Here is a 72,089-nt window from a genome sequence, read left to right as displayed (position 1 = left end):
CTTGGTTGATACCTGCACCCTACATAGGACCAAGATTAGCATATATGGACATAGGATTATATGCGTTACCTCTTTGTTGCATGAACGTAGGCATCCCAGAATAATAGCTGAGGTAAGAAGCGTCTACTATAGGAGTTGGTCCACCAGAAGCTATGGTCTGGATGGGGATAATATCTCCTTCATGGACCTCGGAGGACCGTTGATGCTGAACATCTAAGGATCCTTGATTCTGGAAGAAAGATCCTTGAGGCTGGGAAGTGTAGGATTCTTGGTGATACAACCCAGAAGACCCTGGTTGAAGGATCGATGATCCTCTCTGGAACATAGAGGATCCTTGAACCTGCTGACCCATCGATCCTGGATTAAGGATTGAAGATCCTTGCTGAAAGATCGAGGATCGTTGAATCTGTTGACCCATGGATCCCTATTGAAGGATAGATGATCCTTGCGTGAACTGAAACAAGGATCCTAGAGTGGTGAAATCCAGCATCCTAGGCACCAAGGGAGTCTGATCCTCCGTTGGCCTCTTAGTCCTCTTGAGGTCTTCTATCTCCTAAAGGATCCTTTGGTTAGTCTTGTTTTGTTGCTCCATGTATGCTTTATCCTGTGAAAAAATATCAGAAACATCATTGTTAGTATTAACCACCGAATGGCAGCAGCGGTTTTCGAGCTTTGAAAGACTGGTAGTTGTGTCTTGTTTCCTGCTGCAGCAGCCCTTGGTGCTCCCATAATTGGAGGAGGCATCGGTGGGAAAGTTCTTGATGAGAAAGGAACCGAAGATGGCATGGTTGATGAAGCAGAGGTTGATTGAGAGGCCATTGATGGTGATATGGGTATGAAAGGTTGAATATTGATAAGGTATTTTCGGGATTATAGCACGAATTGCCCCACGGTGGGCGCCAAATTGTTTTGGTCAAAAATTAATTAAAGATAATGTAACCAAATCCTTAATTGTGAGGTATAGTGCTATGATGAATATAGTGAATATATGAACGAAATAAGGATGAACACCGTGATTTGTTGCGAGGAAAAATCCTTTGATCTTGATCAGATCAAGAGGTGGAGTTTATGATCAAAGATTACAAATAATCTAAGTGTATGTGATCTGCCTTGAGAGTTCTTGATAGAGTGTTTGTGATAGTTTTCAGTAAGTGAATGAATGTGAAGTGACCTAACTTTGATCATAATCTCTGTATATAACAAACGAAAATAACAACTAACTACTAGGTCCTATTAATCCTCCATCTTCCCACTCAGTTCCTTCGTGCCATTTGACCATGTGCTTGAGAAGTCCAGTAGCGAAATAGGTGGCAGACTAGGTCTTGGAGCTGTTGCATTTGTTAAATATCAACCTACATACAAGAAACAACCGTTAAGAGTACCAAGTACCGAGGATCCTTGATCCTGACATAACCCTGGAGCTTTTCAGAAGAATAACCGATCCAGACTGGTCACGAAGAATAACATATCCTTAATACTTAATTATTTGTGGCTCAACATTTATAACAGACCATGATCAAATATCCTTAAAGACACAAACAAGCAAATAAAAAAATGGGCTCAGGCCTTGTCTTTTCTATCCTTCATTGCCCGCCTTTGCTGCATCCTCTTCAGCAGTCGCATCCTTCCCGTGTCCATCACCTCGATCGGATGAGCTCCAGCAGCAGTCTCAGTGCTCTCACCTACCTCATCCCCGCCTCCGCCCAAGTGTAACATCCTACTTTTGATTATTATAATAAAATAAATTTCGTTATTTTATAGAGGGTCTTTATCGGTTTAGATAAATAGAATACGAGTTGGGCTAGTGTTGGGTAAACGAATATGGGTTATGGACTTGGGTTAGGAAAGAAAGAAGGAAAGACCATGGGCTTAAGCCCATGATCAATAAATATATAAACCCTTAATCTCCATTTAATCCTCATTCACACATATTCCATACACCACCCAAAACACACACTTAAGCTTCTCTATAGTTCTCTCTTTTCTCTCTAGCCGAAAACAAGAAGGAAACCGAGCACCGACCCGAGGCAATACTAGTATGATGATTTATTTACTTAAACTCATTAGATCTAGTCGCGAAACGATGAGCCGAAACCGTTAAACCGTTCAAGTCACGAGATCCGGGTGGAATCGGGTATAAACCGAACCTAAGATGAGCTTAGGGATCACCCTAGCTCAGATCTGGATAGAACGGGACGAAAAACGGTGTAAAATGGGGAAAATAGCGTTTTTCCGGCCACCGCCCGGTTTTCCGATATGGCGGCGCCAGAAAGGCGGCTGGGGTATTTAGGGATGTCAGGGAATGTTTCTAACATTCTCTAACAAAACCTAACCCTAGTTCGCTATGGGAACTTAGCGAATCGGAAGGTGATTCGTTAGCTGATTTGCATATGGAAGCCTAACGAACTAGACTTGATTCGTATCCGATTCGTTAAGGGAAAAGGGTAACGAATTACCCTTGATTCGTATAGCCAATCCGTTAGAAGAAGATAACGAATTAGAAGGTCCAATTCTTTACATGAACTGATTCGTTATAAGGATCAGTTCGTGATAAGGTCCAACTCGCTATAAGGACCAGTTCGTTATAATGTCTGATTCGTTACAAGGGCAGATTCATTATAATAGTTAATTCGTTATTGACTCCCATTCGTTAAGGACTGAATAAGGAATTAGAACTTCTAAAGAATGACAGAACAATCCCTGGACTTAGAAAAGAATGATTTAATTACAAGTAAGCTCGACCCCAGCCAGGGGCTCTGCCCCTTGGACCCTGCTAGAGGCTGCCGCCCCTAGACCCCGCTGCCAGGGGCGCTGCCCCCGGACCCCCGTCCGTTGAGGGTTATAATTAGAATAGAAACATGATATGAGATAGAATAGTCAATTGATACATGTAAATATTATACAGTTAGCCGTGCACAGCTCAAGAAAGGAATTACCATTAACGGTGAACGTAACCGACTTCAGGTGAGTTTCTAGCCCCATTCCTTGTTATGTTTTCGGGGCTGTGGGCATACTCGATGTGATTAGTTAATACACTTATCCTAAGTGATAAGTGTATGCCATATATGTATTATGCGAAATGTATGAATGGTTTCTTGCCGGTACATGAACGATCTTCGGAATTGCGTGTACTGCCAGGAAATGGTTGATGTTATATGTATGTTGTAATATGAAGAATGAATGATGTATGTATGTGCCAACCTTACGATTATGTATATAGAAAGTATGTTAAGGAGGTATGGAAGAAAGGGTACTGGACCCTAATAATATCCGAGGATGGAGGGTACCGGACCCTAATAATATCCGAGGATGAAGGGTACCGGACCCTAATAATATCCGGAATGAAGGGTACCGGACCCTAATAATATCCGAGGATGGAGGGTACCGGACCCTAATAATATCCGAGGTATGTAGGGCGAATGCTCTTTATAATGTAAGGTTAGTTATGATTGTGTATGATGAATGATGGACAGGTTAAGTATGTAATGCGTACCTTCGGGCACGTATATGTGTATGTTAAGTAAGTTATGTGATTAACTAGAACTCACTCAGCGTAGCTGACTTTTAGTAAGCACGCGGGCGAATAGAATGAGTCAGTTGGCTTGAGCAAGGGCACATGGCAGAAGAATAAGAGTCTGGCATCTGAAGACTTGAGACGTTATGTTAAATGTTATGATATTTTGAAACACAAGAATGGTTATTTTAAGACAAATTATGGATTTATATGTAATGTTTTATGAATGCTTTAATGTTCCGCGATGTTTTAATTAACTCTGATATTTAGAACTGTGTTTATGAGTAAATCCAACACCAAAGTAGGGCTACCGGTAACGGGGCCTTACAAGTTGGTATCAAAGAAAAGTTCAAGAGATTTAAGCATCCTATATGCTTAGACTCGAACATAGAATGGGATTTAAGTAAGAAAAAAAGAAGATTCCAGTTCGAGATAGCCATGTGTCACTCAAGCAAGCTCAGTAACGATAAAGTGTATGATTAAATATGTATGTTAATGTTAGCTTAACTGCTAAAGAAAGGATATGTGTAGTTAGGGATAGGATTTCCTGATTGTTTGATTGGTTAGCTGTTTAGAGTAGAACCAGCACAAATAGACTCATAAAGGGAAGTGTATAGGACGCGGAAAGTAACGTGAGTGATGACATTTGTGTTTTCCTTCCAGAATACGATGGCTGGATCTAGGGCAGTTGTTGGAGCAGGAGGCCGCACTGGACGTCGTGGCAGGCCTCGTCGTGTCCAACGACCTTCGGTAGAAACAGCTTCCAACACCGAAGCTGAAGGAAGCACAGCTGGAGGAAACCTTAACAACAATGAAGGGGTTCAACTAGATCCCTTAATTGAAGCAGCTATTGTTCAAGCGGTAGCCACTGCTGTGAAGAACCTGAATCCCGAGAGATCTGCTGGGAGCCGTGAAAGAACTGCTGAAGGGGCAGGAGGAGATGGTAGAAAAGATGATGAGAGGGAAAAAGGTGATTCAAGTGAGGTTCAAGTTGTGAGGACTAGTGAGGGAAAGAGAGGCTGAGGTGGCTGCAACTATAAGTCCTTCAAGGGTTGTGACCCACCGAAGCTGACTGGTTTGGGAGACGCGATCGCTACCCTCAAATGGATAACCGCCATGGATAAAATTATTCGTATTAGCGAGTGTCGTCCTGATCAAGCTTTCGGTTATGCCACCCATCATTTGAAGATGAGGCGATGTATTGGTGGGAATCGATTGAGCAGAGAAGGAGCCAAGAGGAAATCAAGGCTATGAGGTGGGAGGATCTGAAAGAATTGGTGATGAAGAAGTTCTGTGCTGACGCTGAAGTTGAGAGGGCGGAGATGAAGTTCCTAAACTTGAAAGCTGGGACGATGACACATCGTGAGTAAACCACCGAGTTCAACCGAATGTCTAGGTTGGTGCCCGAAATGGTCAACACCGAGGCTAAGAGAATCAAGTGTTATGTGAGGGGACTGCCACAAAAGCTTCGGTAAATCGATTCCAAAATTTCCTCTTGAAAAGCTTCGGTAAACCTAGCTTGAAAAGTTCTGACCTCTGGATCCAGTGCAAGGAACTTCTTAACTCTCTCTTCAACTCCAGGAAGCTTAGCCAACAAAGCAAAGTTATCAACTAAAAAGCAGAAATAAACACGTTAGAAAAAGGATATGCTGTTCTCTCCGGCTTGTCCCAAGGAAACTCTATAGATATATGATAATTATATCTAGCTTGTCAAATCTCATACGTTTTTGCAGGAAGTTTGCATTCAAAGGCAAAATGACAGCTGTGATCTTGTCACAACCGCCATTTTGCGGGCAATTGTTAGGGCATGGAAATTTGACACTATTGATACGTTATCCTGGCATATGTCTGGATCAGTTATCCTTAGCATGTATTCCAGATCCTGTTAGGATCAAGGATTCTCATTACTTATTACTAAGTAACGGTTGTTCTCATGTGTAGTCTTGTATTTAGCAGGTGTAACGGTTAGAAGACTCAGTCTATCCACTAACTCGCAGTCAAGAAGATATGGCACGTGGTCAAATGGTTGTAACACGTTTAGTGGGGATAATGGCGGATTTATAGGACTTCTTGTTAGCTTTTATTGTCTATTTAATTGAGATTATGATCAATTAGGTTATCACTTATCACGTTCATTAGCATACACAGAGCAAACTAAAGCAGTTACCACATTGTTTTACTTCACAATATTCAATATTATTCATAGTTCTCTCTAGCAACACACACTTAGCAATCTTGTATTACTGATCATAATCTCCAACCTTGTATTCTTATTTTTCTTGATTAATATAGTGGTGATAGACAATTGTCATCACGCGGGTTTTTGTGCCGGTGATCCGACCAAGATCAAGGGCTTTTCCTTGTAGCAAATCATCGTGTTCATTCATATTTCATTTACGAATTCATCATAATCAATTAAGCACTAAACCTCACCTTACAAATTTAGTTACATTATCCTTAGTTGATTTTTTACCAAAACAATAGTGGTGGTCGGCGATTCTGTTGCGGTTGGTTGGATGGGGTGGTTTGGGGCTGTGTGGTGGTGATGGTGATATATATATATATATATATATATATATATATATATATAGCCAAAGGAGAGGGGGAGTTTTGAGTTTGAGAAAGAGAGAGAGATCTTATATATATATATATATATATATATATATATATATATATATATATATATATATATATATATATATATATATATAGGGAAAGTATATGATGTAAACCCTCTCTAGTTGCGAAAACCCTGGAAACTCAAATGTGTGGTCCCAGAAAGCCACATCATCATCATGGTTATTTTAATTCAACAATTAAAAGGGGCATATATGTAATTTGAACATTCAATATTTTATTATCCTGTAATTGTGTAAGAAAAAGGTCATACCTTCAACCACCATTATTTTATTCTCCTATAATATTAGGTTATCTTTTTATTTTCATGTCTGCAACCTTCATGTCTACCTTCAACCACCATCATTATCATTTTCTATATTATATGTTCAATATGGAAAAACTTAAGAGCACTGATAATAACCCCCAACACAGCCAACCACCACCATCACACCGCCCTCCGTCATCACTCCCCTGTTATCGTCAACTTCGCCGCCTTCCGTCACCAACGTTAGAGATTCGAGATTCGTTTGAATATGAGATTTGTCACCACCACCCTATAGTTGGTTAGCCGGAAACACAAAGTTGTCAGAACAGTGACGGGTTTGCACGTGTTGCCGAATGAACACGAATATTAATGTTTTGGATTTGAGTTTGAATGAATGTGCGTCCTTTTTCAAATTTATATTCTAACCTTTTTTTATATAAATTTCTCTTTAAATAAATTTCTCTTAAACACAATTTTTAAAATTATTTATAATAATCTTTTTGTAGCATTCTTATTATATTACAGATATGTTAAAATATTACTTTACATATTATTTTTTCAAGATTTAAAGGATTATATTTTTTGTTTTTTCTTTATTATTTTTGTCTTTTATCAATAAGAATACATATGAGTGTGTATTTTGGTATTGATTTGCTTAAAAGATATATTTTTTCTTCTTTTCCTTTTCAAGATCTAAAGAATTGTATTTTTATTTTTATTATTATTAGTTTTTCTTTTAATTAATAAGAATCCATATAATTGTATTTTGGTGTATTTAAAATGTTCGTAAAACATATGTTCGCAAAACATATCTCACTCTCTTTTGCGCATGTATGGGTTACGCAAATATTAAAAATTGTTCACTTAAATATATAATATTCCGATACAAAAAAACATATGTTTTTTTGCATATTAAAACATACGTTTATAGATAAGCGTAACATATGTTTTGCATATCAAAACATACATTTATAGAAAAGCGTAACATATGTTTTAAAAATATACGTATATATGTTATTAAAAAACTGGATAATAATATTTCCAGTACAAACTCTGAACACCACCTCACTTCACTATCTTATTTTCCAGTAAAAAATAAGATGAAGATTTATTACAAAATTAAAGATTTCTTCAAGAATCGCAAAGAAAAGCAAAACAAAAAAAACTTTGGATCTTTCTAAAGGTCAATAATAAAAGAAGAATCAAGCTCCTTCCTACTCTAAAAATAAAAAATTTTAAAAAACTGTAAAATAAGATTTAAATTCAAAAAAAATTTCGAATTAAATCTTAAAGAAAACTAAAGCGACTAAATATGTTGGTAGTCGATATCTGGAGGAAGATGGTTGGACTGGATTGATTTGGGATGAAAGAGAAATGTATATGAAAGATGGTGACTTTTGTGTAGGAGAAAGAGAGTGATAGTGATATAAAGTGTGTTATAAAAATATATGGATGTGTGTATGAGAGAGAGTGTAATTGTATCATAAAGTAATGAAAAAGTAAAAATAAAACTTATGACTTTGATTTAATTGATTTTTGAAAAGTACAATTCATGTCTTCACGCTCTTTTGAACTAACTTTATCACACTCTAATTAACTACTCATAGAGGTTATTCAAAAATTTAAAACCCTTTACCTTATAATGGTTATATAGAAAAAAGTAATAATTAAAATAATGGTTTTGGTTTAATTGATTTCTTAAAGGTACAATACTTGTTTCCCACACTCTCTTTTGTATTAAATGTTCATAAACTTTGTATAGCCCGTCTCTCACTCTCTCTTGCACATGTATGGGTTACGCAAATATTATAAATTGTTCATTTAAATATTAATATTCAGATACAAAAAAACATATGTTTTTGCATATTAAAACATACGTTTACAGACAAGCGTAACATATGTTTTGCATATTAAAACATATGTTTATAGACAAACGTAACATATATTTTAAAAATATACGTATATATTTTTAAAAAACTAGATAAAAATATTTCCAGTACAAACTCTGAACACCACCTCACCACCTCACATATGTTCGGTTAATGTCTAAACAAATAACATATGTCTTTTTTTGTTATTTTGCAGTTCCTCCTAAAACGTATGTTACTTCCGCAGTCACCTTGGGCCGGAAACCTGTTGGTTGTCGATATTTTAAAGAAAAATAGGAAGATAGGCTGGATTGGATTGAGCTAAGATGAAAAAGAAATACATTTTTTTAAAGAGTGTATTTTTTGTAGGAGAGAGAGAGTGATGGTGACATAAATTGTGTGGATATGTGTATGAGAGATAGTGTGATGGTGACATAAAGTGTGTGAATATGTATAGGAGAGAGAGAGTGATTGTGACATATTTTTACTTTTTTTAATAAAAGTACACTCTTAAAGGTAGTGAAAAGTTATTTTGAGTCATGCCAACTTTTTACTTTTAAAGTCTTTTCATCTTGACTATTAAAATATTTCAAATCTTTATTGATTTTATATAGCTTTTTTATGTTAAAAATATATTCTTAATGAACAAGAAAGTTTTAAATTTTTTTTTAATAAAAGTACACTCTTAAAGGTAGTGAAAATTTATTTTGAGTCATATCAACTTTTTTACTTTTGATGTCTTGTTATGTTGACTATTGAAATATTTTTTAATCTTTATTGATTTTTATAAAAAAAATTTATGTTAAAAATATCTTCTTAATGAACAAGAAAGTTTTAAAATTCTTATGATACACCACACACCTCCTCTTTTGACGGCTTGCAGTACACAGTCATCGGAAACAAATGAACTCAATAATTTGGAGATTTAAGTTCTTTAATAGAAAATTTGTTGTTACCAAAATCATATTTACAAATAAAGAGAGAGAAAGTAATCGTGTCATAAAGTAATAGATGTGATGGTGACATAAAGTAATGGAAGTGATTGTGTGTAAGGCCCCGTTACCGGTAACCCTACTTTCGTGTTGGATTTACTCATAAACACAGTTCTAAATATCAGAGTTAATTAAAAACTTTACGCGGAATATAAAACATTACATATCAATTCATAATCATGTCTTAAAACATTCCTCTTGTCTTTCAAAATCAAAACATAACTTATAAAACATATCAGATCTTCAGATGCCAGGCATTAGTCTTCTGCCATGTGTCCTCCACTCAAGCCAGCTGTCTCATCCTACTCACCTGCGTGCATACTAAAAGTCAGCTACGCTGAGTGAGTTCTAGTTAATCATACAATACCATACGATACCTTATTACATACATACGTACTTAACCTCATAACTTTCTTTCATACACACATAAGTACTCATACCTTCACTCTTACTTATATAATTTCTTTCTTACTTACATACTTTCTTTACATTCATAATCATACGTTTTAAAGAGCCTTTCGCCCTATAACCTCACAGATATTATAAGGGTCTGGTCGCTAACATCACAGATATTATAAGGGTCTGGTCCCTATCCTCACAGATATTGTAAGGATCTGGTCCCTAACATCACAGATATTATAAGGGTCTGGTCCCTAACATCACAGATATTATAAGGGTCTGGTCCCTAACATCACAGATATTATAAGGGTCTGGTCCCTTGCTTTCGAATATTAGTAGGGTTCAGCTCCCTCTTCGTTACCATACAACCATATATCATACCTCGAGTATTATTAGGGCTCGGTACCCTTTTCGTAACCATACAACCATACAACCGTCATTTCCTTCTTTTATTAACTTTATTACGTTCATACACATAAACATTCATATCATACTTGCCATATTTATAACGTTACAACCTGACAGTATGTGCAATATCCGAAGATCGTTCACGAACCATCAAGCAATCATTCATACATATCACATATATCACATATGGCTTTATAACGTTACAACCTGACAGTACGTGCAATATCCGAAGATCGTTCACGAACCATCAAGCAATCATTCATACATATCACATATATCACATATGGCATACACTTATCACTTAGGATAAATGTATTAACAACACATCAAGTATGCACACAGCCCCGAAAACATAACAAGGAATGGGGCTAGAAGCTCACCTGGATCCTGTTACGCTCGCCGTTGATCGTAATTCATTTCTTTAACTGGGCCCGGCTAACTGTATAATATTTACACATATCAATTAACTACTACTACTACTCGTTTTGTATTTCTATCTATATATGACCCACAACGAACGGGGGTCCGGGGGCAGCGCCCCTGGCAGCGGGGTTCTAGGGGCGGCAGCCCCTAGCGGGGTGTGACATCTGCCCGATCCGACCCGACCCAGGTACCCGTTTCTCTGACCCGATCTCTTTCTTTTATTATTTAATATTTATACTTATATTTTATTTTTAATAATAATATATATATATTTTCCTTCCCGCCTCTTTCTCTCTCTTTCTTTCTGCCGTCCCGTCCCTCTTCTCTCTTTCCGCCTTCTTTTCCCTCTTGTCGCCGTCCCGCCCTTACGCCTTGTTTCCCTTTTCCTTAACTCTTTGCTTGTCCTTTGGTTCTTCCCGCCTAAGGATGTCTGCAGCTCCACGCGCCAGACTCCTTACATGGAAGCCTGCGTGAAGACATCTTGTTCCTGCGATGCGTGAAGAGAACTCTTCTCGCAGCGCGCTAAGAATGCATGTTCTTCCCGCAATGCGCTAAGAATGTATGTTCTTCCCGCGATGCGCTTAGAATTCTAGTTCTTCACGCAGCACGCTAAGGATTTGTGATTCTTCCCGCAGTGCGCTAAGGATTGTTGTGCCAGCCTTCGCGCTCGCGCACTCAGCCTTCCCGCGCTTAACCCTTGTATCTGTTTATTCTAGCCGTTTGCTTTTGTAATGTCTTTTCTTCTGAGCTGTTGACCTAACCTATCTAATGTCTGAATAGTTTCTTTCGGCGCAGCATGCGTACCAACCCCATTGGTTGGTAGAAAAAGTGACTGACATTATCTTTTGAGATCTGCTTTTTCATGCTTTATCCAGTACCTTTATCTGATCCGCCCATGCCTGTTACTGTTCCCTGTCAGCTTTTCTCTTGTCCCCTGCAGCTGCCATATCTTTTGATATCTTTACTTTTCAGAACTTTTTACTGTTGATATCTTTTCTTTTACTTTTGGAGATCTTTTCTAGGGTTTGTGTCCCCTAGGGTTTGCCTATATATAGTACTATTTTCTTAACACTTCACACACTACACTTATTCTCTTCCTCCCTTTTTGCTCTCTGCCGTTGTTCTTCAGCCGCCTCCCTCCTCTCTTGCCTCCGTCTTCCTCCCTGTTCTGCCCTGCTTTTCCGGTAATATATATATATAATAATTTACTTATTAATTATGCTAACTTATAATCAAGACTTAAAACCAATCGTTAAAACAATAATCTTTAATTATAGGTTAACTTTGCTTGTTTAAGAGTTGGTTCTTGCTTTATCTTACACCGCATCGTTTATCAAGTGAGTTATCTCGTATCTAATCCCTTTTTATTTTAAATGCTTTGGGATGTTCATGTGTTCATACAAAACTTGAGTCTTAAACTGTTTATGAACTTTAGTCGCGCAGTATCCCATGTGTTGAGGACGTTTACTTGGCTGTTTATTTGTATGTGTGTATCATTAACCGCTTTGTTCGGCCTATTCCGAAGTTTTCATGGTACCATTAGATGAACACGGGAGACCTATCGTTTACGGTTTTCTTTGTTTACACTTGCACAGATGTTTTCTCGTTTTTGTGCTCAATTGGGAGCACGGATTGAACTATGAACTATGAGCTATGATCTATCTAGGCTTGATCACAATCTGATTGCACCCTTGTTAAACACCAGACATACACGTGTTGCGCGCAGATTTATCGTTATCTATGTATTGTATTAAACTTGATTTCTCACCAACATGCAAGTGTTTGACGTTTATTTTAACACATGTTCAGGTTTGCAGTAGCTGTTTTGGAGCTTGTGGACACATAGGAAGTTTTCTTTATTTTGGACCTAGATTAAAATGTATCAAGACAAGTTATTGCTGTTCGAATATTATGATTTATAATATATTGATTTATGATAATTTATGTTCTCTTGTTTACCCTGCGCGTGCGCGAATGAATGTATTTATTAAATATTGACACCCAATAGTGTCACGAGTAATGAAACAATATGTGGCGCCCCGATGTATAATCCGCCTTTGGTCGGGGTGTTACAGATTGTTTCATTACTCGTGACACTATTGGGTGTCAATATTTAATAAATACAGACAGATTGGTATCAGAGCTCGTTGACTTTAGGATAGGTGGTTAGACGTAACGGCCTAGAATACCTAAGAGTCCCTTCTCGCGCATGAGAGAAATCTCATGTTTGCACGCTTATTGTTAATTACTCGTTATTTATGAATATGCTCGCACTTGCGCAGTATATGATTTTATGTTCTATTTCGCGATATTTCGATTTTTGTTGAATTTCGATTTTTACTGATTTTACCTACATATTCGTTTGTTGGATTTGAAAATCCGAAAAGTCATGGTGATACATGAATAGTTGATTTTCAATTTCCATTTACGATTATGTTCTGAGGTTGGAGACTTGAAAAGTCATGGTGATACATGAATTGTCAACCTCCAATACTCATTTTCTTGTATGTTTTATATTGAAGATTGAAAAGTCATGGTGATACATGAATCGTCAATCTCCAATACTCGTTTGCTCGTATATTTTAAATTGGGAATTCGGAAAGTCATGGTGATACATGAATTGTCGATTCTTGATTCGAATTTGTTACCTTTATTAAGTCTGCATTTAGGGTCATTTATTTTACTTTAACTTTTGATAGTATCTGACTCCGTGAAACCAAGCTTTATAAGATTAAAACTTTGCGCTAAAACCAAGATATTAACTAAAATTAAAATTTTTATAGAATGCCTCCGCTATCTCGCCGATTTCAGAGAAGAGAAGCCTCGCGCATGCGTAGACAGCAACGTTCCCAGGAAATGGCCGCCGCAATAGCCCAAGCCTTGAGCCAAAACAATACCTCGAGTTATAACATTATGTCCTTTAACGCGGGTAACCCTCCAAAGTTCACAGGTCTTGAAGGAGCCACCGTGATGCTCCAATGGCTCGAAAAGATTGAAAACACTTTCCTCCATACCCAATGCCCCTCAGACAGACGAACCCTATATGCTTCCAGCGTCCTGGAATCCAGAGCGCTTACATGGTGGAATGGAGTAGCTCATGCGCGTGGCGCAGAGGCTGCTTCTAGCATGACATGGGAGGAATTCAAGGAAATTCTTACGCGAGAATTCTGCCCTCCCAACGAAGTTAAGCGCCTGGAGGAAGAATTCTGGAACTTGAAGCAATACAGTGGCGAAGCGCGCGAGTACGCGACGCGCTTCCACGAGCTAAGCTTACTGGTCCCTCACCTTGTTACCCCTTCCCGCCGAGCCATAGAGAAATTCCTTGGGGGTCTTCCCATGGAAATTCAAGATTCTGTATGGGCCAGAAACCCAGTAACCCTCTCCGACGCCATCGAGTTGGCCGCTGTGCTCAGCGACAACCATGTCAGAGCAGGAACCCTGTTCCTGCGGGGAACAGAAAAGACCAAACTCACCAAGACTGTCCCTGAACCAACAGAAACCAAACCTGAACCCTCAAACCGTAACAACCTCAAGCGCAGGCGCAAGGCCTATGCGCTTACCAACCCGCCCATTGTCCAGCAACCCGCATACCAACCCCCAGTTTATGCGCCTAACCCACTGTCAGCCTACCCAACACCTCCTGTAGTCCACAACTATGCCTTAACCAACCCCGCACTCCCTGCCCCGCCAACTAAGAAACCTTACACATGAAACCAACCCCTTTGCCCAACCTGTAGACTTCACCACCCAACTCAGACCCCGTGTCGACAATGTAACCGATGTGGCCGCATTGGTCACTCAACCGAATACTGTAGAGTCCCTCCCGCCAATCCAATTGCGCCAACACCACCAGTTTACCCGCAGAACCCACAATCAATCTACCAAAACCCACGACCCAGGTCGTGCTTTAACTGCGGTGATCCCAGTCATTTCCGGAACGCGTGCCCGAGACTACAAGTGCAAATCACACAAGCGAATCCGGTGAACCAGATTTCAAACCAAGTGACGCGTGGACGAGCTTTTAACATAACCACGCACCAAGCGCAAGCGAATAATGACGTAGTTAATGGTACATTTTTGCTTAACGGATTTTATGCTTCTGTACTTTTTGATACTGGCGCCGATCGAAGTTTTATCTCTCGCGCCTTCGAGCAGAAGCTTGCGCGACCGCGCAGCGATTTAAAAGAAGATTTTTCAGTTGAATTGGCTAATGGCGAAATTATTTTAATTAACTCGGTGATTAAAGATTGTACGCTTAACCTTAACGAAAACGATTTTCTGATCGACCTCATCCCTATGCCTCTTGGAAGCTTTGATGTTATTATTGGTATGGACTGGCTCTCGAATAATCGCGCCGAAGTTATTTGCGCCAAGAAGTTGATTCGCATTCCTCGAGAAAATGGTGATCTTCATATTTACGGCGAAAAACCCTCCAGTGGTCTTAAACTTATGTCTTGCGCCGAAGCCCAAAGACTCATGCGGAAGAAGTGTATTGCATTCTTAGCTCATGTGGTTAAACCTGCTGAAGAGAAGAAGCTTCGCGATATCCCTGTTGTGCGTGATTTCCCTGAAGTTTTTCCTGATGATCTTCCTGGTATCCCTCCCGCTCGTGAAGTCGAGTTCCGTATTGATCTTGTCCCTGGTGCTTCCCCCGTAGCTAAATCTCCTTATCGTCTTGCACCCGCTGAGATGCAAGAATTGGCAAGCCAACTTCAAGAGTTGACTGCTAAAGGATTCATTCGCCCTAGCTCTTCGCCCTGGGGTGCTCCGGTGTTGTTCGTTAAAAAGAAAGATGGATCGTTTCGCATGTGTATTGATTACCGCGAGTTGAACAAACTCACCATTAAAAACCGGTATCCCTTACCGCGTATTGACGACCTCTTTGATCAACTCCAAGGTGCCTCTTGTTTCTCGAAGATTGATCTCCGCTCTGGCTATCACCAGTTGCGCATCCGCGATGAAGATGTTCCGAAGACTGCTTTTCGAACTCGTTATGGCCATTTTGAATTCTTGGTCATGTCCTTCGGTTTAACCAACGCACCCGCCGTTTTCATGGATCTAATGAATCGGGTGTGTAGGCCTTTCTTGGATAAATTCGTGATTGTGTTTATCGATGATGTTCTGGTGTATTCTAAGACCAAGGCCGAGCATGAGCAACATCTCCGATTGGTATTGCAAAAGCTTAGAGCCGAGCAGCTCTATGCTAAGCTTTCCAAGTGTGAATTCTGGTCTGATGAAGTACAGTTTCTTGGTCATGTTGTTAACAAGATGGGTATTCATGTCGACCCATCCAAGATTGAAGCAATCAAGAACTGGATTACGCCATCCTCTCCTTCCGAGATCCGTTCCTTTCTGGGCTTAGCTGGTTATTACCGGCGATTTATTTCGAACTTCTCAAAGATCGCTTTGCCTTTAACAGCTCTAACGCACAAAGGTAAACCATATATTTGGGGCTCGAAGCAAGAAAAAGCCTTTCTAACGCTCAAGCGTTTGTTGTGTGAAGCTCCTGTTCTTGCGCTACCTGAGGGTAATGATGATTTTGTCGTGTATTGCGATGCATCCAACCAAGGTCTCGGTTGTGTTCTTATGCAACGAGGCAAGGTTATCGCTTACGCATCAAGGCAACTCAAGGTTCATGAAAAGAATTATACAACTCACGACCTCGAGCTTGGTGCAGTTGTTTTTGCCTTGAAAATCTGGAGACACTACCTTTATGGTACTAAGTGTATCCTTTACACTGACCATAAAAGCCTTCAGCATATCTTTGATCAAAAGGAACTCAACATGAGGCAACGCCGATGGAACGAACTCATCAGCGATTACGATTGTGAGATCCGGTATCATCCTGGTAAGGCTAATGTGGTAGCCGATGCGCTCAGCCGAAAACCCTGCCAGCTTAACTGTATCTTGCCGCGCACCCAGCTTCACTTCGCGCCGATCCAAAGCAACCTTGAATCGCGTATTCGTGACGCGCAGCGCGCATCCATCAGTAACGGTAACCTTCGCGCCGAGTTAGCGTGTGGCGCGGAAGCACTCTTTGTCCCTAATCTGAGTGGAATTCTTTGCTATCTTAATCGCATCTGGATTCCCTTTGATGAGAATCTTCGCGCTGATATCCTGAGTGAAGCGCACAAATCTCGGTATTCTATTCATCCTGGCGCTGATAAGATGTACAAGGATTTGCGCATAACTTATTGGTGGCCCGGTATGAAGAAGGATATTGCTGTGTTCGTAGCTAAATGCCTGACTTGTTCTAAAGTGAAAGCTGAACACCAACGCCCATCTGGTTTGCTCGAACAACCAGAAATTCCTACGTGGAAATGGGAATGTGTAGCGATGGACTTTATTACCAAGTTACCTTTGACAGCAAGCAAACATGATAGCATTTGGGTAATAGTGGATCGATTGACTAAGTCTGCTCACTTTCTGCCCATTCGTGAAAACTACCGTGTTGAGCATCTCGCGCAGCTTTATGTCAAGGAAATCGTCTGCCGCCATGGTACTCCTTTGAGCATCATATCCGATCGCGATGGCCGTTTTATATCTCGCTTTTGGAAATCTCTCCAATCTGCGCTAGGAACTCGCTTGGACATGAGTACGGCATATCATCCTCAGACTGACGGTCAGTCTGAGCGAACTATCCAAACTCTTGAGGATATGCTCCGATCTTGTGTTCTTGATTTTGGAGGTAATTGGGATTCGCACCTGCCTTTGATCGAGTTCTCTTATAATAACAGCTATCATTCCAGTATTGGTATGGCCCCATTTGAAGCACTTTACGGTCGTAAGTGCCGCTCCCCGATTTGTTGGAGCGAAGTGGGAGAAGCTCAAATCACAGGACCCGAACTTGTTCAAGAGACAACCGATAAAATCGCCAAGATCCGTGATCATCTGCTGACTGCCAGAAGCCGACAGAAGAGTTACGCAGATCGTAGGCGGAAGCCTCTCGAATTTCAAGTTGGTGATCTTGTTCTCCTCAAAGTGTCGCCCTGGAAAGGTGTTGTCCGCTTTGGGAAGAAAGGTAAGCTTGCTCCTCGATATGTTGGACCATTTAAGATTCTCGCGCGTGTGGGAAAAGTTGCCTACAGACTTGACCTGCCGCCCGCGCTCAGTAATGTGCATCCAACGTTCCATGTATCCAATCTCAAGAAGTGTTTAGCTGACGAGAACCTTCACATTCCACTTGATGAAGTTCAAGTTGATGAATCTATGCATTTCGTTGAGAAGCCTGTTGAGATTATGGATCGCGAGGTTAAGCAAACCAAGCGCAGTCGTATCCCTATCGTGAAAGTTCGCTGGGAGTCCAAGCGCGGAGCCGAGTTTACATGGGAAAGGGAAGATCAAATGAAGATCAAGTACCCGCACCTGTTCTCTGCGCAACCTACTTCGAGATAAATTTCGGGACGAAATTTCTTAAAGTAGGGGAGACTGTGACATCTGCCCGATCCGACCCGACCCAGGTACCCGTTTCTCTGACCCGATCTCTTTCTTTTATTATTTAATATTTATACTTATATTTTATTTTTAATAATAATATATATATATTTTCCTTCCCGCCTCTTTCTCTCTCTTTCTTTCCGCCGTCCCGTCCCTCTTCTCTCTTTCCGCCTTCTTTTCCCTCTTGTCGCCGTCCCGCCCTTACGCCTTGTTTCCCTTTTCCTTAACTCTTTGCTTGTCCTTTGGTTCTTCCCGCCTAAGGATGTCTGCAGCTCCACGCGCCAGACTCCTTACATGGAAGCCTGCGTGAAGACATCTTGTTCCTGCGATGCGTGAAGAGAACTCTTCTCGCAGCGCGCTAAGAATGCATGTTCTTCCCGCAATGCGCTAAGAATGTATGTTCTTCCCGCGATGCGCTTAGAATTCTAGTTCTTCACGCAGCACGCTAAGGATTTGTGATTCTTCCCGCAGTGCGCTAAGGATTGTTGTGCCAGCCTTCGCGCTCGCGCACTCAGCCTTCCCGCGCTTAACCCTTGTATCTGTTTATTCTAGCCGTTTGCTTTTGTAATGTCTTTTCTTCTGAGCTGTTGACCTAACCTATCTAATGTCTGAATAGTTTCTTTCGGCGCAGCATGCGTACCAACCCCATTGGTTGGTAGAAAAAGTGACTGACATTATCTTTTGAGATCTGCTTTTTCATGCTTTATCCAGTACCTTTATCTGATCCGCCCATGCCTGTTACTGTTCCCTGTCAGCTTTTCTCTTGTCCCCTGCAGCTGCCATATCTTTTGATATCTTTACTTTTCAGAACTTTTTACTGTTGATATCTTTTCTTTTACTTTTGGAGATCTTTTCTAGGGTTTGTGTCCCCTAGGGTTTGCCTATATATAGTACTATTTTCTTAACACTTCACACACTACACTTATTCTCTTCCTCCCTTTTTGCTCTCTGCCGTTGTTCTTCAGCCGCCTCCCTCCTCTCTTGCCTCCGTCTTCCTCCCTGTTCTGCCCTGCTTTTCCGGTAATATATATATATAATAATTTACTTATTAATTATGCTAACTTATAATCAAGACTTAAAACCAATCGTTAAAACAATAATCTTTAATTATAGGTTAACTTTGCTTGTTTAAGAGTTGGTTCTTGCTTTATCTTACACCGCATCGTTTATCAAGTGAGTTATCTCGTATCTAATCCCTTTTTATTTTAAATGCTTTGGGATGTTCATGTGTTCATACAAAACTTGAGTCTTAAACTGTTTATGAACTTTAGTCGCGCAGTATCCCATGTGTTGAGGACGTTTACTTGGCTGTTTATTTGTATGTGTGTATCATTAACCGCTTTGTTCGGCCTATTCCGAAGTTTTCATGGTACCATTAGATGAACACGGGAGACCTATCGTTTACGGTTTTCTTTGTTTACACTTGCACAGATGTTTTCTCGTTTTTGTGCTCAATTGGGAGCACGGATTGAACTATGAACTATGAGCTATGATCTATCTAGGCTTGATCACAATCTGATTGCACCCTTGTTAAACACCAGACATACACGTGTTGCGCGCAGATTTATCGTTATCTATGTATTGTATTAAACTTGATTTCTCACCAACACGCAAGTGTTTGACGTTTATTTTAACACATGTTCAGGTTTGCAGTAGCTGTTTTGGAGCTTGTGGACACATAGGAAGTTTTCTTTATTTTGGACCTAGATTAAAATGTATCAAGACAAGTTATTGCTGTTCGAATATTATGATTTATAATATATTGATTTATGATAATTTATGTTCTCTTGTTTACCCTGCGCGTGCGCGAATGAATGTATTTATTAAATATTGACACCCAATAGTGTCACGAGTAATGAAACAATATGTGGCGCCCCGATGTATAATCCGCCTTTGGTCGGGGTGTTACACGGGGTCCAAGGGGCAGAGCCCCTGGCTGGGGTTAAGCTGCCAGGTCAGCCTGGAAGAATTTTATTTTCGATAACTGCCTTAACACATTTTCCATTAGGTTTTTAATTTATTTTATAAACGAACTTCACTTCAGGCGAAGTTAAACCTTAGGCGAACTTGGCTTCAGGCGAAGTTAAACCTCAGGCGAACTTGGCTTCAGGCGAAGTTAAACCTCAGGCGAACTTGGCTTCAGGCGAAGTTAAACCTCAGGCGAACTTGGCTTCAGGCGAAGTTAAACCTTAGGCGAACTTGGCTTCAGGCGAAGTTAAACCTTAGGCGAACTTGGCCGTAGGCGAAGTTATCCTTAGGCGAAGTTACGCTTGAAGGCGAAGTTACGCTTGAAGGCGAAGTTCATCAGGCGAACTTAATCTTACAGGCGAAGTTATCGCGCTGCAGATCTGTTTGCCCATAACTCCTTCGTTTCTTAGCCAAATAACTCGATTTTGGTACCCACGGAATCGTATGATCGGCGCCTACAAATCCCAACCATCAAATCGGCCTAAAATCGACGTTTTAGGGGTCCGATTTGGGCAGTTTGGGTTTCGTGTCCGGTTAACCCATCCAATCCTAACCATTTACAGTAATAATAGCTTTGTTGGATTGTTCTTACCTTACCAACTCAGATCTATCAACAAAATCTCGGGTTTCGGCTTCGAATCTTGATCGGTTAGTATGTGTGTGTTTTGAGGAGTGTGTGGAGTGTGTGTGGAGTTTGGTGAGAAATGAGATATTTTGGGATTTTGGGGGTATTTATATCCCTGAAATCCCATTATCATTTATCCTATCTCAATTAATCCAAGTCCATGACCCACTCCTACCCGATAATGATAATTAAAAACGCGAAATCACTAATCATAACTTTCTTTATTCAACATTATAAATTTTAGGATGTTACATTGTGACATATTTTATATTTTTAATAAAAGTACATCTTTCAAGGTGATGGAAAGTACTATTGGGGTCATATCACCTTTTTTACTTTTAATATATTTTCATGTTGACTATTGAAATATTTCAAATCCTTATTGACTTTTGCATAGTTTTTTATGTTAATACCATCATCTTAATGAACAAGAAAGTTTTAAAAATACTATAATACACATTTTTTAAGTGCTTCAAAGGTTCTTTTGAAAACGTTTACGTAATAATAATCATTAGTAAATTGTTTGATATATTGTTTTAAGTTGGAGATATATGATTTAAAATTTAATGTATTAGTAATATTGGTTAATTAGATAGATAGAAAAACTGAATAATAACATTCCAATACAAAAAAAAACACATATGTTTTTGCATATTTAAAATATGTAGACTAACGTAACATACTTTTTTGCATATTTAAAAATACGAAGGCAGGCGTAACATACGTTTTCGCATGTTAAAACATACATTTTTAGACAAAAGTAACATATGTTTAAAAAACAAACTCTGAAGACCATCCCACCCTGCATTCTTTTTTTTCCAGTACAAATAAGTTGAAGATTTAGTACAAAATTCAAGATTTCTTCAAGACGCGCAACAATAAACAAAAAAAGTTAAAAAAAATTTAATGGCCAACAAAAAAAAAGAAGAATGAAGCTCATTTTCTATTTTAAAATAACAAATTTCAAAAAATGTAAAATAAGATTCAAATCCAAACAAAATTATCAAGTATATCTTTAAAAACAAATATACTAAAATGACCATATCTAAACTCTTTCAACAGACGTAACATACGTTTTCGCATGTTAAAAACATACGTTTTTAGAAAGAAGTAACACATTTAAAAAAACAAACTTTTAAGACCACCCTACCTCGTCGTCTTTTTTTTCCGGTACAAATAAGTGAAGATTTAATACAAAATTCAAGATATCTTCAAGAATCGCGACAAAAACAAAAAAAAAGTTTAAATTTTTTTAATGGCGAAGAATGAAGCTCCTTTTCTATTTTAAAATAAAAAATTTTAAAAAATGTAAAATAAGATTCAAATCCAAATAAAATTTTCAAGTGTATCTTTAAGAACAAATATACTAAAATGATCAGATCTGAACTCTGTCAACATAGTACCAATAATAATAATAATAAAACTAAAAATGGCGATATCCTAGAAGCTTTCATCCATAAATTCTTGTTCAGAAATTTGTCAGTATAAAATGTCCAAATCTGAGCCTTTTGTAGAGAAAAACCACTTGATCAAGTTGTAAACTCGATCGTCGATACGTGGTGGTGGTCAAAGATGAAGACCAACAATGTTACAAAGAGTTTCTAGTCCATCAAGACCTTTCACGGTGTCATAAAAAGTTTTCGATACGCCAAGATCTTAACCGCCGCCATGAGCATGCGCCGGAAACTGGTGTTGAGGGTTCACGAAAGATGCTTTTTTAGGTTACTGGAACATGTTAATTGTTGATAGTTTGAAGAACAAGAAGAAGGTGGTTTGGTTTGAAGAACAATAAGAAGGTGGTTGGAAGAACAAGAAGTGGAGATAAGATTGTGGTTGAGAGATTAATGAGATCTGGAAATCATAATCAAAATATGGAGAGAGAATTACGTATATGTTTCAATAATGTGTAATTAATTACAAATATGTCATTTGGATTGTACACCAAACATCATCAATGCTTCAGATCTACTTCTCGCACTTCTCATCCTAAAATCATTTCTCGCATGATCCATCCCCTACGTATAATATATATATATACATATACTTATATACTATATTAAAATACATATAGAAGAAACAAGAAAGTAATTTCACCTAAATTCTTAAAAATAAGAGTTTTACAACACTTACGACATACCGTACAAGTCATAGAGCACACATCTAAAACTGATAGAATCTAAAACTGGAGTGAATTTGTAATTAAAAATTTGAATCATAGATAAGCCCTAAGCTCGGCCTTTTCATAATGGATGCTTACTTTTATCTCCAGATCGGTGACCAGAGCTCCGACTACACCCCCATGCATCCATGGCTTCCATTACACTTTGTTCGTCTGCTACACGGGTAAATATACCCAGCCACACCTTTATTTCCATGTTTCATATCACAATTGAGCTTCTGTTTCTCACTCACAATTCAAATGGATTTCACTTTTCATGTCCAGTTTCGTCCAATTTAAATTGATTTTAATTTTGACTCTAGAAAGAAGAACACTGTGTTCTCACTGAATAAATAACAGTGTTGGAAAGAGTATTGATGCTGACGTGGCAGGTAGCAAGCATCCTCTCGCCTACCATTTTCTTTTCGCAATGGAATGGAGGAAGCTAATGAACTTGCTGTTGTTTGATGTCGTTGGTCTTCCCGTTACTGGTCCCTTATTCTGGTTTCTTCCCTCCATTTAGGCTGGTTATTTTCTAACCCTAATTTTGTTGCTTCGTTCCATCAATTTGTCAAAAATGAACATGGAAACTGTCAATTGTTTTGTCGGAAAGACGATTTTTATCGAGATTAAGCTCTAGAACAAGTTTATTTGATCCGGCTATTGGATCTTAGAGTGTGTTTAGATTTGCAGAGGTGTCATTGTTTTCTTGAATTCTCATTGTGATATTTCACAATATCCTTGAGATTGTGTTGTTGATTGTTTCTTAACTAAAGTATAATTAAGATTATTTTGAATTGTTTGTAGCCTAAATACGAACCTCTAATGAATAATCTGATAGAACTGAAATAAGTAAATAACCACTTGATTTGTATATTGCAAGTTTCTGATTTGATTATTTGATGATTTAGCACCAGAAATAAGCATGTCTTTATTTTGTTATATGTTATCCTTCAATTACTGAGAATAATATTATGTTTTTCATTTTTTCTAACATAATCTATCCACCTCAAATGTACATGATCAATTTTCCTTCCAAGATTAAAAGCCTCACATATAGTTTAAGAAACCAATGAAACCTTACCAACGTTAGTAAACAATCTCGGTGATACATTCAATGAGATGAGACATAGGTTTCTTTGATGCATAAGTTTATTGGCTTTTGCTTCAATGTAATATGAGAATTGCTTTTTTAACCGACAATTTTAATTTGTTTATGGAAGTATGTTCAGTTGTTTGTTGCCACATATGGTTACTATTTATTTTTATATTTTATTATATTAAGAATTTAATAGTTCTTTTATTTATAACATAAGCAGGTGAAGATATAGCTAGATGAATGAACATGATTATATTTATAGGAAGGCTTCCTCAAGAAGCACGTGTGAAGACCTACGCATATATTTTGGTAGATTTGGGCGTATTTTGGATATGTATATCCCAATGGTAATTATTATGATTTATTTCTTCATTATTTAATTGTAATTACTCTTTTATGTAGGACCTTAAGAGATCTGGTCATAGAGGGTTCGGTATTGTGACATTTGCTGAAGATGGTGTTGCGGATCGTGTTTCTATAAGGTTAGAGATACGTGGATAATATGTGGTTACAAAATATAATATTTTTGAACGTGTGATATTATATTATTGTTATTAATTTATTATTATTATGTATTTAAATTTTAAAATGCATGTTCAATTACAGGTGGCAATATATTCTGCTACACTGGTTGATGAAGCTGGTAGTTCAAGCCGAAACAACCACTATTTGACACCCCGCTTGAACCAGCATATGGTGTTTATATGCGAGCTTATGGCAGAGTGTATGGAAGTTTGGAGTTAAATGATGTAAGCAATATTGTGGTAACCATTTTTTATAAATGTTTGTGTTTAATTTATTTTGACAGCATCTAATGAATGTTGTGCAGTGGGTTTACGGTGGGAGGAGTGGGAAGAATTGGGTGAATGAGAGGATTTAGACGGATGGGCGGTGCTATGGGTGGCTTAGGTGGTGGTATGTTAACCTCACTCGAGGAAGATAAAAGAGTTTCATATAAACTAGAAACGTGTGGTTGCACAAGCTTATTTGGAATGACGTTTGTTGAACCTGCTTGTTACTTCTTGTAAGTAATTCTTTCATTTTTAACTAAAATAACTTTTATGGTAAACAAGTGCAGAATTTCAGAGTTCTTTTTACTTATTTAGATATGGTATAAGCCTAAATTAGGGGTCTCACTCGTGTCGGGTTGGTGGGTTGACGGATTGTGGGTTGAAATGTGTAACCCGGCCCATATTATTATTCGTTTCGACGATTTCAACCCTAACCCGCACACATACACAAATTCAGGTCGACCCTAAAAGACCCGTGTCGGGTTCGGGTCGTGTTAACAATTGTTGCCCCTACTCAAAATTACTTATTTCTGCATGTTTACTTTATCTGTAACCCATATGCAAAACCTTTTGTTGTAAATGATCAGACTCAGTGAACAAACAAACTTAAACTAGCAGGCATTCAAATTTCCCAAATTACCCTTGAATACCCATTATCAATTTGTTCAAATATGCAGCCATCCTTTGACCGTTACACAATTCTTATTTGCACACATACACCAGATTAATTTCTAAAAATACCCTTGAGGGGTAAATCTCAATAGTTCAAAACAACTTTGTGACATTCAAATACAAGGCTGTCTTGCACCGAAACGAACCAACAACTGATCCCCTACAGTTCTGACCCGTAAACTTCAACAATTTATGGCCCGCAATCTGGCTCATAATAGGCAGCAATAGTTAATTTATATTCCACAAATACACTTGAAGTAAATGTTAAATACACTACATCTAAGACCTATTGAATTTTAACCTACCAGAAATAAAATTGTGACCTGATTTAAGTCTTTGACCCGATTTAGATTTGTTGACCTGATTTTTGTGTTTTTTAAAACTCATTGTATTCATTGCGGTTAAAAGTTTGAAAATGGACGAGACTTACTCGTGGAGGTCGTTGGAACTTCAATAACAAGGTGACAAGTTATTTGTTTCAAATATTTGGAAATATTTAACAATATAGCTCGGTTTGAAGTTGAGTCGAACCTGCTCGGCTCAGTTAGAAAGCTTGCTCAGCTTGCCTCGGTTCTTAACGATTCAAACCGGTTCGATTTGGTTTGTGAGCTCGGGTTGGTTTGGCTCAGATTATTACTTCAATATATTTTATTTTCATATACATCAAGTTTAGTAAACTCACATTCTTCTAAGTAAACCAAGAATTGGTGATTTTATCATGCTTCTAGCAATCTTGTACTAACAAGTTTTTTTTTCTCTCACTAACAGGGTGATATCATTCAATGTTGAGTTAGTTCGGATGCTAATGAACTTATTTTGTAACCGGTTGTACATGTTATGTGTTAGTTTAAACTTGATTTGAACTTGTTATGTATTTTGTTGAACTTATTTTGTGTTCGGTTAAACTTGTTATATAATGTGTATTAGGTTGAACTTGAGCTTAAGCTCCATTTTTTACTCGGTTTAAAAGCTAAGCCAAGCTTGCACTTTCAAATTTCCAGCTCGCTTTCTTGTATGGGGAAAGTGGCAGAATAACCGCGTTGTGAATTCGCCGCCGCATCGCGCGGGCACCTACTAGTATATATATATGTGTATGTATATATATATATATGTGTATGTATATATAGGTTTAAGTTCAAGAGAGAAATGAAATTACTGCGAGAAATGAATATGAGACACTGATTTATTTTTGACTTTAATAGCTTAAAAATAAATGGAAAAGATGTAAATGCAACAATAAATGCACTCTCTCACTTCAAGTAATACAACTAATATAACCATAATAAATCTCTTTCTAATTAATATATCTACCTAAATTAACTATAATAATTAAAAATATAAAAACACTAATTTAGCTTTATAATTTATTTTCATCATCTTCATTTAATCTAACAAAATACAATTTATTCATATAATACTAGTTCTTTATATTAAAAAACCATTCTTTCCTCTCAGTTTATTAGCGTATATCAACGTGTAATTTTTAACAATAAATATTGAAACATAATATATATTTTTTTTCAATTGATATATCTAGAAAAACTATTGTCATAAATAATAAAAAAATTTCATATAAATGTGTCCATTAAATATAAAAAATAAATATATAACCTACACAAAATTATATAACCTACACTTGTTTTGAGCAATAAAAACGTACAACATACAAAAAGACATACAACTTACATATTTAATTCGACATCAACAGTTATATAAACTACACAAATATGCACATATCCTACATGTGTGTATGTTATATGTTTTTCGTGTGTATGTTATATGCTTTCTTATTCTTAGAACAAGTGTGGGTTATATGTTTTTATGTAGGTTGTATATTTCACATTTAATGCAAACATGTGTAAGATAGTTTTTTATATTATTCATCACAATGTAACTACGTGTTGACGGATATTGATAAGTTGAGTTGGAAGAAATTGGTTTTAGATAAAAAGAAATTTTAATGTATGAATAAATTGTATTTGTGTAGGATAAAATTTTCTTGTGTAGTTTATATGTTTTTTGTGTCTAGGTTATATGTTTTCGTGTGCATGTGTATTTTATTGATGATGAATTTTGTGTGTATGTTACATGTTTTCTTATTCTTAGAACAAGTGTAGGTTATATGCTTTTGTGTAGGTTGTATTTTTTTTGGTTGATATTTAATGCAAACACATGTAAAAATAGATTTTTTGTCATATTTATCATAATGTAACCACGTGTTGATGGATATTAATATATTGAGTTGGAAGAAATTTGGATAGAAAGAAATTTTTAACGTATGAATAAATTTTACTTGGGTAGGATAAAAATTCAATAGACAAAAAATAAGTTATAAAAATAAAAGAATTCTTAATATTTTCCAATTATAGTAATTTGATTAGTTATATTAATTGAATAGATATATTAATTGAATAGAGAGATGCATTTATACTTTCTTAATTTATGTTTAAACTTTTAGAACCTAAAATAAAACTAATGGCTCATATATATATATATATATATATATATATATATATATATATATATATATATATATATATATATATGTAAAGGATGGAATACGAAAATCCTTTATCGTACAATAGGTACGCGACATTCTGAAACGTCCATCTTCAATAACCATCCTAACCTAAAATCACAAATACGCGAGTTGGCCTCCGTCGTCGATTCCGTCCATCTTCGCCATCGCCGTTCAACGATTCCGTCCACCATCCACCTTCGCGACCACCATCTTCTTCCGACACAACCATCGATTGTTGCTCACATGTGAGTTGATAAAATTGCCCAATTGAAATTGAAATTGTTGAACTAATTGATCAATTAAACTTTTAAATTGGTCCAATTAATCATCAATTTGAAGTTTCAATTAATCAATTTTGAGTTTTTCCTGAAACCTAGTTGCAGACGTTCCATATTTTGTTCATATGGTCGAATCATTGATCAAATTAACAGTCGATTGATGATTGTTTGATGATTATGAGATTATATGAAGTGATTTCAGTGTTCAATTTCATGTTTACATGTGTTTAATTTTTTTTTGTTAGTTTTAGAAGTTCTGAACAGCCAGAACTTCTTAGAACTTGTTAACTTTTTATCAGAACTTCTAAACTTTTTTGAACACCCAGATTTTTTAGAACTTTTAAACTTTATTAGAACTTCTAAACTTTATTAAACAACCTGAACTTCTTAGAACGTATTAGAATGTTTAGAGATGTTCATTTTTTTAACACCCAGTCCTTCGTTGAATGTATTAGAACGTTTAAAGATGTTATTTTTTGGTCAGAACGTTTAAAGGTATTCATTTTTGTTTCAGAACGTTTAAACATAATATTTTGAACCCTAATCGGAGCTCGATTGAGTGCGTTATTTCTACAATTCCATAATTGATTGATGAATCTAAATGCTTCTACACATCAATTCGATTGATTAAATCATCATTTTGGTGTTTATTTTGGTCAGAGCGTTTAAACTTTGAGCAGAACGTTAAAACATGAACCCTAATCAGAGCTCAATTAAGTGTGTTAATCTGTATTTTCATAATCGATTGATGATTCTAAAGCCTCTTACATATCAATTCGATTGATTAAATCATCAATTTTTGATCAATTTGAAGATTTTTAATGTTCAGTGACGTTCTTTTCAATTTTGGGTTTTGACTTTTGAGATTTTATACTGTAAGTTGTGGTTAGAGTTTAGAAATTGGATGAGATAGATAAAGGAGTTCTGAATTTGGATCGGAATCAATTTTAAATCGATGAATTTGATCGCGAACTACTGTTTGGTTATTTACCAAACTGCCACCGCGTGAAATTGAAATCGATGACCAGCAGTGTCGCGTACGTAATGTACGATAAGTCATTATTGTACCATAACTCACCCCTATATATATATATATATAACTTAATTATTAAAATATTTTTATAAATAATTGCGTAAAATGACCAATTTGCCCTTATATGCAATGCACATGACCATAGTAAACGGAAAAAAAAGAAACAGGTTTAGGGACAAAGGAAAAACGGTGTAACATTTTGAACACGTAAAGTACAAATCATGTTAATTTTAAAAATAAAGGACAATGAATGAAATCGGATATAAACATAAAGGACTATTGTAATTATGTCTTCTAATCCAACATGTTTTGATGTAAAAAAGTGAAAATGAAATGAAAACGAATGGCATGTTAAAAAAAATATACGACCGCGTTTATTAAATGACGCCCCACTGTTTAACCCTTCTCCATTGTTTACTTTCCCAAACACCAAATCTAGGGTTTTTAACAAAACCCAATTTCCACGCATCAGGTCTTTAAATTCACCTCCAAGATTCAAACTTTCTTCTTCGAACCCTCATTAGGGTTCCAATAATGGGTCATTTTCCAAAACCCATCAACCAATTACTCGTTCTATCAATCATATTCACTTCATCTTGCTTCTACTCAATCTTCGCTAATGATTCAGACAAATCGGCTCTTCTTGAGTTCAAATCCGCCATTTCGGATCCTACCAGACTATTAACGAACTGGGTTTTAACCAATTTGGATCATTATTCATGGGTCGAAGTCATGTGTGATTTGGTTGTAGCTAATTCTAGGATTTTGGCGATTAATATTACCGGTGCAGGTAATTTTTGTGGGTTTACTTGTGATGTGTATGATCAGTTTCCGTTGTATGGGTTTGGGATTAGGAAAGATTGTGTGGGTCGAAACGGAAAGTTAAATCGGGAAATTGTTGGTTGCGATCAGGAAGCTTTCGGAGGTTCGGGTTTTATCGCATCCGTTTAACAACTTTAGCGGGGAGATTCATGTTGAGATTTGGGGATTGGAGAAGCTAGAAGTGATTGATCTTGAAAGGAATTTGATTAGTGGAAACTTACCCTTGCATTTCTCCGGATTAAGAGGCCTTTGGGTTTTGAATTTGGGGTTTAATTGTATATCCGGGGAGATACTGGATTCTTTAGCAGAATCAAAGGCCTTGCAGGTTCTGAATCTTGTAGGGAATCGTAATAACGGGTCGATTCCTAATTTTGTTAGTGAATTTGGAGATTTGAGAGGGGTATATTTGTCGTTTAACCAGTTATCCGGGATTGCCAATCCCGAGTGAGATCGGATATAACTGTGGAAATCTTGAACATTTAGAGCTTGCAGGTAATCTTTTATACTGTGGGATCCCAATTAGTTTGTCAAAATGTACAAAGTTACAATCTCTTTTATTGTGTTCGAATTTGCTTCAAGAAGAAATCCCGAGTCAAATCCGTAGGATGGAAATGCTAAATGTTCTAGATATTTATAGGAATAGTTTAAGTGGTGCAATCCCGCGTAAAATCGGCAACTGTTTAAACTTATCAATCATTGTGTTCTCCAACTTGTTAAACTTGATTCCTAGCTTTTATAATGCCGAAAATTTGTCACAAACGAACCCGGGAGATGAATTTAACAACTTTGAAGGTACGATTCCTTCATAAATCACTACTCTCCATAACCTGAAAGTATTATGGGCGCCGAGAACGCTTTATAGGGCTCGCTTCCTGAAAATTGGTGGGCGTGTGGTAGTTTAGAGATGGTGAATCTGGCCCAGAATATTTTTTTTTTGTGGAATCTCACACGGGTTAAATATTTGTAAGAAGTTGTACCACCTTGATTTGGGCTCGAATAAGTTGACAGACCGAATCAGTGATAAACATGGTGTTCCGTGTATGAAGATTTATTATGTTAGTGGTAATCTGCTCTCAGGCCCGATTCCATCTTTTTGGTACACCACATGTGAACCAGTTAATCCCTCTAATCCATACATTAAATATTTTGCATCTGAAGTCGAAATGCCCTTACGTTGTTGTTAAATGATGTATATTTTTCGATTATTCATAATTTTAGGGGCAATAATTTAACGGGAAAGTTAGGTTAGATTCTATTCCGAATGCAAGAACATGGGAGAAAACCGTTTATGCGTTTCTCGCGGGTGAAAACGATCATACCGCTGAGTTTCCGTGGACATTATTTGAAAACTGTGCGAAATTGAAAGTGATGGTTGTTAACGTGAGCTCAAACGCCTTATCGGGTCAACTCCCATCAAACATCAGTTAAATTTACCAAAGTTTGTCTTCGCTGGATGTGTCGGGGAATCATAATAATGGTTCGATTCCTGATCAATGTTGAAAGGTCAATCAAAAATATTTGTAAAATTTACATTTACTAGCAAGGGCAAGTAAGATGTCGAATCCACAAAGAATCAGTGAAAGTGCTAATTAAGTTTAATGTGTTTTAATTAATTATACTAGGGTGGACAAATGATGTCAAGCAGATTAAATAATGATTTGGTTGTAAACAATTTGAGAAAAGTAACCAAACTCTAGGTTTCATGTTGTGAAGCAGACTAGACGAGTTGATTAAACCTATTTAAAAAACTCCTTTGATCACACCTACAATCAAAATACTAGATATTTGACCTTACTGATTGACATAACTTAATCCGAACAATTGGTTTTGATGAATAATAACCTAATTGATTACCAGTTTTAGGGTTTGGTAAATGTAAGTGATATAATGACGAAAAATGAGTTAACGACTCAAAGAACTTAATCCTAAAATTTGATGACCAAAAATCAATAAACTGATAAAATCACAAAACATTCAATTACAAAAAAATGTTGAATTCATAAACAAACATAAAAGATTAATCAACCGAATGATTGATCAACTATAGTTCCAATGTAAAGATTCAAATACCAAAAAGCATTGTTTACAAACACAAACCTACTCCCAGAGATGGTCACGAACGGTTTAGCCTTGCATCTTGATCTTGAATAACTTCATTGATTGTTGCAAGGATGTTAACATGGATGTTTATGATGATTGGAAGGTGTTATTATGGTGGAGAATGGTCCCAAAATCGTCCTTGCCGGATAGGGTACGAAAGATAATCAACTTTAGGGTTTTATGGGCTTAAATATGGAAGAAAAACAAAAAAACGGACTTCCCGTCAGACCAGGCCGTAAGCTACGGCCTGGCCACCGTAGCCTACAGTCTGGCTTCCCTGCCTTATGGTGGCTACAACACCAAAAATCTTCATTCCAACTCCGTTTGCGGCCACGTCTTCGTATTTCAATTCTCTATCATATCATATATCATTACTTTCATTTCCATTCCATCCTAAATGCTCCAAATTAACTCCTTTAAGCTCCGATCACCTATAAACATAAAACCAACCAAAATACTTGTGTTCGATACATATAAACAAGTAAAACACACAATATAAAACACTTAAAGCATGTTCTTTCAACCCCACATCACATCCCCACACTTATCATTTTTCATCCTGACAAATATTTACAATGGAATCATAATTTGGAACTGCAATAGCAAGATAATACAAAACATTTAGGTTATTTAATTAATCATAGATAACACAAAACCCGTAATTTCCAGTATTGTTGTTCACTTAAACCCAACCGCCGATGAATCAAACTCCTAATCATGTTTTTCTTTTAAGTTGAAGCTAACATTCAATCCAAAGGTTTCGCACATAGTATCAGAAATCCACCTAATTTGCTTCATAAATGTCAAAGCCAAGATAAAACCATAAAGATTTGTTTCTCTCTACCACTATCACCCAAAAACTTGTAACTATTAAAATTTAACCTCACGGATTGGCAATAGAATTAATTATTTGAGCATTATTGTATTTATCTATAAAACAAACCTTACACATGAATGTTCTCCCCGTAGTTTCTAGCCTAGTGAGAAGCATGTAAGTTGTTGGTTCGTATGAATTAATGTTCATTAATCCTCACCCATGGATGTTCTCACCGTGGTTGCTAGCCCAGTGAGAAGCATATACGTTGTTGGATCTTTAAACACAAATTATTATTATTATTATTATTATTTATTATTATTATTATTATTATTATTATTATTATTATTATTTCTGTAAGGCCCCGTTACCGGTGCCTCACTTTGGACGTTGGATTAACTCATAAACACAGTTCTAATCATCAGTGTTAAATAAAAATTTCGCGGAATATTAAATCTTTCATAAACATTACATTATAAGGCGTAACTTGTCTTAAACAACAACTTGCCTTTCAAATTTAAAAACATTAAACATAAAGCATAACGATCTTCCTTGAGATGCCAGTCTCTTCCTTCACATTCCATGTGCCCATGTCAAGCGAGCTTCCTCACCCTACTCACCCGCGTGCATACTAAAAGTTAGCTACGCTGAGTGAGTTCTAGTTAATCAAGTAACATACAGTACTTTCACATACTTATACATACGCATCCGTAGATACTTAGTATATACTTAGTCTGCTTATCTTTCTTTAGTACATACAGGAGTACATACTTTCTTTCTTTATTTCATCCTTTCTTTTACTTTCATTACATCTATTCATACTTTACATACTCATACATTTTAAAGAGCATTACACCCTACTACCTCGGGTATTATCTGCCTCGAATATTATTAGGGTCCGGTCCCTTTCTTCCTCGAGTATTATTATGGCTCGGTTCGTTTTCTGCCTCGAATATTATTAGGGTCTGTTCCCTTTCTACCTTGAGTATTATTAGGGATTAGTCCCTTTCTTCTGTACCTAGCCATCCCTTACACTCATTCATAATATACATATATCATTCATACATTATATATAACATTCACATCTGTAATTATAACCTGACGGTACATGCCATATCCGAAGATCGTTCACATACCGACAAGCAATCATTCAAATCTTTCACATAAATCATATATGGCATACACTTATCACTTAGGATTAGTGTATTAACTAATCACATCGAGTATGCACACAACCCCGAAAGCATAACAAGGAATGAGGCTAGAAACTCACCTGAATGCGGTTACGTTCAGAGTTAATGGTAATCCCTTTCTTTAGGTGTGCACGGCTAACTGTATAATAATTAAACGTGTCAATTAACTACCATTCTCATATCGTATTTTTAGTTTAATCATAACCCTCAACGAACGAGGGTCCGGGGGCAGCGCCCCTAGCAGCGAAGTTCTAGGGGCGGCAGCCCCTAGCAGGGTCTAAGGGGCAGAGCCCCTGGCTTCTTTGTAATTAATCTGTTTTATTCTAAGTCTGAGGACCATTCTGCCATTCTTACAAACTTCTAGTTCGTCCCAGTCCCTTAATGAATGGGGTTCATAACGAATGAACCCATTCGTTACTTCATAACGAACTGACAATTATGACGAATCAGCCTTCATGACGAATTTGCTACTATAGCGAATTGGACCTTATAACGAACTGGACTCATTCTTTGGCCTGGCTAATGAATGAATCCTATAGAGAAGGAGGTTCATTCGTCCCCTACTTAACGAATTAAAGCTTATTCATTACTTTTTTCTTAGCGGATTGTCATAAAGAATTGGGGTTAATTCGTCATTTCCCCGCTAACGAATTAGGGTTAGGTAAGAGAATGTCAGAAACATTCTCTAACATCCTAAGCTCGTACCACATCGCCTTTCTGGCGCCGTCACCGCCGGAAAAGCGTATTTTTGCACCGTTTTCACCGTTTTTTGTCCCGTTCGATCCAGATCTGAGCTAGGGTGACCCCTAAGCTCATCTTTTGATCGGTTTTTAGCCGATTCCACCTGGATCTCGTGACTTTAACGATTTAAGGGTATCGGCTCTTCGTTACGCGACTAAATCTAGCGGGTTTGGGTTCATACAATATCATACTATCATTACCTCAGATCGATGCTCGGTTTTCCTCTTGGGTTCGGCTAAGGGAAAGAGAGAAACTAGAGACAGAGCTTATGTGTGTGTTTTGGGTGGTGTATGGAATATGTGAAATGAATGAATTATGGAGTAATTATTGTTTATATATGATGGGTCATGGTCTTAAGCCCATGGTCTTTATTTCCTTCCTTTTTAACCCAAGTCCATAACTCATATCTATTTAACCCAACATAAGTCCAACTCATAATAAATCCTATTTTATTTATTAACCGAAACAAGAAAAACAGGATGTTACAATTTCTTATCCTTATCCATAGATGTCATCTCCAAGTACTATCCTAGAAGGAGGCACGTTAAATTATTGGATCTTCCTCACTTAATTTTTTTTCTTTTAATGCTCATTTTTTTATTGTATGCCATTTAAATGAAATCAAATTTTAAAATTTATAAGGTTTTAATCTACGATGGTGCTTATTCATTAAATTTGACATTTCAATATATTTGTTTTTCACATATGAGAACCCACAAAACTTAATGGTTTTAATTATAGGTATATTAGTACACTTTCGGATGTTTTTCGTTATCAGGCCTACCAACACATCACAAATTAAGTGTGTTTATGTTTTTTGTTATTATCTCATATATATTACTAGTTTTGAAAAACAATTCCCAATTTTTCTATCAATTTCCATTATTTTGCAAAAAAATTTAAAAATTCGTGACATTTTTTCATTTTTTTCACCCTTTTCTTTTACACTCAACTTCTCTATCCCGCATTCCCACACTTAAACTTTGCATTATCCTCAATGTAATTTCTCGTTTAAAAATCGAGTGTGGTACACGAAATCTTAAACATTTTAACAACCAAAATAAAAGAAACAAAACACATGAACCTGATTCAAATCTCTCTTGTCAAACGAGTCCTGCTGATGAGTACTTTTGCAATCTTGACCCGCACTTCTTGAATTATATGATGACAATCTCTACTCTACCAAATCTTGACTAAATCACCATGAGCTTCCCCATACTTAGGTCAGGTTGCCTCCCAGTTAGCACTAAGTTTTTGTTAAGGTATTTAACAGATCGTTACCTGGTATGACGTTAACGGTGGTCTAAGCGAAAACTTCCCAACTAAAAGCTCGGTAGTTGACACACCTCGGCTCCACTTCTTCCTTCATGTTTAGAATGTTTAATGACAAATACGGGTCAGTGTGAATGCACATTCACCTTCAGAATTTCCAATATATGCACGGTAGCGAACACGTCGAGCCCACACACTCTTTCGTATCTTCGAAACATCAAATATTGGACGGGGCTGCACTGAGCATTTTCCAACCGAGTTTCCCGTGTATGTTCGGTAGTTGAGGTGTTGTGTCCACGCCTTCTTCCTTGTGGTTGACACGTTAGTGGAACAAATATGGGCCCATTTCATACAATTTTGCCCAAACTCCTTTAACTCCACCTTCCTCTTCTTCGAGTTCAAACCAGCATACCCAACTTTATGAATTTGTGAAATATGTAACCGGGGATTATCAGAAAAATTTGGGACTATATCAGTGTCTGATTTCTTGAAAGGTACTCTTTCTTTAACTTGGTCCACACATTCAACAATATACTCCAAAAGGTCTAGACCCTCTCCCTTAACATCCTCATCAACAACCACAACCAAGGCATTCTTTGGCTCTTTGGTAACTAGAGGAATTGGCTTGGTATTATTCTCCACAACTGCCTCCTCAAATTCATTCTTTAAAAGATCAAGAGCCTCTTCTGTCACGACACTACTAGCCAACTTCTCTCTTTCTCGTTTAATTTGGGCTACCTCTTCAAGAAGTGGACTCATCAGTTCATCTTGGGCAGCATTAGACGTTTCTTGAAGATCTAACCATTTATTTTAAGATTTATTTTAAGCTTCTTTATCTCTCTTCATCTCCTTCAAAAAAATCCATAACGTCTTTCATACACTCTTCTTGGTTACCCAAGGAATCTTCTTGATCTTGTTGATAATTCATTTGATATGTACCTACATGATTATAATATTGAGGGTCTTCCTCGTATATTGGTTGAGGGTGTTCATGGTGGTAGCAGTAGCAGTAGTAGTCCTTCTCCTCCTTATAACTCACAAAGTAGTAATAGTCCTTCTCCTCTTGATAACTTACAAAATTTTGCGTCTCAGGCCCATCACTATCATTCTCATCACCTGAATCATAATAACCATGATCATCAGGTGGAGGCAGTGAATAATCTGGTTGATGTTCATTTGATTATAATTATCTGGCTCGTAATAGCTTTGGGGGTTGCATGAAGGTGGTTCATGATATGGAAATGAATGGTCCGGATCAGCATTTTCCACGAACTGTGGTCCTTCATGTGGGTCAAAAACCCAACTCCCTGTCATTGTGAGTTACCTACACACATGAATAAAAAGAATACCCCGCGTAAAATCAAACAAATAAAACTAAAAGCAAAAGCAAAACTAAATTATCGCAAAAAGAACAAAAACTAAAACTAGAACTTTGCACGTTGATTCCCCGGAAACGGCGCCATTTTGATCAATGTCTAAAGGTCAATCAAAAATATTTGTAAAACTACCTTTACTAGCAAAGGCAAGTAAGGTGTCGAAACCATACGAAATCAGTGGAAAATTCTAATCAAGTTTAATGTGTTTTAACTAATTATAATAGAGTGGACAAACGATGTCAAACAGATTAAATAATGATTTGGCTGTAAACAGTTTGAGAAAAGTAACTGTTGGAACCCAGACTACCAATCAATAACAATAAAAGATCTCAGATCTGTGAATATCCGATTATTACTATTAAGGATCTAGCTCATAATTAACCGATTAAGTGTTATAAATATGTGTATATATTATCAATATATTAGATGAATAATGTTAAGGTGAAGCTTGAGAGAGAGCAATTGGTTAATTAACACTCAAAAACTCTTTTCAAAAACTTACATTAAAAGTGAACAGTAGTTCACTATATATAGAAGGCGACCCGGTTCGCTAACATCCCCTAGCGAACCAGCTTCCCCTTCGTGACATAGATTAACATAGCGAACCACCCCCTGATTCGTTAACATCCCCTAACAAATCAGGAGGTAATACATTATAATGTCTTAGTTCGCTAACATCCCTAGCGAACTAGACTTAACCTTAACGAACTAGTTAACAATAAACATTAATTATTACATTAATTAATAAACAATAACGTTAACGATAAATACAAAGACTCTAGACGCAAAACCGTGCACTAACAGACACCCCCTCGTCTTGAGCTCTTTGTCTTTAACTTATTTGAAGCGCTTTGACTGCCATTCTCTGCAACTATGAATTCCATGCTCATGACACACACGAACGACTCGTTGGAAATGCATAGCCAGGTCGTAATCTTCACAGCGCTCGAACAAAATCTGCTTCCTGAAGAGCACGTCATTGTCGGTCTCTGATAAGTTAACCAACCACATCGGGTCGATTATCTTGATGAGTTCAGTCTGCAGTCCTCTACCATGAACAATAACAGCCTCGCCAGTACAACTGTCATAGTACCAACGGTTGAAAGACAGATAAATATCTTGAGGCATTGTCTTCACAGGAACCTTTTTCATCGTCTTTGGCGGCTTCACTTTTAAGACAAGTTTCTTCCAGCCGGTCCTTGTATCAATCTCGTTAATGCGCTGACGTCTTGGGACCTGGGGCTTGAAGAATTTGAAGCCATGATTGACCTCGAACAGTAATTGTTGGTGAAACCACTCAGCTGTTCGGTAACCCCCACGATTGATAAATGGACGTCTCGCGAGGTTACGAATATCCCAACGCGGTAGAGTTAAAACGTCCTTATTTTCTCGTAATACTGGACACCCTTTTCCCACTTGATTATACATACCTTAAGGTCATAATCATAGAGCCAGGAGACAATATCACCATGTACCTTTGAAATGGTCTTGAAGGTAGTCACCTGATTAGCCTTAACCCAAGCAGCCGCAATATCTTTTCTTTCTTGATCTACATAATGATAAGCACTGATAAGTTTACCCACTTTATGACGTTTGAACCATCTTTCTACGTCCTCATCAGTCACTTATTTGAGTGAGGGTACTGTTCACTGCACAACCTTTTCCATTTCATCCTCAGTCACTTTAAACACCTCTTTTTGAAATACCGGAGCACCTTGATCAACTTTCGTGTGTTGATACAAGTCCGAGTACTCATCAGCAGTCACATCCTCCATCTCAATCTCTTCATCCTCATAAACAAAATCCGTATTCATAAACAACGGATCAACTTCCAAATCTTCCTCAGTTATCACATCGACATCGGGCTCAGTCTCTAAAACAGTCAACTGATAGTCATTCAGCCCAAGCAGAATCGAAATCTGCTCCCGTGTCAAGGATCTAACCACAAACTCACCAACCTCTATCTCATCTCTGTTTACCACACTACGAACCACCCCTGATCCATCAACAAATATCACTGTGTTAGCTGCAATCATTTCAATTGGCTTGGAAGCTGTTGGATCTTGATAAATAATTATCTGCTTGCTCGAATCATCACCGCCACTAACACCTGCACCAGAGGATGAACCATGCGATTGTTTAGGCTCACCTCCTGCATCAGACTCATCAGGATCATCATCGTCATTCTTGAGTTTCTTGAGGGCTTCTTCTTTACAAGTTAATTGTAAAATCAACTCTTCTTGTTCTTTTAATTTCACCCCCTGAGACTCAACAATCGTACGCAACGACTTAGTCTCCTTCTGACAGAAAGAAATATAACTCATCATTCGTCGTTGATTCTCCATGAGTCATTCTTGAGTTTGACGATCAGTTGCCATTTGATTTTCATATAGATGTAGCAGATTTAGCAGCATTTCAGTTTGACGACCTGGTGGCAAGTTGTATACAGACGGGTGAACAGGTTGAACAGGTCCTTGAGGCCGAGTGATTCTCATGAATGAGACACCACTAGGCGGAGGTGGAGGAGGAGGAAAATTAGTTGTTGGCGGAGGAGGAGGTCTCATTGATGTAGTAGGAGATACTGTAGCCAATGTAGCAGGAGGTCTCGGTATCTCGGTTAACGCCATTTAAGGAATCAGACCGAGCCTCTCGTGTGACACCAACATCGTCGTCAAGGTAAGCATCGGAGTGCTAGTAGTTAGTGGCACCGCCGAGTTTTGAGTAGTTGATTGACGTGGTGGTGGGGTTCCAATGATTACCCCAGCCCCAGCAGACAGACGGGGCTTCTTTAATGGTTCACCAGTAGCTACAGCTTTACCCTTTCTTTTTCTTTCCAGCTGAGCTTCAATGGTAGCAGCTAAAGCAGCATCGACTGCATCTTGTTGTTCTTTAGGAGCTCGTTCACCAGCTCCACCAGCACCATCATTCCCATCATTATCACCATCGTCATCTCCACCATCATTGTTCCCACCTTCTCCCCCTTCACACTCGGAATCCGAATCATCATGGATCCAGCGCTCATTAGGAGGACATACATAATTTGGATTGATTATATGACCAATCATCCGTTTATCCTGTGGCTTTTCCTTTCTATAAATTAACATACGATGCACAGTTTCAGCTTTCACATGTTCCATATCAAGAACATCGTTCACTAACGTCCGATCAATCACCAAATTTGGAATCAAAGCTGTAAAAAGAGAGGGTACATCAAGAACTTCTTTGACTGTAGAGTTTGCTGAACCTGTTCTTTCAGATGATCAAAGATGAGTTCTGAGTAGTTGAAGGGCTTGTTCAGGATTAGAGCAACAAACGCCGACTACAAACTTAGGCGACACTCATCAAACCCACCACGACGTCCACTCATACAATGAAGTAGAACATGCAACAGATACTTGTATGGTGGACACAACCCGTTCTTGTTCAGCATAGATTTACGAATATCACCACCATAGTTCAAGCGTGTGAATAAACCTCTAACCAAAGTCCTGTCAAATTCACACGGGTTATCATCATTATCGTCAAATTGAAGTACCCGACGAATGACCTCAACATCAATCGTAAATGGAATCTGATTGATTGTTGCTCGAACCAATTTATCTGTCTCAACATATTCCGCCGTGTTCCAAAATTGCCTGATTATACTAAGATACACTTTAGGTTTAGCAGTGATTGCATAGTGTATCTTTGAACATCGTAAGAAAGTTAACATAGCTCCAAACATTTCCAAATCAGTCACATCTTGATCAACATAAGCACAAATGTTGTGCTTTTTATCAAACGGCAATAAGATCACTTCAGCCTGTTGATCTTGTTGTGGTGGTTGTCCTTGTGGAGGTTGTTCTGGTGGTGGTTGATTTTGTTGTTCTTGATCAGCCATGTTTTACTGTATAAATAAAAACGAATATGAGAAGAGATATCAAAATATATAATTAAAAGATATGTGTAATTAATATATTTACAAGTATTAGACGATTTAAATCCTTTAATTAAATTTAATGAATATTAAAATTAATTTACTTTATTTTTAAAAAAATTTGTCATTCGTTGGGAATCACACTGATTCGTTACAATAAGATAACGAATCAGGCGATTCGCTATCAAGTAAATACTTTAACGAACTGAACATAGCGAATAACTATCAAGTAAATATCCGATTCGTGTAACCTCTTATTCGCTAATCAAGTTCGTGTAAAATCTTAACAAATTGGACACGAAACAGTTCCAATTCGCTAAGACTAACGAATGGTCATAATTAAGACTTGTTCTTTGACCCATATGGTCAAAGTCAAAATTACGATGAACACAAATAGTCAACAATATAATCCCGGGGACTATTAGATCATAACTATCGTCGAATCATCGCAATAATGAGCTCGTTGTACTTGGAATTACGTTCGTAATCGAAGATGAATGAGATTAAGACTCAACATCTCTAAGTACATAGGTTAGACGAACCCACTGTAACCACTGATAACATGAAACTATAATTAACCCGGCAAACAACAATCAAATCATGATTGAAGCCCACCAAGGGTATCAGAATATGATTCCGATCACAATGACATCAAAATCTTATAGTTATTAACATAAATTATACTGAAATTGGGTTTCAAAACTTCGGAAACCCTTAAACCCCTAAACAGTTCATAATTTAACTATCAAATCTTAGCCATTTTTTACGAAACTTAGATCGCCATGATCGGCTATACCTTAGAAACTCAAATATATCCTTGAAATATCCAAACAAGAAAGTCGAGATTTTAGAGAAAATTTGAACAGAGTTTCTTTAAAGTGAAGGAAGAAGACGAACAGTGGAGGACTGTTCGTTATCCTATCTTACATAGACCTTGCACGCAACTCGAGGTACAACTTGTACGAATCAGGTTATTCGTTTAAATCAAAGTTAACGAATTAGCCCATTCGCTAACTCAATTCGTTACCTTATGTTGGCGAATCGCTACTTGATTCGTTAAATTAAAGGTAGCGAATCAAGACATGATTCGTGTCATGATTCGTTAAATATGCATAACGAAGGGATGATTCGTTACAGAGTGCGGAAGCGAATTAGGTTAGCGAACCAGAAGCTAGTTCGCTAAAGAATCACCTAGTTCGTTATCCATAAATAACGAATTAAAATCTTTTATTTAATTTTAAATTAAATAAATAAATGAATTAAATATTTAAATAAAATAAATAAAATAATTAGGTTATCGAGAATCCTTTTATCCCGGCAACCAAATACCTTAAAAAATGTTTCAGTTTTCCGAAACATAACTTAAATAATTTAAATAATATGTACAAAGAAGACGAAAATATTTTTGGTATTTTGTAAAAAAAAATTAAGAATGTATTTACAAAAGAATATTCGAATCATAAAAATAGAAAATATTTTTTTTTAATTTTTTTTAATGATTTATCAAAAACAGTACATATTTTTGTATTTTTGTCGAGTTTGAGCAGAGAATCATATTGACCAAATTGCCCTTCAATCACAGTTTTATATTTCAGCGATATTATGACTGGCGATAAGTCGGTCATTGATATTGTTGTCCACTTAAATCTTATAACATACATTCAAGTATTTTTGTGATATGATTAATGTGTTCAATTAAGGCACAGAATATCAAAAACTATCAGCCTCTAATCTCGATTCAAGCTTAATTTGATTTTGGCCAAATCACCCCAACTTGACTTAAACCATTATATTGTTGATCAAAATTTTTTATACCAATTTTGAAATTTTGAGCAATGCATTAAGTTTCCTTTACTGTGAGTGAGTATGCACGAGTCCATCTGTCGGCTTACATACACTGTATCCCCTGGGGTCCGTTTCTTAATGGTATTAAGACGCGCGCAATGGAGGAACAATTGTATGACTAACAACGGATTTTGATCAAGTTAGTAATTTAAATTGTACGAAGTACAACGGTGATCAAGTTTAATGACTTTGGGTTTGCTTCTTGAAAGCGAGTGAAATATTCATGCTTATGAATACCCAGATGATTAAGCCGCATAAAGACTCACAGTGTCCAGAATCCTAACGCGTGTTATTTGCTTTATTTTATTTTTGGGTGATCAACAATATAGGCTTGAGTATGACTGGTTATTACATTTCTGCCATCCTCACCGAGACTTTTGCTAGAGACTAACACCCCTTTCAATTTGGCGTTTCTTTATGTTTATATCACATACTTTACTCTACTGGGTTGTTTTAAGACCTACCAATGCACCAATGCAATTAAGCACACAGTCTTTTAAGCTTACTTTTTGCTAGATTTGGGGTCAAGATAATCAATGTACTATCATGTTCTCTTTTTGCTTCAAAAACTCAAAATTTTGAGGAGCATAAAATAAAGTAAAGATAAATTTAATCGCCCCAGTTAAATTATGTTTATAAATAAATGGCTAGCCATCAATTCACCAAGACATGCAAGCATGCTTCACAAACTTAAATAACCAACATAATTTTCAGCGAAAAAATAATCTAAAAACGTCTGCAAAAATCTTTTTGGTTTTTCTCTATACAAACATTAAAAACACAATATTTTTGTCTTTTTCAGTTTTCTTATAAACAAAATAAACTTCACAATCTTTTTGGATTTTCGGATTTTTCTGTACAAACATAAATCACATTCTTTTTGGTTTTTTTTAAATGTTTTTGGTTTTTCAAAATATTTAAAAGAAAAAAAAACATTAAAGAACAGAAATCACAATATTTTTGAATTTTGAAATTTTTAATGTTTTTGAATTTTATCTATACAAATGAAAAACACTCTTTTTGTATTTTCTAGATTTTCACCCCCTAAAACCAAAATAAATTTTAAAAGAAAAATATGACAGAAAATAGAGATAGTCATCCTTGTTTAAGGATATCAGCGAGGGTCTTCAATCCGTTTAAATCAAGCAAAAATTTCAAACGCATTTTGTCAAAAGCTTTAGTAAACAGATCGGCTTTCTGAAAATCAATATGTACTTTCTCAAGATCGATTAATTCTTCTCATAGCAATCCCGTATAAAATGATATCGAATTTCGATATGTTTCATTTTAGAATGTTGTACGGGATTCTTGGTGATACTAATAGCAGCAGAATTATCAATCAAAATAGGAGTAGTAAGAAACTTCAAACCGTAGTCGCGAAGATGTTGTTGTATCCACAAAACCTGGGAACATCAACTCGAGGCTGCAACATACTCAGCTTCAGCGGTTGAAGTGGAGACCGTTATCTGCTTCTTACACTGCCAGGAAACAAGCCGGTTTCCTAAAAATTGACATCCTGCAGTCGTTGATTTAAAGTTGATCTTGCATCCTCCATAATCTGAGTCTGAGTAGGCAGTAAGATCAAAAGTATCATCCTTGGGGTACCACAACCCGATATCTGGATTTCCCCTCAAATACTGAAGAATTCTCTTGACTGCAGCTAGGTGAGTCACTCGTGGACTTGCTTGATACCTAGCACAAAGACAAACAGCAAACATAATATCAGGGCGAGAAGCCGTTAAATACATTAAAGAACCGATCATAGCACGATAAAGGGTAGGATCAACGGAATCCTCCAATTCATCCGGTGATAAATTGTGCCCTACTGGAAGAGGAGTAGAAGGGATTTTTCGGCAGTAATCTTGAATCGGCTCAAGACGTCATTCACATACTTAGTCTGGTGAATAAAAATTCCGTGAGCAGACTGGTGAACCTGCAAACCTAAAAAGAAATTCATCTCTCCCATCGATCTCATCTCGAACTTTGTTTGCATGGACTTCTCGAACTCCTTACACAATGTGTAGTTTGTAGACCCAAAAATAATATCGTCGACATAAATTTGGACTAGGAGAAGATCATCACCAATATTCTTGTAAAATAAAGTGCAGTCGACAGTCCCAAGTTTGAAGCCGTTATCCGTCAAATGGTCGGCGAGCGTGCCATACCAAGCTCTCGGGGCTTGATGTAGACCATATAGGGCCTTGTTTAATCGGTAAACACGGTCCGGATAATCAGGATCTTCAAAACCAGGAGGCTGTAAAACAAACACTTCCTCGTGTAATTCACCATTAAGAAAAGCACTCTTAACATCCATTTGATAGACCTTGATATTCTTATAAGCTGCATATGCCAGGAAGATTCGAATCGACTCTAATCTTGCCACTGGTGCATAAACCTCTGTGTAATCAATACCCTCTTGCTGATGAAAACCTTTCACCACTAAACGTGCCTTGTTTCTCACAATTACCCCTAGATCATCCTTCTTACACTTAAATACCCACTTAGTCGGAATAGCTTTCTTGACTCTAGCAGGTTTGTCTATTAAGTCCCAAACACCCAAATGTGCAAATTGCTGTAATTCTTCTTGCATAGCTTCTACCCAAGAAGGATCTTCAAGTGCGTTACGAGCTGACGTCGGCTCAACTTGAGATAGAAAGCAATAGAATTTAGCAAGATTTACAATTCCCGAAGAATGTAAATTAGTGTAAGCACACAATATATTATTATCACTTGACGAAGCAACTTGATGACGTGTACGAACGCCCACATCAAGTTCTCCAATGATGTTTTCCTGTGGATGATATCCATGAATCCGAAGAGTGGGATTCTCAGGAACAACAACATTATCAAATAAGTTAGTGTAATGTTCACCTAACTCGGGAGATGAAACATTATCACTGTCAAGATCAATAACTTGAACTTCAGCTTGATCATTATCAGAAGAAGTAGAAACAATATCAATCGCAACTGGAGAATCAACTTGAGGTTCTTCAGTTGGAGCATCTGGTTGAGCTTCAACATCATTAGAACTTGAAAATCTTGGAATGGTCAAATGATCTTCAAAGTATGCTCTAACCAGATCTTCGTCAATGTGTTCAGTCGAAGAAATAAATGAATTAAATAAACTATCGTAGTCAAACATCCAGTCTGGACCTTTCCCTTGAGAAGGAGTTATGTACTTTTGACAGTCCACATGGTACCATTCTTCAACACAACCAGATGTGAAATTAAAAACCCTTTTCTTGGAAATGCATATCCCAAAAAATAACCTTCGATAGCTTTTTCTTCAAAGTTACCCGAATCCTTCTTCAACATTGTACACGGACACCCAAATGGTTCCAGGTACTTTAAATTAGGTTTTCTATTATTTAAGATCTCGTAGCTTGTCTTCTTGAGTCGTTTCACAGTTAGAACTCGATTAAGCGTAGAACAAGCTGTATTCACTGCCTCATTCCAGAATTGGACAGGAAGCTTAGAATCAGCAAGCATTGTGCGTGCAGCTTCAATCAGAGTTCTATTTTTCCGTTCAGCAACACCGTTTTGTTGAGGTACATAAGGTGCACTATATTCTCGGTGAATTCCCTTTTGAATACAAAAGAAATCCAATATAGTGTTTTTGAATTCAGTACCATTATCACTTCGGATTCTCCTCACCTTTTGTTTATACATTGATTCGATCTTAGTAATACGGTTTTGTACCAAAACCGGTGTTTGATCTTTTGAACTCATAAATAACACCCATGAATATTTTGAATAATCATCTGTCACTACTAGACAATACCAGTCTCCAGAAATACTCGCACGATTCACTGGACCAAACAAATCCATATGAAGTCGTTCAAGAGGAGTATCAATGGAATTCAATAACTTAGAGGGATGTGTCTTCTTCTTCTGCTTGCCCTTTTTGCATGCAACGCAGTGATTAGATAACTTAAAATTCTTTAACGAAACACCCTCAACTAAGTCATTTGCCATTAAATAATTCATCTTTCTGACATGTATATGACTCATTCTACGATGCCATAGAATCGAGTCTTTCTCGGTTGCTTTCGAGACAAAACATGTTTCGATCGATGTGGACACCTTAGAACTCATATTTAAGACATAAATATCATTTGATCGTGGTGATCGCATAACAACCATGTCCTCGGGAATAACATAACCCGGTTTCAAGATAAGACATTCTTTGTCAGTAAATATCGTAGTGTACTTTTTATCACAAATCTACGATACACTCAATAAGTTATGATCAACTTTGTCACAATAATTTACTTTCTCAAACGTAATGTGACCATTTGAAACTTCACCCTCTTGTGTGATCATGCCCCCAGAATTCCCTGCAAACGCTACATAAACCCCTTGAATATTTCTTACGTTGGTTAATAGGTCGAGATTCCCATTGATATGAAGAGAACATCCACTATCCATGATCCAGTTTTCACCAGAAATGGTCTTGGATGAACCCTACACACAAACAAAAGTGATTAGTTCAAAAAGGCAGCCCAGGCCTCAGTCTTGGGCACCTTTTGGTTTTCTTTTTGATCATTAACTTGAACAGATTTCAACTGTTGTTCAGCCACTAGTGTATAAGTTACCGGCTTCCTAGACATTCGTCTTAAGTAAGCTGCCTGAACAATGTTTGAATTCTTGTTCTGACGTATGGGTTCAATTGGAACGAATTTTGGTTTCACTTGACCATGTGTCTCATTGACATGAAGAACCTTCCGAGGATTCACATTAGAGAACAAAATATGAGTATCATCAGCATATGACACAGGTCGTTTCAGGATCTCCTTGACCAATGGAATTGGCTTAGATTTGTCCTTGATAAAAGGATGAAGATTCTGATAGTTCTGTTGACTACAATTCCTCACAACATGACCCTGTTGACCGCACAAGAAACAAGTTCGCATGTCTACACGATGATGTTGTGAAGTATTTGGAATGAATGATGCAGACGTTTGATGATGACTCACATTTTTAGTCATGCTCTTAACAAACTCATCAGATAATTCAGATTTCTTCTTTAAATAAAAATCTAAATTAGAACAGTCCGAAAAACTTTTTAGTGTATCTGTCCCATTTGACTTCACAAAGTTAATTTTCTTAGCTTGTTTTAAAAATTGTTTTGCCTTAGTCAATGGGTCAGATTGAACTGATGTTTTTGCTTAAGCATACACACGTTCAAGTTCTTGAATTTTTGAAGTTTCATTGACAAAAACACTCTCAATAAGTTCAGGTTTGATAATACTTATTGGAATATCTTTTTCTGTGAACATCGTGTCCATTCCTTTTAACTTAAAAACTCTGGCCAATGAAGACTTAGAACTCGGAGGATTAATAAAACGCATTAAGTCCTCGTCAGAAATCTTTGGTTTAACTGACTTCTTTGCCCTCACTGGTTTGGTTTTCACAGTTTCTTCCTTGTTCATTTGAGATTTGAATGAACCATACACAGCTTCCTCAAACTTTTGAGGTTCGCAAAGAATATGATTAGAACTAGGAATGTTCTTATTCTTGTGTATTATCTCAGGTTCAAACACATCTTCAATAATTACTTTGTCAACATTTTCAACAAAGACCTTTTTACTTTCCACATGAGGTTTTTGAGGAGCAACTTGAGGTTTGACAATTTCAGGTTTAACCAAATTAGGTTTTTCAGAAATCACATATTCTTTTTGAATCAAATCCTCTTTTTTTCTTGCAAAAGGGTTAATTTTATAATCATTATGAAAAGGTGGTGGAATTTCAACAAAACCAATACCTTTCTTGGAATCCTTTTGTTTTCCAGATACCTCAATGATTTCATTTAACAGAAAAGATGAATTTCTAAATTTCCCCAATTTGTTCTTCAACTCAAGAACCTCATTCTCAAGCTCAGTTATCTTTGAACGATGTTTCAAAATCTCTTGAAATTTTTGGTCATTAATGGTTATTTTCACAGATAACTCGACTTTGAGATCATGGTTACTTGTCGACAATGCTTCAATCTTTTCTCGAGATCTCCTTTGAGATTCAAGAGATTGTCGATAAGTATCCTTAAGAGATGTAATTTCTCTTATTAGACTATCATTTTGGTTTTTCAAAGATTCTAACTTAGATTTGTTAGATTCACAGTCAACAAATGATGCTTTAACAAATGAAGTAGCAGAGATAGAGTTACTAACCTCATTGATCTTGGCCATGCAAGCAAACATTGATTCGGAAGGCTTGTCGCAAGAGTCGTCAGAATCAGATCCAGAATCATTATCGGAAGACAACTCACTACCAGTTGCATCTTGACAATCTTTATGTAATCCAAACATAGCCAAATTTGCTTGAACATCATTGCATAGTAACCGTTGTGACCAATCAGTTCCATCTGCTAACATTGCTTGTGTTGTAGAAGAAGATGGTTTCATTTCAGCATCACTTCCTCGTGGTGTAGAAGCATTTTGACTTTGACCACGAGGTCCAGTGTATTCTTTCCTTGGTTTGTCACATTCCTTCGCGAAATGCCCAAATTCTTGACAATTATAACACTTTACTTTTAATTTATCAAAACCCAACTTCTTGTTTAAAGCTGGAAGATCTTTTCCAGTTCTCTGCATGAATCTTTTAACTTTACGAACGATCATAGCCATGTTCCATTTTAAATCCATGATTTCTAGATCATCTGGATCTATCTGATCATAGTCCTCATCTGTTAAATCACTTGTGGCACTCTTACTACTCACTAAGTTTTTATATGAAGACATAAAAGCCGTCAGAAAAGCAAAGTTTTGCTCAGCTTCCTTCATATTAACACTAGGTGGTGTAGCAAACGGATTTGTATCAGTTGAACTTCCAGAACCACCCGAATTACCAACAGAGTAGAAAGAAACTTTTGGATCATTAAACATAGTTGATTCTTGTTCACTTGCAACATGAGTAAGAAAAGCAGTGATTGGAGAGATCGTTGAACTGAGAGGCATACTACCACCATAGAAAGCAGGATCTTGATTTTTTTTGGAGGATTTTTGACACTTAAGATCGTATTCTCTAGCTTCGATCTTCTGTAGAAATTCAAGTGCCGTCAAGTCTTCATTCACAAAATAGTCATTTTCTTTCAAAACCATTAGAAATGTCAATAAGAACTTGGAAGCACACTTTTAATAATGTCAATTTTATCCCTTTCAGAAATTTCCATTTTCATCTTGTCCATTTCAGCAATTAAATGACTAAATCTTGTAGTCATCTCTTCAACTGTTTCTCCCTTCAATAGATTAAAGTTTCAAAACTGAAACTTGAGCATCACTTTCTTACTCTCAGTTGTGTTTCCCATGCTTCTCATACGCAGATGTTGAAATAACGATGCACATCTCTTGATACTACCAACTTGATGAAAAATATTCTCGGGTAAAGCCATAGTAAGAGTAGAATAGGCTTTTATCTCGATTTCTAAAGCTTTCTTCTCTTCTTGTGAGTATTGAGAAACAGCTTTAGGAGTATACCCAATAGTATCATCACCAATCATTGGTGCAACATAAACTTCATCAAGACAGTAAGAGCAATCAGGATGAACAGATCCCAAATGTGCACGAAACCGAGGTTCCCACTTGGCAAAGTCACTGAACTTCATCAATCTTGGACATTTAGAATGCGAACCTATCTCGGTATCAAGTTGCAAGATCTGTTGCATCAACATGTTTTAAGAAGCTAATGCATACATACCGGCCATCTTTGAAAAGTTTCAAAAATTTAAAGGGTGTAAATAAAAATTTAACAATCTGTGAACAGTTATAGCGAACTGTGAACAGTTATAGCGAACTGTGAACAGTTATAGCGAATAAACTCTTAACAAAGTTAAGACTGATCAGCAACGCAGTATCTTAACGAATGAGGTGAGTGTTTTAGCGAATCAAAAGTCAACTTAACTAGTCAACTTAACGAATCACAAATAAGGTTAACGAATCAACCAAATGGCGAAAAAGATAACGAATGACAAGTCAACTTAACGAATTAACCAAATGAATCACAAAGTGTTAGTTTAGCGAATCAGATGATAATCAGTAACGAATCACTAAATAATGCTTAGCGAATTAAGATAACGAATCAGCGACAGTGAATTAGCGAATCACACTATAACGAATCAGGTTGTTACAACCGTTTGTAACAAACTCTGACACCTTATGCCACGTGGCAAAGGTTGTTATGACACAAATCCCAACGTAGACGCGTGTCACACGAATCAGTTAATCTAGATAGCGAACTAGATAACAAGAATCAATAACTCACACGAATTGATTAACGAACTGGTAGCGAAGTAGCACAAATTGATAACGAATCACAGATAAACATATAGCGAATCACCATACAGATGATAGCGAATTACGTTCATCTTCAAATCTTCAAATCTTCAAACAAGTTTTCCAGAAAGTTTGAAGATTAAACCCAGAAACCCAACAATAACAAATTCGTAATACAACCTCGTTACTTAACAAAATCGCACAAATAACCTACCAAAATCCTCGTAAACCAATTCCGAATCCAGTACAATATACCACTAATCCAATTAACATCAATTACCAATCCAATTTGATCAAAACAAACACCCTGTTTCGGACTTAAACTGAAACCAAAACCAAACCACACAAATCCAATTGGTAAATTAACACTCAAAAACTCTTTTCAAAAACTTACATTAAAAGTGAACAGTAGTTCACTATATATAGAAGGTGACCTGGTTCGCTAACATCCCCTAGCGAACCAGCTTCCCCTTCGTTACATAGATTAACATAGCGAACCACCCCCTGATTCGTTAACATCCCCTAACGAATCAGGAGGTAATACATTATAATGTCTTAGTTTGCTAACATCCCTAGCGAACTAGACTTAACCTTAACGAACTAGTTAATAATAAACATTAATTATTACATTAATTAATAAACAATAACGTTAACGATAAATACAAAGACTCTAGACGCAAAACCGTGCACTAACAGAAACCAAACTCCAGGTTCAGGTTATGAAACAGACTAGACCAATTGATTAAACCTATTTAGAAAACTCGTTTGATTACACCTATAATCAAAAGACTAGATATTGACCTTACTGATTGACAGGACTTAATCCGAACAATTAGTTTGGATGAATAATAACCTAATTGATTACCAGTTTTAGGGTTTGGTAAATGTAAGTGATTAAATGGCTAAAGATAAATGGATCAATGACTTAAAGAACTTAATCCTAAAAGTTGATAACCACAAATAAATAAATTGATAAAATCACAAAACATTGTTCAATGCGTAAACAAACATAATAGGTTAATCAACCGAATGATTGATCAACTCTAGTTCCAATGTAAATATTCAAATACCAAAAAGTCTTTCTTACAAACACAACCCTACTCTCGGAGATGGTCACGAACATTTTAGCCTTGCATCTTGATCTTGAATAGCTTCATTGATTGTTGCAAGGATGATAACATGGATGATTATGATGATTGGAAGGTGTTATGAATGTGGAGAATGGCCCCAAAATTTGCCTTGGTGGCTAGGGTACGAAGGATAATAAACTTTAGGGTTTTATGAGCTTAAATATGGAAGAAAAACAAGAAAAAACGATTTCCTGTCAGACCAGACCGTATGCTACGGCCAGGCAACCGTAGCCTACGGTTTGACTTCTCTGCATTACGGTGGCTATAGCACCAAAATACTGTTTTCTTCATAAAATCTTCATCCCAATGCCGGTTTCCTCCCCATTTCTGGCAACGTCTTCGTATTTCAATTTTCTATCATATAATATATCATTACTTTCATTTCCACTCCATACCAAATGCTCCAAATTAGCTCCTTTAAGCTCCGATCAACTGTAAACACAAAACCAATCAAAATACTTGTGTTCGATACATATAAACAAGTAAAACACACAGTATAAAACACTTATAGCACGTTCTTTCAACCACACATCAATTCCCATTAGTTTTGGGGAGTTTGGTTCGCTTATAACGGTTAATTTAAGTTGGAATGTGTTGTCCAGAGAAATACATGTTAGTTTCAACAAGATTAAAGATCTCAAGGGTCTTTCAATATCGGGTAATAATCTTAAGGGTCAAATCCCCATGGGTTCTGAAAACTTGTTCTTTAGAAGTTTTAGAACTTTCCTCAAACTCGTTAACCGGTGAGTCCCCAGAAGATCTCATTTATTTGAAGACGTTATCGATCTTTTGCTTAACAATAACAATACTTCCGGACTGATCCCATCAGGGTTGGCCGACTTGACAACAATTGCGAAATTCAACGTCTCGTCTAATAACTTATTAGGCTCATTACCACCGAATGATAATTTGATGAAATGCAGTAATGTTCTCAGAAACCTGAATCTCCAATCGTGTAAAATCTCTCCAACAAACGTGCCTCCCGATCAGCCAGTTGCTAACGACTTTACAACCCTCTAGAGCCCACCCGGGGTCAACCAAAAGACGGGTTGGTTTAAACACGATTGCGATTGCGTCCATAACATGTGTGTCTGCAATATCATGGTTATGTTCTTATGCACCAGGAGACAGTCCAAAACGCCCCCCTGTAAACGTGATCATTGGTAACAAAGTAACGGTTTCACCAACATTGGAGCCCCATTAACTTTCGAAAATGTGTCCGATTCACTAACAATTTCAATGCAAGTAATTGTGTTGGAAATGGACGGTTTGGAGCCACTAACAAAGCCGAGATCTCACCTGGGTTTTTAGTAGTGATTAAATCGGTTGGACGGTTTCAAGGCGTACAACAGTTTGATAGAGAGCTCAAAACCCCCGGCCGACTCCGCCACCCGCACCTCGTGATGTTACTCGGGTACAACGCAAGTGAAACTGATATATATTTAATCTACAATTATCTGTTAGGTGGCAATCTTGAAAGATTCATTCAAGAACAATCGACCCGATTTGTTGACTGGCGAATCCTTCACAAAATCGCGCTCAATGTCGTGTGTGCACTCGCATACCTTCACAATAATGCGTTATATGCGTTCTCCATCGTGATGTGAAAATGAGTAATATTTTGCTAGATGATGATTTCAACGCGTACCTATCTGATTTCAGTTTGGCCCGGCTTTTGGGTACTTCCGAGACCCACGCGACCACAGGAGTAGCATGGAAATTTGGTTACATAGCTCCCAAATATGCGATGACGTGTCGGGTGTCGGATAAAGCAGATTCGTATAGTTACGTGGTGGTGTTGTTGAAGCTTATTTCGGATAAGAAAGCATTGGACCCGTCTTTTTCATCGTATGGAAACAAGTTTAATATTGTGGGTTGGGCGTGTATGTTGTTAAGAAATGGCCGGGCTAAGGAGTTCTTCACCGAGGAGTTGTGGGACGCAGGCTTGCATGATGATTTGGCGGAGATGTTTCATTTGGCAGTTCTGTGTACAATGGATTCATTGTTAACACGACCAACTATGAAACAAGTTGTATGAAGGTTAAAGCAACTGCAACCTTCATCGTGTTAGGGCCAGTTTAGGTTTTTGAAAATTTTAAAGTTGTAGTTTGTAGTTTAGTTTTTGTTGGCAGAATGATTTTATACGGGTAACAAGTCTTCCATTGTGTGTTTAATTAAAGAAAACGGTAAGAGATTTGTAAGGCCCCGTTACCGGTGCCCTACTTTGGACGTTGGATTTACTCATAAACACAGTTCTAAATATCAGAGTTAATAAAAACATTCGCGGAATATTAAAAACTTTCATAAACATTACAATCAAATCCATAACTTTGTCTTTAACGAACATATTGTCATTCGAATCAAAAACATTAATTAAAAACGTCTTAGGTCTTCAGATGCCAGACTCTTATTCTTCTGCCATGTGCCCCCGCTCAAGCCCAGCTATCTCATTCTACTCACCTGTGTGCATACTAAAAGTCAGCTACGCTGAGTGAATTCTAGTTAATCATACCACATACAACACATTCATAAATACATACTTCATACTTTCATACTTGCATAACCATACCTTACGTTTTAAAGAGCATTACGCCCTATAACCTTCGCATATATTATTAGGGTATGCAACCCTTTAACCTTTGCATATATTATTAGGGTGTGCAACCCTTTAACCTTCACATATATTATTAGGGTCTGCAACCCTTTAACCTTCGCATATATTATTAGGGTATGAAACCCTTTAACCTTCGCATATATTATTAGGGTATGCAACCCTTTATCCTTCGCATATATTATTAGGGTATGCAACCCTTTAACCTTACTTTACCTTTCATTATCATCCTCATTATCACATTCATACATATCTTACATAATATCATACATATCATAGTCATACATACTTCTTTATTCACATGCTCATACCGTACCTACTACACTATAATTTCCTTAACAATACGCGCAATATCCGTAGATCGTTCGCGTACTGTCAAGCATGCATTCATACATTCATAATTCAAACATAACTATCACATTCATCATTAAGACATACACTTACCATTTAAGGTAAGTGTATTAACATTCACATTGAGTATGCACACAGCCCCGAAAACATAACAAGGAAATGGGGCTAGAAACTCACCTGGATTATGTTCCTTTCTCCGTTTATCGTAATTCCCTTATTTAATTGTGCCCTGCTAACTGTATCTGGGGTGCATGTATCAATACTCGTCTGGTCTAATCTAGTGGTCTAGTATTAGTTATCTTTTACTTCGTACATTTAGGGTTTTCATTCATTTTAACTTTCTAGTATTATATCCTCTTTAGCCTATACCATACTTTCCATCAGATGTATACACGTATACATGTACGGTTCACCATGTACCTAGGTCTCGATGTATCCGAACTTAAAAGTAGGCTAACTTAAAGTAAGCGAACTTAAAGTAGGTGAACTTAGAAGGAGGCGATCTTAGGAGTAGGCGAACTTATGTATACGCGAGCATACTGCGGCGAACTTGTTATTGGGGGAACTTAAGTGTAGGAGAACTTAATAGCAAGCGAATTTAGCTGCAGCGAACTTGTATGGCGAACATTCTTGCAAGCGAACTTTCTTGCAGGCGAAGTTGTCACAGCGAACTGCTATTGTCCGAGTTAGTTTATCGGCCAAAACATGTGTTTTACAACCTTTAATCCGCTCGTTTATGGTTCGACTTTAGTCCCAGCCATTCCCCAGTCCGATTGCGGCTCAAACTTGACCCGTTTGTAACATAAAGAATGAACCTTTAAGGCTAAACGTTTAATACTAGATCTAGGGTTCATTTTAGACGAGTCGCACATGTTTGCAGGTCCATTAAGTTCGTTTTAGCATCAAGTTTACAACTTTACGTTCCATTTACACCCGATCTATTCTCGTTCTAAGTTTCAAGACTAAACGTTTATAAAAGCTTAAACTTTAAGGTAAAAGACATACCTTTACGTGTTTTAAGGTTACGGTTTAGCTTGGTTATGAGCTTTAGGTCTTGTATCTATCTTGTGAATTGAAGAATCTATCAAGAATCACGTTCGTTCGATCTCATTCTTCCTTCCCTCTCTCGGCCGTAAATGATAAGGAGGTGTGTGTGTGTTTTAGAGTGTGTGTAGAGATTAAGGAAGATGGAAATGAGAGTTAGGGTTTTAGGATGGTTTAAGGGGGTATTTATATCCCTTAAAGCCCATGGACCTAAGGCTCATTGCTCTTTAATCCTTTTTAATTATCCAAGGCCATCATTCCTCTTTATTTAATACTAATTAATTATTTAACACACGACAATTTAAAGAAACTCTCTTTATTTAATATTATAACTTAACATTATCATATTTAGGATGTTACAAGTCTTCCATCCTTAAAGAGGTTTCTTCCCCGAAACCTAACTTAAACATATTAGGGTAAAACTTGTGCATCTCATCCTTAGCTTCCCAAGTGGCATCTGATCCTTTTCGATGCTTCCATATCACTTTCACCAAGGGTATAACCTTGTGACGAAGTTGCTTCTCTTTGCAATCAACAATCTCTATCGGTTGCTCAATGTAGTTTAGCTGTTCATCAACCTCAATGTCCATCAATGGCACGTGAGACGTGTCATCAGCTAGACATTTCCTTAGATGAGAAACATGGAAGGTTGAATGAATTCATTTTAACTCACCGGGTAAATCCAGCTTATAAGCTACTTCACCCACACGATCTTAAATATTAAAAGGTCCAATGTACCTTCGACTCAACTTTCCTCTTTTCCTAAAACGGATAATCCCTTTCCAAGGCGATACCTTGAGCATCACATTGTCACCAACGTCAAACTCAATCGGTCGTCGCCGCTTATCAGCATACGACTTCTGTCTATCTTAAGCAGCTTTCATCCTAGCCTTCATCTGATCGAACTTTAAAGACGTTTCTTGAACCACTTCTAGGCTTTCCATTTCCTTCTGACCAATCCCCCCCTCAACACACCGGGGTTCTACATCGTCTACCATTAAGCATTTCAAATGGTGGAATACCAATACTTAAATGATAACTGTTGTTATAGGAGAACTCTGCTAGATGCAGATGATCATCCCAACTTCCACCAAAATCTAAAACACAAGCATGTAGCATATCCTCAAGGGTTTGGATCGTCCTTTCAGACTGTCCATCGGTTTGAGGATGATACGCCGTACTGATGTTCAATCTCGTTCCCATGGCTTCATGGAACTTCTTCCAAAACCTCGAAGTAAACCGAGTATCCCTATCAGACACGATCGATAGAGGTACTCCATGCTTAGTCACAACCTCTTTCATGAACAAGCTTGCTAACGTTTCTGACGAGATAGCATCTCGTATAGGCAGAAAGTGAGCATTCTTGGTCAGACGGTCCACAATCACCCAGATGGTATCATGATGCTTAGTTGTACGAGGTAGCTTAGTTATGAAATCCATGGTGATGTGTTCCCATTTCCATTCAGGTATCTCAAGTGGTTGCAACTTCCCATAAGGCTTCTAATGTTCGGCTTTGACTTGTAAGAAAATTAAGCACCTACTAACATAATCCACCACATCATTCTTCATCCCTGGTCACCAGTAATCTCTTTTCAAATCTTGGTACATCTTAGTAGCTCCAGGATGAATCAAGTATCTTGATTTATGAGCTTCAACTAAGATTCGACCTCTAAGATCACCATGGCGTGAGATCTACATACGGTCAAATCTAGTCTTAACACCATGAGTATTTTCCATCAAATCATCTTGTTGGCCATAAATTCTTTCTTTCTTCACTAACTTATCAGCTACTAACACCTCGGACTGTACTTTGATGATTTCTTCAAAAATACTTGAATTCATAATCAACTTATATGACTTTACTGTTGCAATGACTTCCTCATTCTTATGACTTAGCGCGTCGGCGACCACATTAGCTTTACCAGGATAGTATTTAATGTCACAGTCGTAGTCCTTTATCAATTCTAACCACCGCCTCTGTCTCATGTTCAACTCTTTCTGCTTAAAGAAGTACTTTAAACTTTTATGATCCGTATAAATAGTACACTTAGTACCATATTGGTAATGCCTCCATATCTTTAAGGCATGCACTATTGCTGCTAGCTCTAAATCATGTGTCGAATAAGTAATCTAATGGACCTTCAACTATCTAGACGCGTAAGCTATCACCTTTCCTCGTTGCAACAACACGCAACCTAACCCACGATGCGAAGCATCAGTACAAACAACCAAATCCTCGTCACCATCGGGTAAAGCAAGGATTGGAGCTTGTGTGAGTTTCTCCTTTAACTTCTGTAAAGCCTCTTCTTGAAACTTACCCCAACAGAATACTATCGACTTTCGGGTCGTACCGGTCAACGGTGCGGCTATCTTAGAGAAACCTTCGATGAATCTCCTATAGAAGCCAGCTAACCCTAGGAAGCTTCGTATATCAGTCGAATTCTGTGGAGTCTTACAATTCGTTATTGCCTCAATCTTAGCCGGGTCCACTGTAATCCCTTCAGGATTGATCACGTGACCTAGAAATTGTACTTCTCGCAACCAGAACGCGCACTTCGAAAACTTTGCATACAACTTCTCTTTCTACAGAGTCTCCAAGACCTCTCTCAGATGTTCGGCATGATCAAACTCGCTCTTCGAATAAGTCAATATATCGTCGATGAAAACGATAACTGACTTATCCAACATTGGTCGTCACACCCTATTCATCATGTCCATAAATGCTGCAGGAGCATTTGTTAGACTGAATGACATCACGAGGAACTCATAGTGTCCATACCGTGTCTAAAACATTGTCTTAGGATGTCTTCCTCTTTCACTTTCAGCTGATGATAGCCTGATCTAAGATCTATTCGTGAGAACCAACTTGAACCTTGCAGTTGGTCAAACAGATCATCAATCTTAGGCAAAGAATATCTATTCTTTACCGTAAGCTTATTCAACTCGCGATAATCTATGCACATTCTCATACTTCCATCCTTTCTTCACAAACAACACTGGTGCGCCCCACGGGGAAACACTTGGTCTAATAAAACCTTTGTCGAGGAGTTCTTGTAACTGGGACATCAATTCCTTCATTTCGGACGATGCTAGACGGTAAGGCGCTTTCGTGACGGGTTGGGTTCCTAGTACTAAATCTATCTGGAATTCTATCTCTCGCTCTGGTGTCAACCCCGGAAGATCCTCAGGGAATACTTCTAGGTAGTCGCGCACGATAGGAACATCTATCGATTCTTTCGTCTCGGTCGTAGCGTTGACAAGATACGCCAGGTAGGCATCGCACCCTCGCCTTAACAAACCCTCGGCTTTTATCTTCGAGATGACATTAAGCCAGAACTTTCCTTATCACCATAAACCGTCACCACACTACCATCCAAGAACTTTATCCTTATTATCCTACTCTTACACACTATCTGAGCTTCGTACTCAGACATCCAATCCATCCCCAAAACCACATCGAACCATCCTAAGGTCATAACATACAAGGTAACAGGGAACGCATGTCCCTCTAACTCTATCTTACACTCCTTAACCATTCTCATTATTTTAACCGAGGTGTCACTAGCAGTTTCTACTATGAAAGTTTTAGACACTCGGCTACATTTCATTGTAACTAGTTTACTAAATGGCGTGGCTACAAAACTTTTGTTTGCTCCTGAATTAAATAATACTGAAGCGGAAATACCGTTTACTAGAAACGTACATGTCACGACATCTGGAATCTGCTTGGCTTGCTCTTGGGTCAACATGTAGGCCCTGGTCTTTGGCATTGATGGTTCAGCATCCTTCTTCCCGCTTCCCCCAGCTTCGGTACACTCTCTGGCCATGTGGCCCGTCTTACCACGCCGGAAACACGCCGGCTTCTCGCTGCACTCATGAGCATAGTGCCCCACCTTTCCGCACTTATAATAGGCATTTGACCCTACTCTGCACTCTCCTCCATGCGCCTATCCACATTTAAAACAAACAGCTGATCCCTTACCCCACTTACACTCGCCACCGTGCATTTTACCACACGTCTTGCACGATCTCTTCTCCCACACTTTCTGCTTCTTTTCCTTGGGGTTCCACAACTGATTACCGGGTTGTTTGACATTGACCTACTTCTTATCTTTCTTCTCTTCTTCCACCACAGTATCATCCGCAGCCAGGTCTGCATAATCCATCTCTGCGAGCTCGACAGCAGAGTCAAAGGTAGCAGGTTTACTCGTCTTGACTAGCGTGCGGACTCTCTATGGCAATCCCCTCACATAGTACTTGATCCTTTTAGCCTCAGTGTTAACCATGTCAGGCACCAACCTAGACATTCGGTTAAACTCAGTGGTATACTCACGATGTGTCATCGTCCCAGCTTTCAAGTTCAGGAACTTCATCTCCACCCTCTCAACCACGGCGCTAGCATATATTTTCTTCATAACCAGTTCTTTCAGATCCTCCCACCTCATAGCCTTGATTTCCTCTTGACTCTTCCTCTGCTCAATTGATTCCCACCAATACATCCCCTCATCACCAAATGATTGAGTGGCATATCGGATAGCTTGATCGGGACGACACTCGCTAATGCGGATAATCTTGTCCATAGTGGTTATCCATTGGAGAGTAGCGATTGCGTCTCCCATACCAGTCAGCTTCGGCGGGTCGCATCCCTTGAAGGACTTATAGTTTTACCCACCTCGGCCTCTTTTCATGTCATCGACTTTCACAGACTTAACCCCACTCGAGGCCTCCCTCTCTCCTTCCTAATCTCTCCTACCATCACCACCCGCCCCTTCAGCAGTTCTTTCACGGCTTCTAGCAAACCCTCCAGGAGTGATGTTTTTCACAGCAGTGGCTACAGCTTGAAAAATAACTACTTGAATTGCGGGATCCAGTTGAACCCCTTCGTTGTTGTTCGGGTTTCTTCCAGCTGCGCTTCCGTCGTCTCCGGTGTTGGAAGCTGTTCCTATCGAGGGTCGTTGGACAGTATGCGGTCTGCCACGTCGTCCGTTGCGACCTCCAGCTCCAGCAATTTCTCCAGCTCCAGCCATCGTATTCTAAAAGGGAAAACACAAACGTCATCACTCAAGGAATTATTTAGTACAAGGATAGTAAGGCTAACAGGTAATAACAGTGGCCAGTTGTGATTAGCTGATCACGTTACTTTCCGTGTCTTATACACTTCCCCTTATGAGTCTATTTGTGCTAGGTCCTACTTTAAACAGTTAATCAATTAAACATTCAGAAAATCCTATCCCTACATACACATATACTTTATTTAGCAATTAAGCTAACATTAACATTAACTATTCAACCATACACTTTACCTATACTGAGCTTGCTTGAGTGACACATGACATTCTTGAACTGACATCTTCTCTTTTTCCCTACATAAATCCCATTCTCTGTTCGAGTCTAAGCACGTAGGATGTTTAAATCTCTCGAACTTTGCTCTGATACCAAAATGTAAGGCCCCCGTTACTGGTGCCCTACTTTAGACGTTGGATTTACTCATAAACACAGTTTTAAATATCAGAGTTAATAAAAACATTCGCGGAATATTAAAAACTTTCATAAACATTACAATCAAATCCATAACTTTGTCTTTAACGAACATATTGTCTTTCGAATCAAAAACATTAATTAAAAATGTATTAGGTCTTCAGATGCCAGACTCTTATTCTTCTGCCATGTGCCCCCGCTCAAGCCAGTTGTCTCATTCTACTCACCTGCGTGCATACTAAAAGTCAGCTACGCTGAGTGAGTTCTAGTTAATCATACCACATACAACACATTCAAAACTACATACTTTCGTACATACTTCATACTTTCATATTTGCATAACCATACCTTAAGTTTTAAAGAGCATTACGCCCTATAACCTTCGCATATATTTTTAGGGAATGCAACCCTTTAACCTTCGCATATATTATTAGGGTGTGCAACCCTTTAACCATCGCATATATTATTAGGGTATGCAACCCTTTAACCTTCGCATATATTATTAGGGTATGCAACCCTTTAACCTTCGCATATATTATTAGGGTATGCAACCCTTTATCCTTCGCATATATTATTAGGGTATGCAACCCTTTAACCTTACTTTACATTTCATTATCATCTTCATTATCACATTCATACATATCTTACATAATATCATACATATCATAGTCATATATACTTCTTTATTCTCATGCTCATACCGTACCTACTACACTATACTTTCCTTAACAATACGCGCAATATCCGTAGATCGTTCGCGTACTGTCAAGCCTGCATTCATAATTTAAACATAACTATCACATTCATCATTAAGACATACACTTACCATTTAAGGTAAGTGTATTAACATTCACATTGAGTATGCACACAGCCCCGAAAACATAACAAGGAAATGGGGCTAGAAACTCACCTGGATTATGTTCCTTTCTCCGTTTATCGTAATTCCCTTCTTTAATTGTGCCCTGCTAACTGTATCCGGGGTGCATGTATCAATACTCGTCTGGTCTAATCTAGTGGTCTAGTATTAGTTATCTTTTACTTCGTACATTTAAGGTTTTCATTAATTTTAACTTTCTAGTATTATATCCTCTTTAGCCTATACCATACTTTCCATCAGATGTATACACGTATACATGTACGGTTCACCATGTACCTAGGTCTCGATGTATCCGAACTTAAAAGTAGGCAAACTTATAGTAAGCGAACTTAAAGTAGGCGAACTTAGAAGGAGGCGATCTTAGGAGTAGGCGAACTTATGTATACGCGAGCATACTGCGGCGAACTTGTTATTGGGAGAACTTAAGTTTAGGCGAACTTAATAGCAAGCGAATTTAGCTGCAACGAACTTTTATGGCGAATATTCTTGCAAGCGAAGTTGTCGCAGTGAACTGCTGCTGTCCGGGTTAGTTTATCGGCCAAAATATGCATTTTACAACATTTAATCCGCTCGTTTATGGTTCGGCTTTAGTCCCTGCCATTCCCTAGTCCGATTACGGCTCAAACTTGACCCGTTTGTAACATAAAGCATGAACCTTTAAGGCTAAACGTTTAATACTAGATCTAGGGTTCATTTTAAACGAGCCGCACATGTTTGCAGGTCCATTAAGTTCATTTTAGCATCAAGTTTACAACTTTGCGTTCCATTTACACCCGATCTGTTCTTGTTCTAAGTTTCAAGACTAATTGTTTATAAAAACGTAAACTTTAAGGTAAAAGACATACCTTTGCGTGTTTTAAGGTTACGGTTTAGCTTGGTTATGAGCTTTAGGTCTTGTATCTATCTTGTGTATTGAAGAATCTATCAAGAATCACGTTCATTCGATCTCGTTCTTCCTTCTCTCTCTCGGCCGTAAATGATAAGGAGGTGTGTGTGTGTTTTAGAGTGTGTGTAGAGATTATGGAAGATGGAAATGAGAGTTAGGGTTTTAGGATGGTTTAAGGGGGTATTTATATCCCCTAAAGCCCACGGACCTAAGGCCCATTCCTCTTTAATCCTTTTTAATATCCAAGTCCATCATTCTTTTTTATTTAATACTAATTAATTATTTAACACACGACAATTTAAAGCAACTCTCTTTATTTAATATTATAACTTAACATTAAAATATTTAGGATGTTACAAGATTTTTCCAAACCTGGTTTTGTACATTGAAATACCGAGAATAACATTATGTCATTCTGACTTAGTGGGAGTAATAATGATAACTTGTTACAAGTAGTAAGTTAAAAATAAGTCCAATCATGAATATTGATGAATATAGTTAGTACGGACCCAAAATTTTGTTTTTACCGAAGTATATATTGATATTCCGTGGCTCTTTAAATCAGCATCTAAACCAGTTTGGGTTTGGTTATGTTAGATGTTGTTTGTTTTTTAAGAGGTAAAATGTCTGTAGTCTGCGGACCACATCTGCAGGCATCTATATTAGAAGAGGTGGACCAAACCTCTGCAGTCTATAAAAAGAAGACTGTTTGTTTTTAATGTCTGCAGACTGCTAAAATCAAACAGAATTTTTTAAATAAGCTGAAATTTAAATAAAAAAATACTTCAGCATAGAAATTTAAATAATAGTCAAACAACACTAAAATAATATTTATAAAACCACAATAATTTTTTTTTAAATCACTTGTTCCGTACTTTGCATAATTGATAGATGTTGTGCTAAAACAATGTTGAAGGTGAATTATGAAAGTTGAGAACAGTTCCTATCCTGTATATATTCTTTCTTTTGCTAATTACATGTAAAAATATACAAGAAAGATGAAAATACAAATAAACATGTTTTAAGGTAAAATATTATGTTCAAAAAGACTATTAGATGTCAACAAAACCCAAGCCCAATTCATTCTATTTCAAAGCCTAAATGTCCAATCCAATAATCCTAGGTTCATTCTCGTCAAATCTCATAACATTATTTCTTTAGCAATAACATACATGACCATTTGTAATATGCAGAGAACTTATCTTTAAATTGCTAAAATAAATACTAACGTTTGTAGATTGCTAAAATAAACTGGTGGTGGTGTATGAACCGTGGTAGTGGGTGGTGGTGGTACTGGATGGTGATAGTGGTAGTGATGGATGGTAGCGGGGTAGAAGGCGGTGGTGGACGATCGTGGTAGACGGTGGTGGCGGTGGGTTGTGGACGTTGGTGGTGGCGAACGTTTGGTGATGGTGGTGATGGATGGTGATAGTGGTAGTGGTGGGTGGTGGTGGTGGTGGATGGTGGCGGTGAAAGAAAGTGGTGGTGGTAGGTATAAGGAGGTGGTGGGTGGTAGACAGTGGCGGCAGACGGTGGTGGTGGGTGATGGAAGATGGCGATGGGTGGTGGGGTGGGCGGTAACGAACGGTGGGTGTGTGGTGGTGGAGGGTGGTGGTGGTGGTCAACGGTGGGTGGTGGTGATTGTGGACAGTGGGTGTTTTGGTAGGATGTGGTGTTTTAACCTTCTGTAGATCTTAAAAGACCTCAGAAGAGGATGGGGCAAGTCTGCACCAAGAAGAGCTTGCGCAGACATTTTTTAATGAAACGTATTCGAGTAAACAAACAGTCTGCAGATAGAAATGCCTGTGCGTGATCTGCACGGTGCAGACAAAAGAGGTTACGCAGACCTTTTTTAGAAAAACAAACAACACCTTAGTCGTTGTAACCGATAATATTAAGAAACATAACAAATATGGTCCTTTACATGGATGGTGGTAAAAATTTTCTAGTTAACTTAATACCTTATCGGAGTTGATTCTAAACGTGGTAGACGCTGGCGGTGACGAACATGGATGAATGGATAGGACTCTCGACGGTGCTGTGTCGTGAAGGCTGAATTAGGGTGTTAATCTCTTATTTGTTGGCATAAAAAATATATTAAAAGAATATTAAATTTAATGTTAGGATAGTTTGGATACACTACTAGAAAATTAAGCAATTGTCACCAAAATTTGCTACCCGAAAAAACGGTAGTAATTTTAGCGACCGATTTTGCAAATTTGCTATCGAAAATGATAATCAAGCTTAGTTACTTGATACGGTAGCTAAGTGGTCGGAGTTTTTGAAACGTTTATTTTTTGGTGGCTAAGCGGTCGGATTTTTGCAACCGGTGGCTAAGCGGTCGAAATTTTTGCAACCATTTATTTTTTGTGGATAAGTGGTCGGAATTTTTGCAACCGGTGGCTAAGCGGTCGATATTTTTGCAACCGTTTATTTTTTGTGGCTAAGTGGTCGAATTTTTTGCAACCGGTGGCTAGGTGGTCGGAGTTTTTGCAACCGTTTATTTTTAGTTGCTAAGCGGTCGGAGTTTTTGCAACCGGTGGCTAGGTGGTCGGAGTTTTTGCAACCGTTTATTTTTGGTGACTAAGCAGTCGGAGTTTTTGCAACCGGTGGCTAGGTGGTCGGAGTTTTTGCAACCGTTTATTTTTGATGACTAAGCGGTCGGAGTTTTTGCAACCGATGACTATGCGGTTGGAGATTTTGCAACCGTCTTTTCAACTATTGGAGTTTTTGCAACTGTTTAGACCGTATGAGTTTTGCAAAATAAAACAGAAGTTGAGACCATCTTGAGGTGACAAATGGTACTTTTGATGATTTACAACGTCTTACAGGTGGCAAATGGAATTAATTAAACACTTGACTTGTATCGAAGCAAATTCAATTAACCATGTTGCAAATATTATGATTCAGACTCCACACACTCACAATTAAATAGCCATTTTTAACCCTTTTTTTTTGGAAAATTGGTTTTAAATAATCCCAACTATGACCTATTGGTAAATATTCATCTCAACTTTACACTTGCCTGCTAGCAGTACCAACTACTTGTGCATTTGTTTTTAACGGGCCGCGACTAACGTATGTTAACTCCGTTAGTCTTTGTCTGACGTGGCCATCCCAGTTGGCAAAAACTTGATTACGTGGAACGCGACGTGGCGGTTGACTGTGTATTATTATTATTATACTCCCCCATCTCCCTTTTATTCTTAGTCCAATACAACCACCGCCACCCCTCGTTTCCCGGCGAGCCGCCACCACCACCACCCCTCGCCGGAACACACGACCACCAGCATGTCTATCCCCTGCAACCAACACCGGAACCCATTACCACCACCATGTCCATCCGTACAACCACCACCGGACCCATGATCCCTACCATTATCTTACTCGTCGGCCACCGGCGGTGGAGATCTAAACACAAACTGTCGGAGACCACCATGTTCTTCGGCCCAGCAACTATTGCTCTCTGTACCGCCACCACGTTGGCACTCCGCCGCCACCGCCTCGTCTGCAACGTCGCTGGAAACACCACCATCTCAACTGAATCTGTACCGAAAACGCCACCACTTTGGCACTCCGCCGCCACCATCTCAACTTCCACTCGTCTGCAACCACTCTATACCGGAAACACGATTTAGACCTTGAATTAGGGTTAAAAGAGGGGAAATGAGTGTTGATCTTCAAGGAGACACGATGTAGACCCTGAATTAATGTTGGATTTATGATTTGGGGGTTGATTTGGTGATTATTGCTTTTGGAATGTCTGATGAAGGTGATGACAGTGGTTGGGTTGTGGTGGGAATGAAATGGGTGGGGAATTAGGGTTTTATTATTATTATTATTATTATTATTATTATTATTAATTTATTATTATTACTACTATTATTATTATTATTATACACAGTCAGCCGCCACGTCGCGTTCCACGTAATCAAGTTTTTGCCAACTGGGATGGCCACGTCAGACAAAGACTAACGAAGTTAACATCCGTTAGTTGCGGCCCGTTAAAAACAAATGCACAAGTAGTTGGTACTGCCAGCAGGCAATTGTAAAGTTGGGATGGATATTTACCAATAGGCCATAGTTGGGATTATTTAAAACTAATTTTTCTTTTTTTTAATTCAAATCCAAAATTACCCTTTGAATAAAAACTTAATTAAGCATAAATAGAAAGATAAACAGACTTAAAGGTTGTTCAATATCTTTCCTTGTTATTATAAATGCAAATATAATATTTTTCAACTAAGTTTAAGAGGGAAGTGATTCAATAATTTATATAATTGTATTTAAAGTTATGAAAGTCACCAGTAATATCTGATAATTTATGTATACTTTTATTTATTTAATTAAGTGTTCTGAAAACTTGGTTCAAATGGTAAGAGGCCTACCTTCCCTAAGTGGAGGCGTAGGATTGATTCTCGCTCAGGCTCGTTCGACGGGCATCTGGGTGAAAGGACGAATCAAGGCTTTATTCCTGGGTTCGAACTCGATAGGAGGCGAGGGTTTACGGAATCCATCTGGTTCTCGCGCATCAGGGGTTACGTTCTCACAACAGTCGAGGAGTAACCTTGGACATAGCCTCGAACAAGGTAGGTTTACACGTGAGATCCTCTGCCGTTCAATAAAAAATCTATTTAATTAATCTTACTTTAACTAGTCAAAACTCTTTTTTTCCAAAATATGAACTTTTACAAACAACCAACACCCACAAGTCGGAAAGCAAAATGCACCACCCAAAAAAAAGGTGAAAAGCGAAAATTTCATGGATACATACTTTCTTATAATTTCTGACAATATATTAATCGAATGTATATAAGTGCTTGCATAAAATACAAAGTTATAGGGGTACATTTAAACTATTCAAAACTAGAGGGTGTAACTTTGTCTTTAACGTCTAAGAAGCAAATTACAAGCTATCAGATCTGTTCCTCCGACGTGAAGCTCCTCCGATGATTACCGCCATTGCTGCCGATCGTGAAGCTCCCCCGGTTAATTCGTATGGTACGTCTAACTTCTCAGTCAATCACAAGCCTTAAAAAAATGAGAGATCATACCTTCCTCAACTTATTCTTTTAGGAAACAACTTGGTTGTTTTAGTGAGATTTCAAAAGGATCGTACATTGCAACACACACACATTCATTTCCAGTTGCTCACCTAGGGTTTGAGTTCGGAACGCTAATTCATCAATCGGACTGAACTTATTGCTTCAATTAGATGCGTTGGTTTTGTCGTGTAATGTAACGACTCTGTGTTTTTAGCATCGTGAATACGATCGGTTTACGAACGGAAAGCGGTTGGATCAAATACAAATCCTAAATGGTAAAATTCTCCTGTGGAGCCCTAAATTTGAAGCTCTTAGCTTTATTATTATTGTTATCATCATCCTGAATATTATTTTCCTTTGATTCAACATCCTTCTCCATTTCACCCCCAATCATTTCTCTCCTGAATTTGCCCCAAATTCGAACCCTAGATCATCAATCGCATCCATGCGAAACTTGTGTGCGTAAATGTTATATGATATACAGAGCTCTTGAGCTATTGACTGTTAAATCTTTAACAGGAAGAGTTTATTCAACTAAAATAACCCAAATCCCATTTTCACTTTGTACATTTAAAAAGGAATCATCATCAACTAAAATTTTGAAGAAAATAGTTTGCCCGCCAGGTGTTTGACAAAACGCCTCAATGAAATAATCTTTGTTTTTGGTGTTTTGAGGAGGGGAGGGCAACGGGTGGTTGCTCTCCTCCTTCCTCTTTGGTTCGGGTGTTCATTCCTCAAACTCAACTCGAGTTTTGTTTTATTATTATTTTTCTTGGTGTGGTACTTGGCTACCGGGGTGTTTTGTGGGTCGGGGGTGGTATGACCGAGGCTATTGAGGAGGTTGTTTGGCTGTGTCCGTTTAGAGGCTTCCACTGTTGCCCGGATGGATTACCGGGGTCCAAGGGGGTTCGATTGGCGGCACATATTAAGCGGCTTCATTTGTCATCGGATGACAAGAAAGAGACCTTACGGGAGGCGATCTCGACAAATTTGGATTTGTTTATTTCGGTTGGTGAGTCTTTAAAGGTCTCGCGTAGGTGGATGTGTGGAGCGTGTATGGAGTCACATGCTCTCCGTCGGGGGTGCCATCATGATGACGGGTCGGTCTGGTACAAGTGAGTCACGGGAGATGTGGAGGAATATATAGTGGGGATTGCGAAGCCACATGTTGGGAGGGAAGTTGTCGCGGTGGGAAGGGTGGAGGTGGATGTAGCTCTCCTTGAGCGTGTCTTCACTCTTCGTATTACGACTGTTAAAAACATTCCTCATAGTTGTCGTATGGCTTTTTCCCAAGCCTTAGTGGGTGCTCTGGGTAAGGTGGCGGCTATGCCAGTCTGTTGAGGCGTGGGTGAAACTGTTGTTGTTACCACGTTGCACCTTACGAGTTTTCAGACCTTCTAATCGTCAGCAACGCAGGTCTGGCAATAGAAAGTCTGAGCAATGCCGAATTATTCAACGGTCGCTATCCGCTTGGGGTGACCGTGACGGTTTCTTTGAGCTCCTTATATCGCTTTTTAACTAACCCCTAGGAGATGCCCCGGATGGTGATGCGTTTGTACCCGAGTCTGACAACGCCGGGTTGGGCGCCAATGTTAAACAATGTTTGCGAAAAGTTACGGACGGGCATTTCACTGCTGCGGTCAAGGTATTATGCTCTTCAGGGGTTGCACCTTTCGGTAAGGATACTTTGAACGCTTTGTTGTCTAAGCATCCCATCATGGCACCTCCGATTATGCCTGCTTCCTTGCTTTCTGAGTCTCCCCTTGTCGTGGACGTTGATAGTGTGCTTGGGTGCATTAAGTCTTTCCCTAAAGGGACTTCGTGTGGGCGGGACGGTTTGCGAGCCCAACACATTTTAGATGCGTTGTGCGGAGAGGGGTCTCCGATTGCGGATGGTTTGCTCAAGGCTATCTCTGCGGTGGTTAATTTATTTTTGGGGGGAAGGTGTTCTAAGGTGTTGGCAGAGTTTGTTGCTTCTGCCCCACTTACGCCGTTGCTTAAGCCGGACAATGGGATTAGACCTATTGCCGTTGGGGCCATTTGGAGGCGGTTGGTCTCTAAGGTGGCTATGAGGGGTGTCGGGAAAGAGATGGTTAAATACCTCGGTGACTTTCAATTTGGGGTGGGAGTCCCCAGTGGGGCAGAGGCCGTGCTTCATAGCGCGAACAGGTTTCTAAATCAGTTTCATTCGGATGGGTCATTGGCTATGCTTACTGTTGATTTCTCCAATGCCTTCAACTTAGTAGATAGGACGACCCTTCTACATGAGGTTCGGAGTCGATGTCCTTCCATTTCTCTTTGGGTGGATTTTTTATATGGGCAGTCGGCTAGGTTATATGTGGGTGATACTTTCATTAAATCCACCACTGGGGTTCAACAGGGGGACCCTCTTGGGCCTCTCCTTTTTGCCTTAGCTTTGCACCCACTTGTTCACCAAATCAGAGATCGGTGCAAGCTTCTCTTTCATGCTTGGTACTTGGATGATGGCACGGTTATCGGGGATACTAGAGAGGTAGCCAAAGCATTAGATATTATAGGTCTGAGGGGCCTCGTTTGGGTCTTGAATTAAACGTTAAGAAAACAAAGTTATTTTGGCCAACATGCAATGGGGTGAAGGCACAGGAGGGGTTGTTCCCTTACGGGATCGGAAGGCCGGTGCTTGGCGTGAAACTCCTTGGTGGTGTTGTAAGCCAGGATGCGGGGTTTATCAGCAGTTTGGCTATGAAAAGGGCATCTAGCACTGTGGAACTGATGAGCTGTCTCCCAAGATTTCGGGATCCTCAATGCGAGCTTCTTTTGCTTCGCTCATGTATGGGAGTCGCCAAGCTTTTGTTCGGTTTGAGAACATGCCAACCTATGTATGTGGGGGAAGCTGTTTCAATATTTGACAATGGTCTTCGAAGAGCGATTGAGGACATCGTGGTTTGTGGAGGTCCGTTCTTTGGGGATCTCCAATGGAGGTTGGCATCACTTCCGATTCGTTATGGGGGGTTGGGTCTCTGTTCGGCCGAGGATGTATCTACATATGCTTTTGTGGCTTCGAGAGCACAGTCGTGGTGTTTGCAAGACCATATTCTTCGGGGTTGTGATATTTATGGGTTGGACTCTGATTATGGGTGTGCGATGGATCGTTTACGTACTTCACTTCCAGATTTTGATCTTAGCGGGTTCTCTAATAAGGAAACCGCCCCCCCCCCCCTAAAGCCCAACATGTTGTGGCGAGTGCCTTATTTAGTGGAATCGTCAAGAGT

General features: G+C 38.1%; 1 pseudogene; it reads left to right on the top strand.

The window, feature by feature from the left end:
- The first annotated feature begins 29,543 nt into the window (after positions 1-29,543).
- LOC143577179 (LRR receptor-like serine/threonine-protein kinase RPK2) lies at positions 29,544-54,617 on the top strand (annotated as a pseudogene).
- Positions 54,618-72,089: the final 17,472 nt, after the last annotated feature.

The sequence above is a fragment of the Bidens hawaiensis genome, unplaced genomic scaffold, assembly GCF_021521415.1.
Source record: "Bidens hawaiensis isolate Kalapana, Puna unplaced genomic scaffold, B.hawaiensis_p1.1 tig00028481_1, whole genome shotgun sequence".
In the NCBI taxonomy this organism is placed as follows: Eukaryota; Viridiplantae; Streptophyta; class Magnoliopsida; order Asterales; family Asteraceae; genus Bidens; species Bidens hawaiensis.
Note: the sequence above shows the minus strand (reverse complement) of the source record. Positions and strands in the feature narration are given on the sequence as shown.